The 72089-nt window shown below is 38.3% G+C and overlaps 1 protein-coding gene across 1 annotated transcript; it reads right to left on the bottom strand.

Annotated features, from left to right (window-relative positions):
* Positions 1–25055: 25055 nt before the first annotated feature.
* Positions 25056–27365, bottom strand: LOC145138521 (phenylcoumaran benzylic ether reductase Pyrc5-like). Its single transcript, XM_079072601.1, has 5 exons — positions 27163–27365; positions 26948–27082; positions 25979–26210; positions 25703–25906; positions 25056–25343 (listed from the first exon to the last, which is right to left on the bottom strand). Exons 1-5 carry the CDS (start codon positions 27337–27339, stop codon positions 25180–25182), a joined length of 912 nt encoding a protein of 303 aa, XP_078928727.1. The 5' UTR covers positions 27340–27365; the 3' UTR covers positions 25056–25179.
* Between the last annotated feature and the right edge of the window lie 44724 nt (positions 27366–72089).

The following is a 72089-nucleotide window of genomic DNA, read 5'->3' as shown; positions in this document are numbered from 1 at the left end:
AATCCACCCCGATTCGACTTAGGTTTGGAGTCACCTTCTCCCTTTTTCTTGGTTCTTTCTTACCACTCTTGATGAGTTAAGAGAAGTTTTCGACCATCACTGTCTCCATGCCCCTTCATTCTCTCTTCATAGGGTTTTAATCGACCTATCACTTCCTCCACACTCATCGTGTCTAAGTCCTCAAATTGCTCAAGATTTCAAGCAATTTGAAGAAACTTCGATGACACTACCCTGAGTAATTTCTTCACCACATAGTTCTCATCTACAGTCTCTCCCAAAGTTCACATGGTGCTGACGATATAGGTTACCTTCGCGACAATTTCATCAACACCTTCTGTCTCCTTCATAGTCATAGCCTCAAACTCAGCTTTTAGGGTCTGAATTCTTGTTGTCTTCATTATATCTGCCCCTAAGAACATTGGTGGGATGTCAAGTCCTTCAAGCAAATTACACCTTTTTTTGCAAATAAAACGTAATATAATGGTAAAAAGGGGTATCGATCCTCGGGGAAATGGTTGTATTCAATCACCAATGCAATCCAATAGAACTAGTGTAAATAAACTAACTAACTACAATTAAACTAAAAGGGGGTGTTGTGATTGCTTGAAAACTAAAATACTTGAATAACTAAAAAGCTTGCGATTAAGCAAGATGGTGAGATGCTCAAATATTGGAGAGAATCGGTTAACCAAGGCAATTCAACACAATGAACATTTGTGTGTTTATCATTAGGATTCAATATAAAGTTTATCATTCATCCCAAATTGGTTATAGCAATCATGAAACATGATATGCCAAGATTCCTCATAGGTAGTATGGAGGTTGGGGAAGCCCACAACACACCTTCTTAATCAAAATCAAGGATTCAATTGAAGCAATTGAACCCAAGAAGCTGATTAGCCTTAAGAATGAAGGAATCCCCAATTCCTACAGGATGTAAATGCTTACACATCCATAGAGGAGTCATGATTCATAAGCTAGAGATGATTTCTACCATCATAAAGCCCTTGTTCTAAGTAAATTCAATGATTTAATGCTAAACCAAAGAAATAAACCAACAATTGCTCATTCAAGTACCAAGCTCATGATTAAACTATTAAACAAGCATAAGAAATATGAACTAGAATCATAAACATAAGATAAATGACAATTAAGCATGAATCCTTCAAAAACCCACAAATATCCAAGGGTTTTAGCCAAAGTTAACCAAAATAGAGATACTAGCCACTCATGGCAACAAAATAACAATCACAAAAGTGTTTTTTGCATCAAGAATCTACCAATTACTTCGAAAGATGAGAAGAATGAGTATCAAGCTCCAAAATCGCCTCTAATGGTCTCCAATGGTGGAAAATCGAAGTGTTTGCTGAAAGATCCAACCCCCAAGGTAAATGGTGAACAAAATGACCAATATTCCCAAAAGTGTGCAGTTGCGCGACTGAGACTCCACCTTCGCAATTGTTGCTGGAATGCTATTGGTCCATTCTTCTCCACTACACCACTCCACTACCCAAGATTCCCTTGGTCCCCTCCATGCCTCACATGATTCAAATTTGGCCAATCATCTTCAAGCTTTAAATATGGATAGTCCAAGCCCAAAATAAGAATCCATGACCCATCTTCAAAAGCCCACTTCATCTAAATCTTCAACTTTTAAAGCCCAAATCTCCTTTGATGGATTGCATCGAAAAGCCCACCAAGCCCAACTGCAGTCAAACCGCAACCGCAACGAGCTCTAAAACCCTGCAAAATATCTCATGCAAAATAGAAAGTACTCGACACGATCCATGATAAAGAAAGTAAAGAATATACAATGCAATACTTAATAAAAAGAGCTAAAAATACTTAAATAAACTAATAAAAATATAGAAATAAAATAAGCTATCAAATCACGCCAAGCTTAAACCTAACTTGTCCTCAAGTTAGAACGAGACTAAAATGAGCTCGGGATGAACTAAATTAAAATGGAAAATGAAAGATACCATAGAACTTGGTCAACATCAGTCAACATGGTCAGAATCAGTCTTTCATGGACCTTACGCATCTTCAAAATGTTCCGCTCTTTAGAGCTATAAACCACATTCTCGAACCACTTGAAGGGCGAATAGATCACGTCTGGATGTAGTCGCGGTGTGCAAGACAAAGGAAACAGAGGATGCGGCCAGTGGGGGCACTTTAAATCACCAATGCATATCATAATGCATGAAGGAAAGGCGCCTGTTCACATACGATGATTCCTACATTTGTCAGGCTAAAGTGTATAATAACGAAATAGGGTTTTGCAGCACGGCCGCCGAGCAAACATCCGGTTTCAGAGGCTTCTCCCTTATACTGTCATTTACAATCTACCGTTTCATCGACATAGCCTTTTCTCACCAAAAATCAAAAATAAAATAAAATAATAAAAATTCTACTTAACCTAAATCTAAACCTAACAACTTAAATCTTCAATCTTGAACTTCTGTTATTTGGTTTTCAGTCTCTTTGCTGCTCGATCTTCTGTCTTCTTATTTCTTTTTTTTAAGAGAAGTATTGAACTTTGAGTCTTGTTCTTCTTGTTGTGTTGCTTCTGTTTTTTCTTCATTGTTTTTGTTGCTTTTCTTGAATCTTATTCATTCTCTCTTATTGTCTTCGTTTTTCTAATTTCTTCATTTTTTTATGTTTTCTTATTGGAAGGTCTAAGGAATTTCACCATGTAAAATTGGAGTCCAATAGTGAAAATGGAGTAATAGATAGAGGCTAACATGAACACCTAATGATCATTGACAATGTGTCAAAATCTACTAAAAAATGTGGGGAATGACTCAAAAATGGGTGTTACCGAAAAAACTTGGTCCCAAAAGATGTGAATTGGGGGACCTACTTCAAAGTTCATCAAGCACCTCAATGCAAGGTGTGATAAACAAAATCTATCTAACTATCTACTCTAGACCCCTAGAAAAATGATGACCTATCTTAAAAAGGTGGTGAGAATCTAACTAAGCAAGGCTCGGACGAGACTCGGGAGTACTAAGGGGTATTCCCCCCCAAAACCAAGATGTGAGTCTTCAATGTCTTCAAAATACCTTACCGGGCTAATCTTTGCTCGCACACATCGGTTTGACCACATCCCTCCGCACCTAGACCTAATCAAGCTACCTGCATCTGACCCCCACACAAGCGGTCTCAAAGTGGTCTGTGAGGCTCAAAACGTGTCCCATTTATCCAATACAAGGAATTTCATATCAAGACCCGGGACCAATCTATGATTCAATACTTATGACTCGGCGCTTTGTACCTGTAGGTATGAGAAGACAAGAGAGAACAAAAATGCATGAACTTATACTAGAATGCATCCAAAATGTATGAAAATTAGAATAGAAAGAAAGAAAATATGCAATATTTTTTTTAATGCAATTTTTATGAATGACCTAAATGACTTACTCTAGATGCAACTATGTACAACCTAAATGCAATAAAAAAATAAAATATAAGAATACCTCACCCCAAGCTTAAAATTAAGCATTGTCCTCAATGCTTAGGATGAGAGTAAGGAAGGATCATACCGGAATCAAGGTGGAGGAGGCCCACGAGGACGGTAACCGCCTTCAGGCTGAAAATGATGCCAAAGATCCTCCATGTAGCTGTTGGCGCGAGCTTGCTGCTCCTCGATGCGCCGAATGGCTGCTTCATTCTGGTTGCCCTGACAACGCAAGGCAGCAAGCTGACTGTATATATCAAGAGGAAACTTGGGTCCTGACTCGTTGTGTTGTTGATAGGACTGGTACTCATGTTGTGGTTCGAAGTGTGCTCCCGAAGGCTGATCATAAAAGGGTGGTGGCAGTTGTCGGATTGGGAGATCATAATGGTCTTCAGCCTCAAATGGACAATCCGCATTGGCATTGTCTACCTGCATGTCATCATTATTACCAACATCATCATCATCACGTAACTCTTCAGGCAAGAATCACATTTCGGGGTCCCTGGTGGTAAAGGCTGATATGCTGGGATAAGGTAAGATGTAAACCGATTCCTTGGCATGATTGATCCAAGAGTAATGGCCATTGCTGGTAGGTAGCAATATTTCCATCCGGTGGAGAGCTAAGCAATCGAGGAGGTAAATAGGAGGGTCATCCACTGGTACATACTCAGACTCGGGAAATTGAAGGCCCACACCCAAACCAATTAGGGTAATGAGACCTCCGATGCAAATGTCTCTGGTGGACTTCATGCGTATGCTGCACATTTGTCCAAGAAAAAGATGGTGAAACCGGAGCAAGACCAATTGCTGTGGGACATGAAATAGAGGAAATATAACTTGACTGTGTTTATTTGTCCCGGCTCATGAAGACCAAAGATGGAAGTTGAAAGAATCCGGTTGGCGATTCTCCAACAAGGATGGATGATGTAAGGATCTTTTTGTCGACTTGGATTGAAGTTTGGAAGGCTGGTGATCTGAGTCCAAAACTCTACTTTGGGTAAGCTCTTGAACTGAGTCCATTGATAACTATAGATGTCGGTGTTGTGGCTATCGTATGTGCCCATGATAGTGTTGAGGGTGTCATAGGTGAGTCGGTGCTGCCGACCCTGAAGTTTAAATATGAGCACCTCCGCCATGTCATCCCGTGCATAAGGGGAGAGGAACTCGAGTGTGGGTTGCTTGTAAGTGCGCGTGGAAAGAGCTAGATAATCACGCCAACCTATGTTGAGGAACATCTGTTGCAAGCAATCGTCGAGGCCAAGGGTGATCATGGATTCCCGGTGATAAAATTTGGTGGCTCGGATTGCATGTTTTTGGAGGTTGGACTTGAATTGGTTGATTTGTGCACTAGTGAGGACAAGGTTACCATCACGATTGACATGCTCGGTGGAGACTTTTTTGGATGATCGCGAGGATTGAGCTTCGCGGGAAGAGCCATGAGACGCGTGAATGGTTTTGTTCTTACCCATTGTACATGTTAATATAATCGAGAAAAGACAAAAACTTGACCAAAATTATGCCTCACACTCGCCTCACACCAATCCAATCAATTCAAATAAAATTTTTAAGATAAACCGGACAATTACTCCAAATTTGCAATTTGACACAATTCAAGGCAAGGTAATCCAAGCAATTCAAAGCAAGTCAATTCTAATCAACCTAATGCATAGCATAAGTCTATCCAAATTAGAAATTGAATGTAATAAAATTAAAAAGAATGTACCAAATTCAAGTGTCGAAACGCGAAAAGAAAACCGCTAAAACCGGACCCCAAGCTTGAATTGGACCCGCAAGGTTAAGTCTTTTGAATCTCCGGTGAGAAACAAAAATTTTGTTAATTTTTGTCCAAATTAGGGGGGGCGGCCGGTGGCGGTGCTAGGTTTTCCAACGAGTGAATTTGGCCAAGTGGATAGTAGATCGGCGTGCCCGGAAGTATTTGGTGAAGAATGCCCCAAGAAATTTTGAATTTTGGTGGAAGGTGGTGGCGGAATGAAGCTTTTTTCGATTATCCCAGCGAGTTAGAGGGGTGGTGGCGGAAGTGCTGATTACCGGTGGAACAATGGTATAGGGTGGTCGGAATTGGGTGGGGGTTAGGCTGTTGGGGAGCAGTCGTGGCAGCAGCGGACGAAGGAGGCAGTAGTGGTGGGATGGCGGTTTCCGGCGACGAAGGGTAAGGGGAAGAATGGTGGCTGCCGACTGGAGAAGAAGAGGGAAGGGAAGTAGCAACGGCGGCGGGTGATGGCGAGGTTGGCAGCGCCGACCGGTGGTGCTGATTGGATGCGGTGGCAGGCGGGAGGAGCTCTTCGTCGGCGGTAATGGAGATCGGCACCAGCACTTGGCAGTCGCTGTGGACTGGAGTTACAAAGGGTAAGGGTTTAGGGGGTGAGGTTCGACGGGTAAAGGGGTTATAAGGTTGGGTTGTAAATGGGTCGGTTTATCGGGTGGAGGGTTGTAAATGTGGCAGGTTGAGTTGAAGCGGGTCCAGGTAGGAGTGTGAGCTGGTCGCGCAAAGGCAATGTCTTGTTTTGTTCTTGGCCGCGCAAGAGGTTGCGAGGGTGGAAAGTAGGTCGCGCAGAACCTGCGCGGGTGGGGGAGCAGCCGCGTGCGTACATTAGATTACAACTCGTGTGGGGGTAATTTGATCTCGTATTTTGCACGGGTAGGGCTGGGTCATGCAACGTTTGCTCGGGTACCTGCGCAAGTTGTAGATTTTGACATATTTTTGCAATTTTTCGCTCCACAAGCTCCGGTTTTCTTCCATACTTTACCAAGATCATTGCTAAACCTCAAGATGCATATTTTTGACCAACTTCAAGCCTAGAAACATCAAAACTTCAAGCGGAGATTATTTATTTACAATGCATTTATCTAACGTCTTTGCCAAGACATAACTCGGCTTTCGTCAACGTTCATAAATCGGAGTTTACAATTTTACGTTTTCGAATTCTCCCATATCAAAGCCTTCATAAAATGGTTTCAAACGGTGCCCATTCACTTTGAATATTTGATTCGTTTCCAAACTCCAAATTTCAACCGCACCATGATTAAACACTTTTATAACAATAAAAGGTCCGTGCCATAGAGACCGTAATTTTCCCGGGAATAGCTTTAACCGCGAATGATAAAGAAGAACTTTTTGGCCCGAAATAAAATGCTTTCGAGTGATGTGCTTGTCATGAAACGCTTTGGTCTTGTTTTTGTAGATGCTTGCATTTTCATAAGACTCGTTCCTCAACTCTTCGATTTCTTGAAGTTGCATCTTTCGGTGCTTCCGGTTTCTTCAATATTGAAATTACATTTTTTAACCGCCCAATATGGATTGTGTTCCAATTCCACTGGTAAATGACAAGACTTTCCATAGACGAGGCAGAATGGAGACATGCCAATTGGAGTTTTATAGGCAGTCCGATACACCCACAATGCATCTTCTAACTTAAAGCTCCAATCGTTTCGTGTGGTGTTGACCGTCTTTTCAAGAATTTGTTTGACTTCTCTATTTGACACTTCGGCTTGGCCATTTGTTTGTGGATGGTAGGCGGTTGATATCCGGTGTGTGACACCATATCTCTTCATCATGGCTTCCATCATTTTGTTACAAAAATGAGTGCCCCTATCACTCACCAAGGCTCTCGGTACACCATATCTTGCAAAAAATGTTTGACTTCAAGAAGTCAATTACAGTTTTAGAATCATCATGCCTTGTAGCATTTGCTTCCACCCACTTTGAGACGTAGTCAACCGCCAAGAGTATATAAGTATAACTGAAAGAGACGGGGAATGGGCCCATGAAATCGATTTCCCATACATCAAAGATCTCACAAATGATGATAGGGCTTTGAATCATTTCGTGCTTCATGGATACGGTTCCCATTCTTTGACATCTATCACAAATCTTGCAAAATAGATAGGTATCTCTTGACATTGTTGGCCAATAGAATCCACATTCTAACACCTTCTGCATGGTTTTGTTTTGACCAAAATGGCCTCCGCATGCATACTCATGGAAAAACTTCAAAATTGATTCGACCTCATTTTGGTGAACACACCTCCGTATTAGTTGATCCGGACAATGTTTCCAAAGATAAGGGTTGTCCCATGTGACATCCCTAAATTTCTCGGCCAGAAAAGACCGATTTAATTTATGTTATTTAAAATAAAATCAGAGTAATCTTTTAAAAGATGTTGCAGAATTTGTCCCCAAAACAAAACATGATAAAAATTTATCAAAACATTTCTTAAAGAAATATATATTTTCATTATATATCAAAACCTCGGGATATCATGTTCCGATACAGACCAAAAGCATAAACAATATATTATAAGCCTTACAACAGATATTTACATCTACTGGTCTATAATCCAAAAATCCCTCGTCATCATCCAAAATATGCTCTGGGTCCACTACCTGTCATATAAAAAGCTGAGTGGGTCAGGCTTGGGAGCCTGGTGAGCATATAGGGTTTTCAACTCACAAATAATAATAAATTTATTAAATTCATCAACCAAAAATAAATTTATTAATTTCCTCAGCAATTTATGTCCAATAAGGCAACCATGAGGGGGATGAAGTACATCATTGAACATATAGTTCACCACCACCTACAGGTTGCGAACCTACTAGCGTTCCACTGGACTGTCTAGAAAGGTCTGTGGTCGTCATCTATACTCCGCTAGATGACTACAACAACAACAACATCGAGGCCTCTCATCATTTTAACACACATCAACTATTTCACCTACCCATGTTTTACCCAACATATTTGTAGATAAAAATACATATACAGTTTAAAACTTGTACATCTATTCAATACTCATTTCAAATAAACAAAGAATATAGTTACACATAGCACATATTTTATAAAAACTACTTCATATCGATGTGTAAGATGAAAGTGACTATACACTCACTTTATAAGACGATGATTGGGCAGCACCTCATCTCTTAAAATAATCTTTTCAGATGAAACCAGGGTGTTTTTCTCAAAAACCGGGCTTTACGCGGACAGAGTTTCGGCTCGAAAACTCTTTTTCTCGGGATCTTCAGGCACTCTGGGGCTTGCTTACGAAGCTAGGATGATATAATAGGATTGGGGGTAATTTTTGCAATATAGAAGAAAGTATATGGTGAGAGAATGAAAGTTTGTAACCCAAAATCGGCTGGCATCGTCCGCTATTTATAGGGGTTGATCCCAGGAGTTACGCTGGGCGTAACTTTAGAATACGCTGGGCGTACTCCCTCTTCAATCAATACGCTGGGCGTACATCGAGTACGCTGGGCGTACTAAGGGATAACTCCGGACACGTCGAAGCTACGAACACGTGCCTGTCATGCAATGGAGTAGGCTATGTGGCCAACATCGGACCGTGAACACGAGTACGCTGGGCGTACTCCGAATTTTCAAACTTCAAAAATTCGTAACTTTCGCATACGAACTCCGTTTTTGACGTTCTTTATATCCGCGCATAGGTGAGACCGTGATCTACAACTTTCGTTTAGACTTCATCGACTAATTTTGACTTTATTTTTAAAGTTATATTTTTAACAGGCCGGGACAGGAAAAGTCCGTTAAAAATTCATAACATCTTCATCTGACGTCCGTTTTCGTCTGTCTTTTTACCGTTGAACTACTATCAAGAAGATCTTTGATTCTCGTTTAGGTTGTTTCAGCTAAATTCACTCGATCTAAATTTCGAGTCTTTAGTTGTCTACTTCTAAGCTGAAACTTAGAAAAATCATAACTTCCTCATACGAAGTCAGATTTGGGCGTTCTTTTTATGCATGCTCTCGGTTTAATGAATACTACAACTTTCATTTAGATCACTAATGCTAAATAACACTTTATTGAAAAATCACTTTTTACGTCATACAGCGTCGTGCTTGTTCTGTCGTGAAACTTCGACATGTCATAACTTTTTCGTTATAACTCGAATTTCGGTATTCTTAATATCTCCGGAATCCTTATTTCAACAACTACAACTTTCTTTATAGATATCGGGTTCATCTAACATTTATTTTAGACGCTTATTTTTATCTTTAATTCATTAAAGTATAATAATTAAGCATAAAACACATAATAATCAAATAATACATCTTATTATTTCAAAACAAGTTACAAAGGTTGGCCTAGACTATTACATCATCATTAATTCCTAACCTAGAAACACGGGCGTTACAATTCTCTCCCCCTTAGGATGATTCCGTCATCGGAATCACATATCAGCAAACAAATGCGGATAGCGACTCATCACATCACTCTTCGTTTCCCATGTGAGATTTGGCCCATTCGTATGTTTCCATCGCACAAGCACTAAATCGACCATCTTGCATCGCAAATTCTTAGTCTTATGGTCAACGATTGCCTCCGGTTCTTCGATTAACCTCTTGCTTTCATCCAATCTTAATTGAGAAATTGGAATTATGTCGGGTACATCTCCCGTGAACTTCCTCAAATAACACACATGGAAAGTGTTATGAATACCATCTAGTTCTTCTAGTAATTCTAGCTTGTAAGCTTGGTTCACAATCCTCTGAAGAACTTTAAACGATCCAATAAACCTTGGACTCAACTTTCCCCTTTTACCAAATCTTATAAGTCCCTTCCACGGCGAGACTTTAAGTAAAATCGAATCTCCAACTTCGAATATTATCGGTTGTCTTTTCTTGTCAGCATAGCTCTTTTGATGATCTTGAGCTGCTAACATCATTTCCCTAATCACTTTCAACTTTTCAGCAGTCTGATGGACTATTTCAGGTCCCATAAACTGCTTTTCCCCAGCTTCCAGCCAACACGACGACATTCGACATTTTTCTGCATACAAAGCTTGGTAAGGTGCCATCTTGATGCTTGAGTGGAAACTATTATTATAGGAAAATTCTACCAGAGGTAAATGTTCATCCCAGTTACCTTGGAATTCCAAGGTACATGCTCGTAGCATATCCTCCAACATTTAAATCGTTCGTTCACTCTGACCATCGGTTTGCGGATGGTAAGCTGTACTTAGACACAACTTTGTACCCAATTCCTCTTGTAGACTTTTCCAAAACCTCGATGTGAAACGAATATCGCGATCTGACACAATCATCAGGGGAACACCATGTGCTTTCACTATCTCTTTCACGTAAACCTTTGCAAGCTTTTCCATAGACCACTTCTCATTAGTTGCTATGAAATGTGCACTTTTTGTGAATCGATCAACGACCACCCAAATTATGTCGTGACTGCTTTTCGTTCTGGGCAGTTTAGTCACAAAATCCATAGTGATGTCTTCCCATTTACCCATGGGTACAGGTAAAGGTTCTAAACTCCCATATGGTTTCTGATGTTGTGCCTTAACCCTCGCACATGTCACACATTCGGCCATATACTTTGCAACATCGAGCTTCATCGTCGGCCACCAGTAGTAGGGTTTCAGATCCCTATACATTTTTGTGCTGCCGTGATGAATTGAGTACATGGTCTTGTGAGCTTCCTCCATCAGAAGATCTCTTATTCCTCCCGTCTTAGGTACCCAAATCCTATATTGGAATACCTTCAGTCCTTGACCGTTTGTATCGAACATTAATGTTTTGCCCAAACGTTCTTCTTTTCGGTCATTTTTCTCTGAAGCTTCCTCTTGAGCTTTCTTTATACTTTCCACAATTGTCGAGACAACTTCAATTCTCAATGCTCTTGGCCTTTTCTTTTCAAGGTTTACCTTCCGACTGAGAGCATCAGCGACAACATTAGCTTTACCAGGGTGGTAAAGTATCTCACAGTCGTAGTCTTTGAGTAACTCTAGCCAGCGTCATTGCCTCATGTTCAATTCCTTCTGATTAAAGAGATACTGAAGACTCTTATGATCAGTGAAAAGTTTGCACTTTGTGCCATAAAGATAATACCTCCATATCTTTAGGGCGAATACTACCGCTGCTAACTCCAAATCATGAGTGGGGTAGTTCTTTTCATGTTCTTTCAATTGTCGAGATGCATATGTTATCACCTTTTCTCTTTGAGTTAGAACACATCCCAACCCGACTCCCGACGCATCGCTATACACTACGAAGTCTTCAACTCCATCGGGTAGAGAAAGAATCGGTGCTTCATATAATTTCTTCTTTAACTTCTCAAAAGCATCCTTATGCTTCTCATTCCAAGTATAAGTAGATCCATTGTGGGTCAAAGCTGTCAATGGAGAAACTATCGAAGAAAAGCCATGGATAAATCTTCGGTAATATCTAGCTAATCCCAGAAAGCTTCGGAGCTCTGTGGGACTCTTTGGTTGTTCCCACTTCATCACAACTTCAATCTTTGCTGGGTCAACCATTATCCCTTCTTGGTTAACCACATGACCCAAAAATTAGACTTCTTGAATCCAAAAATCACATTTGGAGAACTTTGCATACAAATTCACCTTTTTCAGAACTTCTAGCACTTCACGCAGATGCTTTTCATGCTCCTGCTTGCTTTTTGAATAAAGCAAAATATCATCTATGAACACTATCACAAATTTATCGAGGAATGGTTTACAAACCCTGTTCATCAAATCCATGAATGCTGCTGGAGCATTGGTTAGTCCAAACGACATAACCAAAAACTCGTAGTGTCCATATCTTGTTCTGAACACAGTCTTCTCAATATCCTGCTCTCTTACCTTTAGCTGATGATATCCTGACCTAAGATCAATATTCGAGAAATAGCTCCAACCTTGCAGCTGATCGAATAGGTCATCAATTCTTAGCAACGGGTACTTGTTCTTTATTGTTGCCTTGTTCAGCTCTCTGTAATCTATGCACATTCTCATGCTCCCATCTTTCTTCTTCACGAATAACACCGGAGGTCCCCAGGGTGATGAAGTAGGTCTAATAAAACCGTTGTCTAACAACTCCTGAAGTTACGTCATAAGCTCCTTCATCGTCGTTGGTGCTAATCGATATGGGGCTTTTGCTATTAGTGTTGTTCCTGGTAACAAGATTATTCTAAACTCCACTTGTCTATCAGGGGGCAATCCACGAAGATTTTTAGGAAAAACTTCTGGATAGTCACACACCACTGTTATACTTTGCATATCCTTTTTCTCCTTCTTAGCATCGATCACGAATGCTAAGTATGAGGTGCATCCTTTAGACAAACATTTTCTGTCTTTCATTAGGGAAATGATTCCAGAACTTACTCTGCGCTTGTCATCGTATACCATAAATGACTCTTTTCCAGGAGGGTTTACCATTACTATCTTTTTCTTGCACAGTATTTCGGCATCATTGGCGCTAAGCCAATCCATGCCTAGAACGATGTCGAAACCATTCAACTCAATGGGTAGCAACTTCTCAAGGAATTCGTTTCCGTTCAGGTCGATGACGATATTCCTAATACAATCGCTAATAGGTATGAATTTGCCACTAGCAACTTCTACAATTAGGGCAAAAGCAAGTTTTTCTATAGGCAATGCTAGTCTTTCACCAAATTTATGTGATATAAAAGAGTAATTCGCTCCGGAATCAAACAATAAATTGGCAGGCAATCCATTTACAAGAAAGGTACCTGAAGCAACATCTGATGCATCCTTTGCGGCTTCCAATGTCATCTGGAAAGCTCTGGCTTTTGGCTTTGATGGAAGATTGGGCTTTGCTGCATCCTTCTTCTTCGGGCAATCCTTCAAAATGTGCCCTTCTTCGTTGCACCCATATCAGACTTTCTTATTGTAGGTGAATTCATTGGCATAATGCCCAAGCTTTCCACATTTATAACAAGTGACTTCCTCGCTACATTTCCCAACATGTTTCTTCTTACACTAGTCACACCACTTCGCTTCGGCTCCTCCTCCGAATTTTCTTGAACCAGACTTCGCGAACTTATTCTTTTTATTGGAACCTGAAGTTCCTTCAAACTTTCTCTTTTCGCCAACTTCAACCTTGCTGGCGGCTCTCCCTTTAATCATATCTTCAACAGACTTGGCGGCCCAGATTGCTGCCTCCAAAGTAAGTGCCTGACGCACTGGCATTGCATACTCCCATGGAAGTCCCTTTACGTACCTGTTAATTTTTGTCAGCTCATCTTGGACAATACGCAAAGTAAACTCCATTTTGTCTGTGAAGTTATTGGTGTATTCATCTATGGAAATACTTCCCTTCTTCAACGTCAGAAATTGGTTTTCTAGCTCAAGCACATTTTGGGCCGAGCAGTACTGGCGCTTGAATTGCACCAAGAACTCTGCCCAAGTTAGTTGCAATGGCTCATTAGCGCTTAGGGTTTTCCCCAGAGTGTTCCACCAGCGAACAGTGCCACCTCTGAACTGACGCACTGCAAATATGGTTTGTAACTTGCCTTGGCAACCACATTTCATGAAAGCCAATTCCATTTCTGAGATCCAATCCATTACTCCGACGGAATCTTCTTTTCCAGTGAAAGTCGATGGCTTGCAAGTCATAAAGTCTTTATACTTGCATCCATTTCTCTCCACTTCGTCCTCGTGGTTATTCCTCATAAGCACAAGTGGTTCAGTTTGACCAACAGGTCTACTGTAATTCCCTTCCCCAGATTGATCGTCATTTAATTTCGGTTGTTCAACAAGAATTGAAGGTTCACTCCTGTTGTTCAGTAATATTTGCCTCATTTCCTCCCTTTGTTCAGCCATCATTGTCTGAATCATGGCTTGTACTCCAGCCATGGTGATTGGTTCTGGTGCAGCTTCTGCTATAGGCACCTGTTCCATTACTTGGGGTTGAGGTTGCTGGTTTCTATTTGCATTTCCAGCTCCACTTCGAGTTCTTGCCATTATAACCTATACACCAAATAAGGCGAATGTAGTTCTTCATTCACGATAGATATTTAAATTCTCCTTATCACTCCAAAACGTTAAATGTAGTTCTAATATCGTAGTCGTACGCTTAGAATCCTAAACACATAAGGTTTCCAGATCCGGTCGGCAACAGACCATAGATCCGAACAAATAATGGCATATATAGAAAACATATAGCATTTAGCACATAAAAGTATTTTAGGCATCTTTCCTAAAATATACTAGTGCTCATGTCTAAAATATGGTAAACACTCATCTCACGATCATCACTTAGCATTCTAAGTTTAAGTCTAGAAATCCTACAAATTCCTAGTTCGCTTAAACTAATGCTCTGATACCAACTGTGACATCCCCAAATTTCTCGTCTAGAAAAGACCGATTTAATTTATGCTATTTAAAATAAAATCAGATTAATCTTTTAAAAGATGTTGCGGAATTTGTCCCCAAAACAAAACATGATAAAAATTTATCAAAACATTTCTTAAAGAAATATATTTTCATTATATATCAAAACCTCGGGATGTCATGTTCCGATACAGACCAAAAGCATAAACATTATATTATAAGTCTTACAACAGATATTTACATCTACTGGCCTATAATCCAAAAATCCTTCGTCATCATCCAAACTATGCTCTGGGTCCACTACCTGTAATATAAAAACCTGAATGGGTCAGGCTTGGGAGCCTGGTGAGCATATAGGGTTTTCAACCCACAATTAAGAATAAATTTATTAAATTCATCAACCAAAAATAAATTTATTAATTTCATCAACCGACAATAACCCTGATTACCCATTCCCGTTATCCTCACTTTACGTCCCTAAACACCTATCATAAGGGACCTAGTCTAAGGATTTTCATCGGGGTGACAACACTGCTTTAGGGATTCCTCAACAATTTATGTCCAATAAGGCAACCATTAGGGGGATGGATTACACCAGCGAACATATAGTTCACCAACACCTACAGGTTGCGAACTTGCTAGCGTTCCATTGGACTGTCTAGAAAGGTCTGTGGTCGTCATTTATACTCCGCTAGATGACAACACAACAACAACACCAACAACAACAACAACAACAACAACAACAACAACAACAACAACAACAACAATAACAACAACAACATCGAGGTCTCTCATCATTTTAAAACACATCAACTATTTCATCTAACCATGTTTTACCCAACATATTTGTAGATAAAAATACATATACAGTTTAAAACTTGTATAAACATCTATTCAACACTCATTTCAAATAAACAAACAATATAATTACACATAGCACGTATATTATAGAAAATACTTCATATCTATGTGTAAGATGAAAGTGACTATACACTCACTTTATAAGACGATGATTGGGCAGCACCTCGTCTCTTAAAATAATCTTTTCAGATGAAACCGGGGTGTTTTTCTAAAAAACCGGGCTTCACGCGGACAGAGTTTCGGCTCAAAAACTTTTTTTCTCGGGATCTTCAGGCTCTCCGGGGCTTGCTTACGAAGCTAGGATGATATAATAGGCTTGGGGGTAATTTTTGAAATATAGAAGAAAGTATAGGGTGAGAGAATGAAAGTTTGTAACCCAAAATCGGCTGGCATCGTCCACTATTTATAGGGGCTGATCCCAGGAGTTACGATGGGCGTAACTTTAGAGTACGTTGGGCGTACTCCCTCTTCAATCAGTACGTTGGGCGTACATCGAGTACGCTGGGCGTACATCGAGTACGCTGGGCGTACTAAGGGATAACTCCGGACGCGTCAAAGCTACGAACACATGGCTGTCATGCAATGGAGTAGGCTACGTGGCCAACTTCAGACCGTGAACACGAGTACGCTGGGCGTACTCCGAATTTTCAAACTTCAAAAATTCGTAACTTTCGCATACGAACTCCGTTTTTGACACGCTTTATATCCACGCGTAGGTGAAACCATGATCTACAACTTTCGTTTACACTCCGTTGGCTAATTTTAAATTTATATTTAAAGTTATATTTTTAACAGACCGGGACAGGAAAAGTCCATTAAAAATTCATAACATCTTCATCCGACGTCCATTTTCGTCAGTCTTTTTACCATTGAACTACTATCAACAAGATCTTCGATTCTCGTTTAGGTTGTTTCAGATAAAAATCACTCGATCTAAAATTCGAGTTTTTAGCTGTCTGCTGCTAAGCTAAAACTTAGAAAAATCATAACTTCCTCATACGGAGTCAGATTTGGGCGTTCTTTTTATGCACGCTCTCGGTCTAACGAATACTACAACTTTCATTTAGATCACTATTGGTAAAAAGCACTTTATTGAAAAATCACTTTTTACGTCATACAGCGTCGTGCCTGTTCTGTCGTGAAACTTCGACATGTCATAACTTCTTCGTTATAACTCGGATTTCGGTATTCTTAATATCTCAAGAATCCTTATTTCATCCACTATAACTTTCTTTATAGATATCGGGTTCATCTAACTTTTATTTTAGACGCTTATTTTTAGCCTTAATTCATTAAAGTATAATAATTAAGCATAAAACACATAATAATCAAATAATACATCTTATTATTTCAAAACATGTTACAAAGGTTGGCCTAGACTATTACATCATCATTAATGCCTAGCCTAGAAACACGGGCGTTACATCCCACATGTAGTATTTGCAATCACTCTTCAACTTGGCCTTTTGGTACTTGGTAAATGTGTGTGGAATTTCTTTAGTAACCAAGTAATTGACAATATCCGCATACCATGGAATGGTGTTTGAAATGTAGAAGATGTGTTCATCTGGAAATTCTTCAAGAATGGAAGAAGAGGAGCCACCAATATTCAACTGACTTAAGTGATCCGCAACTAGGTTTTCGACACCACTTTTGTCCTTTATCTCAAGATCGAACTCCTGTAAAAGAAGAATCCACTGAATTAACCGTGGCTTGGCATCTTTCTTGGTCATTAGATACTTCAAGGCCGCATGGTCGGAGTATACAATCACTTTTGTCCTGAGAAGGTGTTGCCGAAATTTCTCCAAGGCGAAGACAATAGCTAGAAGTTCCTTCTCAGTGGTGGAATAATTGGCTTGAGCCTTATCCAAGGTTTTGGAGGCATAGTAGATGACATGTGATGCTTTGCCCTCCTTTTGACCTAAACCGCTCCAATGGCAAAATTGCTTGCATCACACATGATTTCAAAACGAAGCTCCCAATTTGGAGGTTGGATAATTGGAGCGGATGTAAGCAAGTCTTTAAGTTTGTCAAAGGCTTCTTGACATGCTACATTGAAATCAAAATCAACATCTTTTTGGAGAAGGAGGCACACCGGTCTCGTATCTTCGAGAAATATTTGATAAATCTCCTATAGAATCCCGTATGGCCCAAGAAAGATCTTACTTCTCTAACACATGTTGGGTAAGGAAGGGTTTGTATGACATCAATTTTGGCTTTATTAACTTCAATTCCCTTTTTGGAGACGATGTGTCCCAAGATGATGCCTTGATTGACCATGAAGTGACACTTCTTAAAGTTTAATACCAACTTCTTCTCAATGCACCTTTTCAAAATCTTCTTAAGGTTTTCCAAGCATTCATCAAACGAATTTCCATATACGGTGAAGTCATCCATGACCACTTCAATTATATTCTCAGCATACTAGGAGAAGCTGCTCACCATGCATCGTTGGAATGTGGCGGTGGAATTGCATAATCCAAATGACATCCGTTTGTAGGCAAATGTGCCAAAAGGGCATGTAAAAGTCGTCTTGTCTTGATCTTCAGGGGCAACAAGTATTTGATGAAAACCCGAGTATCCATCAAGGCAAAAATAATGCGATTTGCCCGCCAATCTCTCGAGCATTTGGTCAATGAAAGGAAGGGGAAATGATCTTTCGGTGTGCTTGAATTCAACTTTCTATAATCAATGCACACCCTCCATCCATTTTGAACTCGAGTGGGTACCATTACTCCTTTGTTATTCTCAATAATCGTGATTCCCATTTTCTTGGGAACCACTTGAACCGGACTAACCCATTTGGAGTCGGAAATAGGGTAAATCATGTCCACATCAAGGAGCTTGATTATCTCTTTCTTGACAATTTCCATCATTAGAGGATTCAATCATCTTTGAGCTTCCCTCCTAGGCTTACAATCATCCTCCATGAGGATCTTGTGAGTGCATACATTAGGACTAATCCCCTTGATGTCCGCTATTGTCCACCCCATGGCCTCTTTATGATCTTTCAAAACTTCAACCAACTGATTTTCTTCAAAATCTTTCAATTGAGAGGAGATGATCACCAGAAGAGTTTCTTCATTACATAGATAAGCATACTTCAAGTGTCTAGGTAAGACTTTTAACTCAAGTGTGGGTGGATGGATTATGGAAGGGGGCATCTTGCTTGGAGAATGAGATAAGGCAAATTGAGAGACATCCTTCTTTGTCGAATTGTTAACTTCTAAAGTCTTCACAATCTCTTCAACTTCAGAGTCCAATGTATACATATCCAATTTTTTCTTCAAACTCTCACAATCAAGACTAATGTTGAGAACCATCTTCAAAATATCCCCATGTGATAACTCGAATAGTTCTTGGGTGATTGGCTCAATCACATCAACCCGATACAATGGAGAAATGTTGCTAGGGTACCTCATTGCTTCAAAGATGTTGAAGTGAATGATCTCTCCATCAAAATCCATGGTTATCTCCCATTATGGACATCAATAATCGTGTGAGCGGTATTCATGAAGGGTCTTCCAAGAAAGATCATAGATGACTTGTAAGGAGTCTTCTCTTCAAGGTCAATTACATAGAAGTCTGCGGGAAATACTAGTTGATTAACTTGCACTAGTACATCCTCCAACACGCCTCTTGGAAATACACTTAACTTGTCCGCTAATTGGATGATTACTCCGTTTTCTTCCAAATGTCCAACATTGAGAGGTTGAAAAATTGAGTATGGCATGACATTGATTGAGGCTCTAAGATCTAGCATGACACTTTCAACATGCAAGTCACCAATAGCGCAAGGGATAGCAAACATTCCCAGGTCCTTGCATTTGGGTGGTAACTTCTTTTGGATAACCGCAGACACATTTGCATTGACTTGAATCTTTTCATTTGCCTTAAATTTCCTCTTATTGGTGCACCAATCCTTAAGAAATTTGGCATAGCATGGGATTTTCTTTATGACATCCAATAGTGGAATGTTGATTTGGACTTTGCGGAAGGTCTCAAGAAACTCTTTCTCTTCCTCCTTTTTCTTTGAGGGAGCCAACTAGGAGGGAAAAGGTGGTGGTATGATCAATGGCTTGATGGTCTTGTTGGAAGATTCAGGTTGATCAATGTTTGGCATAACCGGTTCCTTTGGAGGAACTACAACTTTCGAAGGTTCAACAATAATAACTTCATCTTCTTCTTCTCTTGAAACTATTTTAGGGTTGCTTTCTTCAAGTATTTTCCCACTTCTCAAGGTGATCGCACTCACATTAGGGTTCTTCTCGGTTTGAGATGAAAGTTTACCCCTTTGTTCCATCTTGTTGAGAGCGGTGGCCAAGTCTCCAATTTATGCTTGAATGTTGGAGAAGATGTTCTTGGTCTCTTGTTGAAATTGAGTTTGGCTTTGAGCAAGAGAAGTAACGAGTTCTTGAAGACTCATTTGATGGTTACCACTTGATTGGCCTTGTTGATGAGGTTGTTGGTAATTTGGAGAGGGATGAGATGTTTGTGGATATATAGGTTTTTATGATGGGTATTGTGGATATTGGGGTCTCATCATAACATTTGGTGGGTTTTGCTTTGGTAGGTATGGGTTGTTTGGGTTATTCCTCCAATTTTGGTTGTATGTGTTTTGAAATCCCATGGGTCTTGTTTCACCTTGATATCCACCCACTGCATTAACATCCTCCGGTTCACTACCAAGTGAGGGACACTTATGTGTATAATACCCCGTCATTGCACAAATACCACACACCATCAATTTTTGACCACTTCCCACCACCATTTGACTTAACACATTAGTCAAATCCAAGAGCTTTGATTCCAAGTGTTGGGTGTTGCTAACTTCACCAACCACTTGTGGGGAATTTCTCTTCATTTCATTTCGAGTTGTGAAGTTTCTTTGATTTTGAGAAATGGTACCAAAAAGTAATCTTATCTCTTGAGGTGTCTTGTTGAAGATGTCACCACCACTTGAAGCATCAATCATCCTTCGATCTTTTTCATTCATACCCTCATAAAATTGTTGAAGAAGTAGTTGTTCGGGTATGTTGTGTTGAGGACAACTTGTACACAAGTTGTTATATCGCTCCCAAAAATCATGAAAAGTCTCATTCTCCCCTTGACGAATCCCCAAAATGTCACTTCTTTGAATGGATATCCGAGAGGTGGGATAGAACTTGCTATTGAAGGCTTTGAGTAACTCTTCCCATGCGTAAATAGATCCCATTGGTAAGTTGAATAACCACTCTCTAGCTTTATCTTCCAAGGTGAGCGGTAAGGCGGTTAACTTGAAATCATCCAATGTCACATGTTCGGGCAACATGCTAACACATATCATATGAAAGGACTTCAAATCCCTTTGAGGATCTTCTCTATCCAAACCATGGAACTTGGTGATTTGCTGTATGAAACTTTACTTTAATTCAATCCCTCGGCGGTTTGCGGGATAAACAATACCAAGAGGTGTGTGAGTAACAACCGTCTCTATTATTTGTATAAGTGTTAACTCTAGAGGGGGTTGGGTGGATTGGGGTTATTGGGATATTGTTTCATGTAAGTGGGAGGTTGTTGGTAAGGTGGGTATGGGTATGGTTGGTGTTTGTACATTGGTGGTGGATAAGGTTGGTAGTGATGATATTGGTTGTAGGGAGGTTGTTGTTGTGGGTACATTGGTTGTTGGTACATTAGAGGTTGTGGGTAATTAGGTTGATTTGGTTGATGTGCTTGTTGTTGTTGAACTTGAAAAGCATTGTTTTGAGGTTGGTTGTTTTGATGGAAGTTTTGGTTTTGTGGTTGTGGTTGTTGATAATTGGGTTGATTTGGTTGATGAGGGGGTTGATTCCAAGGTGGCATATCTATGAGAGGTTCTTGGTGTTGTTGTTGTCTTGGTTGTTGGGGTGGGGTATTGGCATCTTGATTGTTTGGGTTTGGGTTGGGATTGTGAGGTGGAGTGTGATTCATGGCTATGTAGTTTTCAAACAGAATATCTTCAAAGGAATGACCAACAATTGGAGAACTCGGTTCGGTGTCGGTATCACTTGAAGTATGAACTTGATCTTCTATGTTGATTAGTGGAGAAGATGAAGAAGCTTGAACGAGTTGTTGTTGCTTTGTTTGTTTGGCTAACTTTTTCAACCTTTTTGCTTCTTTTTCAATCTCCGGATTTTAGAGTAGTTCATCGGTTCTTGTAGACCTAGGGATAAAAATAAAATAAAAAAACCAATTTCCCCGGCAACGGCACCAGAACTTGGTGGGATGTCAAGTCCAACAAGCAAATTACACCATTTGTTTGCAAATAAAACGTAATATAATGGTAAAAAGGGGTATCGATCCTCGGGGAAATGGTTGTATTCAATCACCAATGCAATCCAATAGAACTAGTGTAAATAAACTAACTAACTACAATTAAACTAAAAGGGGGTGTTGTGATTGCTTGAAAACTAAAAGACTTGAATAACTAAAAAGCTTGCGATTAAGCAAGATGGTGAGATGCTCAAATATTGGAGAGAATTGGTTAACCAAGACAATTCAACACAATGAAAATTTGTGTGTTTATCATTAGGATTCAATATGAAGCTTATCATTCATCCCGAATTGGTTATAGCAATCATGAAGCATGTTATGCCAAGATTCCTCATAGGTAGTATAGAGGTTGGGGAAGCCCATAACATGTACACCTTCTTAATCAAAATCAAGGATTCAATTGAAGCAATTGAACTCAAGAAGCTGATTAGCCTTAAGAATGAAGGAATCCCCAATTCCTAGAGGATGTTAATGCTTACACATCCATAGAGGAGTCATGATTCATAAGCTAGAGATGATTTCTACCATCATAAAGCCCTTGTTCTAAGTAAATTCAATGATTCAATGTTAAACCAAAGAAATAAACCAACAATTGCTCATTCAAGTACCAAGCTCATGATCAAAGTATTAAACAAGCATAACAAATATGAACTAGAATCATAAACATAAGATAACTGACAATTAAGCATGAATCCTTCAAAAACCCACAAATATCCAAGGGTTTTTAGCCAAAATTAACCAAAATAGAGAAACTAGCCACTCATGGCAACAAAATAACAATCACAAAAGTGTTTTTGCATCAAGAATCTACCAATTACTTAGAAATATGAGAAGAATGAGTATCAAGCTCCAAAATCGCCTCTAATGGTCTCCAATGGTGGAAAATCGAAGTGTTTGCTGAAAGATCCAACCCCCAAGGTAAATGGTGAACAAAATGACCAAAATTCCCAAAAGTGTGCAGTTGTGCGGGTACCTGCGCAAGTGTTGCGCGACTGAGACTCCACCCTCGCAATTGTTGTTGGAATGCTATTGGTCCACTCTTCTCCACTACACCACTCCACTACCCAAGATTCCCTTGGTCCCCTCCATGCCTCACATGATTCAAATTTGGCCAATCATCTTCAAGCTTTAAATATGGATAGTCCAATCCCAAGATAAGAATCCATGACCCATCTTCAAAAGCCCACTTCATCTAAATCTTCAACTTTTAAAGCCCAAATCTCCTTTGATGGATTCGTAAAGCCCAATAATTCATCGAAAAGCCCACCAAGCCCAACTGGAGTCAAACCGCAACCGCAACGAGCTCCAAAACCCTGCAAAATATCTCATGTAAAATACAAAGTACCCGACACGATCCATGATAAATAAAATAAAGAATATACAATGCAATACTTAATAAAAAGAGCTAAAAATACTAAAATAACCTAATAAAAATAAAGAAATAAAATAAGCTATCAAACATCGTTTTCAGGGCTTCCCACGCTTCTTTGGCTGATCTCTTTTCAGACAACGACATTACAAACTCTTCAGGGATTCATTGGTAGATGGCCGCCAATGCCATATTGTCCTTCTTCACCTTTACCACCGCGTTGGTTGTTCGAGGCTCAATAGCTTCCTATACGCCGTGGGCTTGCATGAACACACACATTTTGATTGACCATGCACCGTAATTACTCTGGGATAACATTGGATAGTGGAGGGTGATTTGTCCGTCTTTTTCACCATTGCTTCCTGACATCTCTTCACGAGATTGATACTTGGGCATGCACCAGGTTGGGCTTTTATACCACTATGTTGGTTTTCAACAGGCTCTTCACGAGGTTTCTACGAAAACAAAATGGCAAAGGGGAATTTACATAGAGGATAATTTAGGCAAAGGTTTTTCGTGTATTATTCAACTTGAAAGAGAGAGATACAACGTACACTATGCCTGTGTATTTAAACTGAAAAATTACAGGAAAATAGGACCTACTAACTACTAGCTAGAGACCAGGTAATACATATTTACGTGGCCTTGATTTATTCTTCCTACTCAAAATAAATGTGCATAATAAAACAGTAAAAACTTCTGAATTACTTCAACAAAAGTATCAAAAAAAATTACCTTAATGTGCTCTTTACGTAAGCAGCTCAGCTTGCTTTCTGCTCTGAAATGAATTCATATTCTGATGAACTTGTTTCTACTTTATCGAATGCTAAGAAGTTCTTGCGAGTGAAGAAGGAAAGAAATTTTCCCGCGATATTTCCACGATGTCGGTTTATCACATTGGATCACTCACGGAAATGGATTAAATAGGTTTGTAATGGGTACGCTAAGAAGTTATGACATGGCTTGATAGACAACCAAAAGACTCAGGTCCAAGTTGGCTTTAGGTTTAGAACTAGTCAACAACCTTTCGTTATGGTTATGCGAACTCCGATTGACTCCGCTTTTTTACTTTCGGGTCGACTTAATTGATCCTAGAATGTGCTTGCCAAATGGGTTTGTTGAGAAGATAAATTAAGCAAATAGGACAGGTCGTGAGTTCATGGGCATCGTAGGAGACGGTTGTTTGAATAATCCAGAAAATTCAAATTTGTTAGTAGATAATAATAGTTAGTTAGCTTTTTCTTTTCTAGTATAAATAAGAGTTGTTTTTTATGTTTAGTGACAGTTTCTCAGTTGAATAAAATCCTAGCACAAAAAGTTCCCAAAATACGCTTCCATTGTGTTCTTTCATCGAGGGTGGAATTCTACAGCGGCGAGCATTAAACCCGGTGTTCCGATGATCGGTGGCTGCTATGAGGCGGAGGGCTAAAGGACTGAAGCAAATGCTATAGAACACCGATGGAATTTTTATAGAATATTTAATTACATAGGGACACAATTGTCATTTTGCTTTAAAATCCGTGAAAGAATCAATTACATCCGTGGAATTATCACATTCCATATGGAAAACGAATTTTTTTCATGTGTTATATGTTCAAGTTGATGTCTGCACCGACAAAATCGGCCAAAACTAAATTAAATCGGATTAATTGGACTGGGATTTTCAAACATTTGACATTAGCTTATATAACAGTTCAAATGTGTCTTTCTTTCTTTTCCCCATGGTGTACCATTTTCAATTTGAAATTGTTGGCCATATAAGCTAACTGTATTATAGTTCTCTTATATTAATAAACAACTTATATTTTAAAAAGATTAATCAATTAAAACAATTTAAGATACGATAAAAACAGTAATGAACAATTTGTAAGTTACATAAAACTCATGATACGAATATTAAAGCAAGAACATATGAGATGATAACAAAATCATATGAGATGATACAACGAGTTGAAACATACGACAAGATAACAAGTTGCAGCATAAAACAACTTAACAACATAACACACCGCAAGATAAAAGCATACCAAATAATAACCATGACATGTGATTATTAATGCCAAATGAAACAAATATTTTAAACATATTCGTCAAGATATTTTTCGATTGTGGTGATATTAACATCCGGGTAGAGTTCGCTAGCCTCCACACCAAATGAAGGTTCAATTATGAAACTGGTTGCACTTCCTTTCACAAAAGTCGAATATGATATAGACGACATGATGTTTTTGCCGGGAGAGTCTGCAAAATAAGAAAATTGATTTTTTTACAAAAAGAAACACCGTTATTGTATGTAAATGTTTAACCAGTGTAAATATATATATATGGAGTATGTTATTAGATATTCCTTCCATATTAAATTAGTATAATATTAGCCTTACTATTTATTATATTAAGAATCTTTGATCTCTTGTCTAATTATACCATGGACTTATCGTATTTTAGTGATACGATTGGGTAGCATAATTATATAAGAGTTTAAGAATTCTTAATCTAATGCCATTATTAATATATTAATTTAATATGAAAGGCTTATCTAATACAATTACAGTGTTACATATATCCTATCTAAGAAAAATGCATCTTTTGTTTGGACTGACCTTCAATTTCTTTGAGAGCTTGCTCATCGGTAACATATATCCTATCGAAGGTCTTGCCGATTTTGCTTTCCCATAGGGATACAACTTCATTAAATGACATTGTATTGCCCGGAGGTCTGAATATCAGGGCCTTATTTAGGGTACGTGGATCATCGACTGTTTTGATAGTAATCAATGCTATATCCTCTTCTTTGACGAAAACAACTAGATAAGAAAAATATTAGAGATTTTCCCAAATCTATCATCTTGTTGTACATTATGCATTAAAAGTTGTACCTTTCACATTTCCATTCCCAAGGATGGTGATTTCCTTTTCGGTCTTCATTAGGCCGATTTTGGGCAGAAAATATTTTGCAAAACCATTGCATACTACAAGAGTATGTGGGATATTTTTAGCTTCGATCTTCCTACGGATTTCCGCTTTTCCCTCAAAGATGCTCTTGGCTGGGTCGACCGGTCCATCCAAAATCCCATGGTCCACATCAATTCCGAATTCCGAAGGTAAAATCTCTAATAATAAATATAGTTCAAAAGTTAGTTTTATAGTGTGTAGGAAAAATATATTGAAAATGGCGTTTGTTTGATAAGTTTGATAATAACATGCACTCAAAATGAATTAATTTTACCAACTTTTTTTTATGTCATTAATAAAAAATAAATTCACAAAAAGTCGGAACTTATAGAATGGAAGTCCTGTCTAGCCACTCACTCTGTCAATATTCATTTGTTGGATCGCACTGTGTTTCTTTAGACTAACATTATTGGACCGATTTTTCTCGGGTTCCATCAGGCCCGATTTTTATGCATTTACAGTTGATAAATTAAAATAACATATATAATAATTGTAACAAAATAATTGGAATAGAAAATTATTTATAATTAATTAGTTTACCTAATTGATTACCAAACATTTTAAATTTCAGAATATCTATTAATAATGTTCAGTTTAAGAGACTTAAAAAATAGATTTAAATTTAAATGTAAAATAATAGGGGAAAAAAACATATCTTAGTTTTAGAGATTAAGAGAAAAAAATTATAAATTATAAAAAAGTAACAAGTGATAAATTTAACATGTTTTTTTATTACAAGTGAAAAATATGTTATATGATGTACATAAAATTGTGGAGTACGGGTAAAATCAAAATCTTTTTTATCCAAATTATTTACAAATAATCAGTAAATCAAACATGATTATAAAATTTTATATTATTTACCATATTAATCTAATTTAATTAAAAAATACCTTGACATTTCCAGCTTCTTTGATGGCTTCAATTAGTTTGCCTTGCGCAGCTGCGGATTTCCCACTTACTGTCGAGATCACAACATCAACTTTCTTCACTGCCTCCAACAACTTTTCATAATCATCTAGATCTCCCTGACACAGTTCATATATATATGCACTCAATAAAAACCACTATCATAATTAAACTCTGTAACATCATTATAAATACGTACATAAACCAGTTCTACACCGCGACTTTTGAAATCCTTTAGACAGTTGGTTTTTTCTTCATCGTTGGTTGCGCTTGGCCTTGTCAAAATAAAAGTTGGATGCCCTTCTTTGAGGCTTGCCTCTACTAAATACCTTCCGATGTATCCAGTCCCTCCGATGATCAAGATCTTGCTTGCCATTGATATAACCGTTTTGAGGATAAAGAGATGGGGGATTGATGTGAGAAAAGATTGGGGTATTGGTGTGAATATATATAGAGTTTTGAAATTCAAGACGTTGCAGGACGATATAGAACGAAAAGCCCACGTCTCGTATCATGCAAATAAGTAAATAAATAAAAATAATAAATTACATAAATTGTCCATGTGGTTATGCTCAATTTATGGATTTAGTCCAGATTTTTCAGTTTGAACTCGAAGAGTCCTTAAAATATTTTTTTGTCATGTTTTTTGTAATGATGTTAGATTTAGATAAATTCCTATTATACCCTTATTTTTCATGTATTATTATCATTATTTTTTTTTCTAAATACCCACAACTTAAATCTTCATCTCCGTCTTCCATATATGATATGTCATCCCTTTTGTTATGACCACCGATGGTGCGTTTAATTACACTGATTGTTGTTTACAGCCTCATACTGCTTCATCTTCTTCCCTATTTTTCTCTCTGGCCTTTCATTTAAAACCTCAAAGTACTTTCGATCCCATTAGATAAGTCCCTACAACATACTAAGATATGGTTCCCAAATCCATATATACATGTTAACCGAGAATTGATACTTTGATACCCTTTTTCAATTTCTCTTATGAGTTGGTTCTTCACATTAATTTTTTTCCCATGGGCCAAATTAAGTGCTCATCATTTACAAATGCTCGTGTGTTTTGTAACCGTATACATGAACCAGAGCAATTTTGAACCTCATGCTTTGTTCATTAGTCCGTTGTATGTTCTTCCTCTCTTGCATGCTTTTTACACTATTGGAAAATGGATATAATATGTCTATTGCTACTTATACATGGTGCAAGATTTATAATATACAAGCATTTAATGGAACCAGTATCCAGTTTTCGGGATTTATCAAAAAAAATTCAAAGAATCAAAATTATCATAAAAAAAATATGGACCAACGTAAAAATTCTAATGGATCAAAAATTTGAACGTTTATTCACACATCAAAGATATAAATACAATACTTTGCTTGGTCATCAAGAAAAGGAGGATGACAACTAAAACAATAAACACGAAATTCAAACTAAGATAGACTAGGAAACCGATAAGGACTCTTCAATTCTTTACTCCTCTGCAAGTTGGAGCATGTAAGTTCCGAATGCCCAACTTGCTTAACAAGAAATGAAGATGATGTGATCTCAATGCCTTTGTAAATAAGTCAGCAACTTGATGTGTGGTATGTATGTGCATAGGACAAACTTCTTTAGAATCAACTTGCTCACGAACAAAGTAGCAGTCCATTTCAACATGCTTGGTTCTTTCGTGAAACACTGGATTATTTGCAATATGTCCCACCACTTAATTATCACAAAACAATGGAGTAGGTAAAACTGGAGATACTTCCAACTCTTTCAACAGCCACCATAACCATATTGTTTCAATAACTGCAGTGACCATTGCTCGATATTCTGCTTCTACGGAAGAGCGTGAGACTACAAACTGCTTTTTGGTTTTCCAAGAGATTGGTGCACCTTCGAAAAGAAGTAAATACCCAGTATGTGATCGTCTAGTATAGGAGCAGCTAAGCCAATCTGCATCACAATAAGTGGCAAGATTCATCCTCCGTTCTTTGGAAGAAAAATGCCTTCACCTGGCGTGGACTTTAAGTAACGTAAAATTATGTTTGCTGTGTCTATGTGTGTTTGCCTTGGATCTGAAACAAACTGTCTCAAAATGCTTATTGAGTACGCTATGCTTGGCCTGGTGGCTTGTAAGTAAATAAGTCTTCCTATGAGTCGCATGTATTGACTAGCATCAACATGAAGACTATCCTACAAGGACAACAACCTTGCATCCCATTATCTTCAAGAATGCCCTAGGTGTGCTTTCGATGACTCAAAACTAGACCATTTGAGGTTCGTGCCACCTCAGTGCCTAGAAAGTACTTCAACAGGCCCATATCCTTGATGCTAAACATTTTTTCTAGATAAGTTTTTGTTGCTTTTAATTTTGGACATATCATTCCCTACAATCACAACATCATCCACGTAGATGGGAGCAGAAACGAAGCTTCTCTGTTGTTTATAAATGAAAAGAGAATGATCTGCATGTGATTGCTTGAAACCAATCTTAAGTAAGGTTGTAGTGAATTTTTTATACCAATTATGCGAAGCTTGTCGAAGACCATAAAGCGACTTCCGTACATTCTAGTCTCTCCTTCTTTACTGAAACCTTGAGGTATTTTCATGTATACCTCTTCATCTAGGTCCCCATGCAGAAATGCGTTGTTGAAGTCTAGTTGATGTATGAACCAATCCTTCTTCACCGCCACAACAAGTAAGGTTCTAACAGTGACAAGTTTTTCCACCATGACAAAAGTTTCATGGAAGCACACACCTTCCAATTGCGTGAAGCCTTTCGCCATGATCTGTGCTTTATATCTTTCAATCTCCCTATTGGGCTGGTACTTGATCTTGTAGACCCACTTTGAGTTTATTGCGTGTTTCCCTTTTGGCAGCTCCTCAAGAGACCACATTACATTTTCTTTAAGGGAATTTATTTCCCTTTGCATTGCTTCCCTCCATTTGATATCATGTACATCTTGGTTAAAGTGTTTTGGCTTACAGTTTGAACTAATAGCTGCTAAAAAGGCTTTGTGTGAATTAGTAAAATGCTTGTAAGAGATATGTAACACCCGGTTTCAGGTACGTATTTAAATTCAAGCAAAACTTTATATTTTACACTGGGACTCGGCGATTTGGAGGCCCAACTCGTCGAGTAGGTTCGACTTCGGATCCGGGGGGGATAAGTGACCTACTCGACGAGTCGGGAGACCGACTCGACGAGTAGGAGCTGTCTGAGTGAAACCCTAAATTTGAGGGTTTGCACCCTATTTAAACACTTTATGAGGCCTCCACCCCAGCCTCTATCACCTCCAAACCCTATTCACGAAACCCTAATAAACTTTTGAGTGTTTTTGAGCTCTTTTGTGCCATTCTTTGTGATTTGAAGTTTGAAGAAGGAAGGAAGGACTTGGAGGTTCAAGAGGAAGTCAGTAGATCCAGAGATTTGGTTGCATTTCCAGCTTGTTGGAGGTAAAAAGCTCCAACCTTGACTTCTTATTTGTTATATTTACTTTAGGGCTTGGATCTTGACATCTTTGGGGTATTTCTAAGCCATTTCGGGTTTAGAGTGTAATGTAGAGTAATGGCTTCAGATCTTGAACCTTGGAGGGTTCTCATGGCATAAAGGTGCCAACTTTATGGCCATGAGAGCCCCATGCATCTTGTAGACCTCATTTTTAAGTCTTTTGAACTTAAAGACCCATGCATGGACGTAAAGTTCGTGAATTTACGTCTTATATCGACCCTAGGAGGTCAGATCTACTCTCTGGATGAGATGGGTTCAACAAAAATCGAGTTTATAGACATGGACTTTAGGGGACTCGGCGAGTCGTTCATGGGACTCGGCGAGTCGGATATTGGTTCCCCAACCTTTTCTGTTTCTGAGGAATCTGGTCGAGTCTAGAAGGGGACTCAACAAGATGGACGTGATTATGGACCTGGAAATCGTGGGACTCGGCGAGTGTATGAACAAACTAGGCGAGTCCAAGGCAATCTCCTAACCCATAAATACGGACTCGACGAGTTGTTCATAGAACTCGGCGAGTCATAGACTGGACACATTAATATGATGAAGATGAACTCGACGAGTTCAAGGATGAACTCGGCGAGTCGGTTGAAGATGGTCCCGATACTATGGTTAAAGGTGAACTCGTCAAGTTCTTGCTAGACTCGACGAGTAGAGTCGGGGGGTTGTATCATTTTGAAAGAATAGGGACTCGACGAGTTGGTGGACCAACTCGGCGTGTCAAGTCAACTGGATGTTGAATTAGACTTTGACCTGGACTTGAGTTGACCCTTGTAAAGGAGGGTTGTGGGTACGGATTAGTAATCAAGGAGGGTTGTTGTGTAGGGATTGAGGAGTTGAGACGAGAGGATTCTGTACCAAGGATTGTGCAGACACTACGCGACATCGAGGTGAGTTATCTTCCAGTAGCGGTGGGTCTAAGGCCACAATGTCGGCCCACCAGTAGGAGTGTATGTTAGACAATTGTCTTTGTGATAATTGTCTGTGTTTACCGCTACTTGATATGTTTATGTGTTAGCATGATATGATGTTATGTGATCATAGTAGTAGGGAAGATAGTTCCCAAGTTACCGGCCGATAGGGCCGAATGGGTAGTTTAGTACCCAGCTATGCTAGACAGATTATGATTATATGATAATATGTTGTAGTAGTAAGGGGTGAGATAATCCCCCGAGACCGGTCGAGAGGACCGAAGGGGTATGCCAGCACCCAAATATGCTAGGCAAGGTCACCGGTCAAGAGGATTGAAGGGGTAGGTCGGGCACCCAGATATAACTGACAGTATGTATGTCATGTGATTGTATGTGGTATTATGGGGGGAACTCAATAAGCTTCGTGCTTACAGTTTTCAGTTTTGTTTCAGGTACCTCTTTAGCGAAGGGGAAGGAGCCGACGTGGTAGCAGCACATCACACACACGCAGGATTTCCACACTATGAGATTTCTTGGGATTGTACTCTGGCATTGTGTAACGCCTGCAGATCTTAACCAAGTTTTAGTATATGTTACAAGGGTTCCGTACATATAAAGAACGGAGAAATCTGAGTTATAACGAAGAAGTTATGGCCCGTCGAAGTTTTACGGCAAAACCGGCACGACACCGGGAGACGTAAATAGTGAATTTACGGTAGATGACTTTTTAGCCTTAGTGATCTAAACAAAAGTTGTAGTATACGTTAAACCGAGAACATACAAAAAAAGAACGCCAAAATCTGACTTCGTATGAGGAAGTTATGAATTTTCTAAGATTTGGCATAGCAGTGCACGACCTGAAACTCGAATTTTAGTTCGAGTAGTTTTTGGCCTACGCGATCTAAATGAGAGTTGAAGATCTCATTAATAGGAACTCAACGATAAAAAAAAAAAGACGAAAACGGAGTCCGTATGTAGAAGTTATGAATTTTACGCGGACATTTAACAGTATAATCTCCTCCTATTGTTAAATTTCAGATCGGTCGAGAATTAGCCAACGAAGTCTAAATGAAAGTTTTAGATATTGTTTTTACCTACGCGAGGATATAAAAAATGTCGAGAGTAGAGCTCGTATGTTAAAGATATGGACGAAACTTGGTCCCTACTCTTCGAGCGCGATAAATTCGATACAGTTTTGTAGATCTGAGATAGAATGAGAATTAGCTGACGGTGTCTAAATGAAAGTTGTAGTACTCGTAAATACCAACGCGTGGATATAAAGAACGTCAAAAATGTAGTTCGTATTAACGAGTTACAAATTATAATAGCATATTTACGTATTAAAATAAAGTATAAATCATATATACGTACACATATATATACAAATGTATATATGATTAGAAAGATATCGACGATGCGGTTATTATAAGACTAGTGTTGAGTACTTTCGACATTAGTTTAGTACAAATATCGTTAAATATATTTAAAATAGTATTATGAATGGGTGTTTAGTCGTTTATATAACTATAAGGTCATTAAGTAATTATGGAGGGTAGTTTTTGTAAATTCAATTACTATAAATAAGAGGCTTGGACTTTCATATTTCTTGCACCATTCTCTTGATTCAAGAGTCCTTCTCTTCTTATCCCCCGAGCATTTCGGTCCCTCGTGATTCGACTTCTCTTTCTGTAGTTTTAGTATAGTAAGGTGAGCGTTGCACGAATTTTTCTTAGAAAGATTCAGCGACGAAGTTCTGCCCCTGCAGAGCTCGACTACTAGTTAAAACTCCCTTGTAAGTAAGTTATGCTTACCCTATTTTAAATATAGTTTATATTTAAAATTAGTATTGTTATTATGAACTTATAATAAATATTTGGGCTATTATTATGACTTATATAAGTGTCGTTATAATATCTTTTAACTACACGCGGTACGAGGAATCTAGTTTAAAGGGTCGCATATGGTTGTTGGATTTCAGAAGTGCTATATGCCAAAATGGTCCTGCCCTCCGGTGTTTTATGTCTGGCCCCTGTCTGTACATAGTGGTTGGAAAATATTGTTTAAACGCTTATATAATAATAATAATAATAATAATAATAATAATAATAATAATAAGACTAATAATTAGTCACAGTAAATATTAGACTAAAATCTAGAGGTAATAATACTAGGTTTCGTCGAAGGAAATTATTTTAAACGAAGCACTGTCCGAGTACCGAGTCACCACCTTATCAAGTGAGTGCATAATCCCTTTCATCTTACACAAAGATATGAAGTATTTAATATAAATTACGTGTTATGTGTGCATATTGTCTGAATATTTGCTGTCTATTTTGGGTGAATTTTTTTTTATATACATGTTCTAAATGTTTTAAACTGTATATGTATTTTATATCTACAAAATGTGTTGGGTAAAACATGCATAGATGAAATAGTTGTTGTGTGATAACACGATGAAAGACCTCAAGGTTGACAGTGATCCAGTCATCTAGTGGAGTATAGATGACGACCACAGACTATACTAGACAGTCCAGTGGAACGCTAGCAGGCTCATAACCTGTAGGTGTTCTCGAATTTGGTGCTCATTAGGTATTTTGAACTGAGTGTGTTCACTAGGTATTTTGAACTGAGTGTGTTCACTGGGTATTTTTGAACTAAGTATTCACCAGGTATTTTGAACTGAGTGTGTTCGTTGGATATTTTTGAACTAAGTGTTCACCAGGTATTTTGAACTGAGTGTGTTCACTAGGCATTTTTGAACTGAGTGTGTTCACTAGGTATTTTGAACTGAGTGTGTTCACTAGGTATTTTAGAACTAAGTGTTCACCAGATATTTTGGACTACGTGTTCACCAGTTGTAATCCATAAACCATGGTAACGATGGACTTTGTGCCTATTCCATAGGATAATCCTTAGGAATGAATGAACGAGAAATTGTTGATTCTTAGGGTAGACCCTTAAGAGTAAAGAAGATAATGGGGATGGGTAATTGGGTGATTGTTTGATGTTTAAACATAATAATTATATTATTGTGGGTTGAAAACCCTATGTACTCACCAGGTTTCCCAACCTGACCCACTCAAGCTTATTTGTATCATAGGTGTCGATATGAAGTTACATTACACTGAGAGATTAAAGAGATGTTGATCACTAGTCTAAATGAATATAAGTTCTGTTTATGCTTATGTTTCTGTATTGACAATGACATCCCAAATGTTTTAAAATGAATAAAAAATACATTTCTTCGAAAATGCTTTGATAACGTATTTATCATGTTTTACTGGGAACAAATTCCGCAACATTTTTTATCAAAAGAAGTACTCTGATTTTTATAAAGCATAAAAAAATCGGTCTTTTCTGGCCGTGAAAACGGGGATGTCACAGTTGGTATCAGAGCATTAGTTTAAGCGAACTAGGAATATGGATGTATTTCTAGACTTAAACTTAGAATGCTAAGCGATGATTGTGAGATGTGAGCACTAGCCTATTTTAGAATTATGCCTAAAATGTTTTTATGTGCTAAATGTTTTGTGCCTGATATGCTGCTATTTGTTCGGATCGATGGTTTGTTGCCGACCGGATCTGGAAACCTTATGTGTTTAGAATTCTAAGCGTTTAACTACGACATTAGAACTAGCATGTAACGTTTCGGAGTGATAAGGATGATTTAAACGTCTATCCTAAATAAAGATCTAAATTCACCTTAATCGGGGAATAGATTAAAATGGAAAGAACCCGCAGTGGAGCCGGGAATGCAAATGGAAATAGAAATCAACCCTCAGTGATTGAGCAAATACATGTGGTAGTAGCCGCACCTGAGCCAATGACAATGGCCGGGGTACAAGCGATGATCCAGATGATGTTGGATCGTCAAATGGAGGAGACGAGGCGATTACTGCTATAGAATCGGGATGAACCCATGATGCCTGTCGAACAACCCGAATTGAATGATGGGCAGTCTGAGGAGGGAAACTACAGCAGGATCGTTGGTCAAGCTGATCCGCCGGTGAGAAACAACCAAGATAACAGAGTCGAGAGGAATGGATGCAAGTATAAAGATTTTCTGACTTGCAAGCCATCGACTTTCACTGGAAAGGAAGATCCGATCGGAGTTATGGATTGGATCTCGGAGATGGAGTTAGCCTTCATGACGTGTGGTTATAGAGGCAAGTTACAGACCACCTTTGCAGTGCGTCAGTTCCGAGGAGGCGCTGTTCGTTGGTGGAACACCCTGGGGAAGACTCTAAGCCCCAATGAGCCCCTACAACTGACGTGGGCAGAGTTTTTGGTGCAATTCAAGCGTAAATACTGCTCAGCCCAAAACCTGCTCGAGTTGGAGAATCAATTCCTGACTTTGAAGAAAGGAATCATGTCGATTGATGAATATACCAACAACTTCACAGAGAAGATGGAGTTTTCCTTGCGTCTTGTCCCGGATGAGCTGACGAAAATAGACAAGTACTTAAAGGGACTTCAATGGGATTATGCGGTGCCAGTACGTCAGGCACCTACTTTGGAGGCAGCTATCTGGGCTGCCAAGTCTGTTGAGGAAATGATCAAGGGAAGAGCCGCCAGCAAAATTGAGGTTGGCAAAAAGAGGAAGTTTGAGGGGTCTACGAGGCCTAATAAGAAGAGCAAGTCTGGTTCAAAGGAGTTTAGCGGAGGAGGAAACGAAGCGAGACAGTGTGAGAAGTGAAAGAAGAAGCACTTCGGGAAATGTAGCAAGGAAGTGACCTGCTACAAGTGTGGGAAGACCGGGCACTACGCCAACGAGTGCACCGCCAGCAAAAGGGTGTGCTATGAATGTCGTGAGGAAGGGCACGTTGCTAAGGATTGCCCGAAGAAGAAAGATGCGGCAAGGCCCAACATTCCACCGAAACCGAAGGCAAGAGCGTTCCATATGATCATTGACGAAGTAGATGGCAATGCAAGGGATCAGGAATGAGGATCTATGAGGTAGTCGTGTAGATAGTACCACGTGGTGTCGCCTATTAGAGGCATAGTCTAGGGTGAACTTGAACACCTATGTAATCATTTCAAGGAGTAATATAAAACCTTCGTTTTGTTATATGGTATGTTAAGTTGTTATGTGATCTTCTTGTATGGTGACTTGGAAAACTGCGAGACAATACTTGGGACGAGTATGAGTAGGTGTGAATGGTAGTAGAGGCCTATACTACCGGAAGCACAGGACTCGCACTTGGATCAGGGAAAGTCACAAGGTTACCAAGGCGCTAGTAATTGATTCTGTTTTATTCATGTATGTCGTTACTGTTGGATTAATGTCTAAGTCCATAACTATATTTGGTATGTACTTGACCCGACCCGGCATGGTCCATTTGGGTTGCACTTCACCGGCACAATTTATATGGATAGTCTTTTGAGAATAGTATATTTATGATTTATATTAATATATTATAAGTTCTAATATATTAATATGGAATCATATTATTTAATTAGTATTGATCAAGAATTAATTTAGAATTAATTAAGTGATCAAAAAGAACTAACTAAATATGGACTCTTATATATATGGAATCGGCCAAGTTCATTTAGGTTGGGCTAAGCTTTCATGGATGGTCCATGGAGCTTTTAACCCATGGATCCTATGTAAATGAAAGGTCATGGGTATTAGGGTTTACATGGATGTAACCCTAATCCTCCATAATATATAAATGGGTCCTTGGCTCACAAAATTGGCACAAGTGTGTGAAAATAAGAGTGGGCCGATTTTAGTGTGCATACATATTCTCTCAAGTTCTTCCAAGGTGTTTTGGTGATTTGTGATTCCATTTGAGGCTTCCACACTATTGGGGCTAAGCTCTTAAAGCTTGAAGACATCAAGCTACATCAAAAGGTATGTCATCTAACTAGAACTTTGTAGTATAGGTGCTTCATAATATGCTAGTTAGGATGAAACCTTGGAATAGTTAATATTTGCATGTATAATAGAGAAAACATAGATTCAAGGTTTATAGGGTTGCATGTACACCATAGGAGTGTTAGAATGCTCAAAACCAAACAGTGGTATCAGAGCCATGGGTTGTTTTCTGTTATATTGATGCAAATGTTTTGTTTTCAAGTTGGAAAAAAAAATGAAAAAAAAACATGACGTTTGTCAAATTTTAAGATAATTACTTGTTTTGTGAAAAACAAATTATTTGTAAAATTTGAATCATTTGTTATATGAGTTGAATTAGGTCAAATTTAGTAAAAGATAAAATGATATGATTATTTTATTAGTTTTAAAAGTTTGATCTAAATGTTTTAAGGAGTTACAAATTTTGTCATAAAATTTTGGAGCTCAAAAGTTTTTTTTTAAAGTTGTGACCTTAAGGGTTTTTGAAACTTCCATAAGTTATGGATATGAAAGTTTTTTTTTAAAAAAAATTTGATTCAAAGTTTTTATGGAGTTACAAAATTTGGTGTTAATGTTTTAAAGAATTCCATAACCTGTTCTTAAGTTATGGAACATAGAAAGTTTCATCATAAAACACCATTAATTCCATAAGTTATGGAATCCAAAGGTTTTCAAGAATTACAAAACTTGCCCTCAAATTTTGGAATTTGAGAAAAGTTTTTTATGAAAAAAAGAATTGAATTCTAAAACTCTTGGGTTCATAACTTAAACAATTAATTAAATGGTTTTAATTTTGAGTTTAATAATTGGAATTATGATGTTTTGTTGAATAGTTCAAATTAACTCTTATGGACTTTATTAATAGTTAATTAAAGCGTTTAATTAAAAGAGTATTATTAAATCCATAAATATATGGTTTGAGTTTAATTAAATTAAAAGTCTAGTTTAATTAATAGATTAAACCATCAAGTATTTTAAATGTCTAAAATACACCCTTATGCTATTAATATATTATATGTATAAGAGCAAGTCGTCTTACCATTAGTAGGCCTCATTCACGAAGCCGGTCTATAAGGGGGGGTATAAGGTTGTTGCCTATAAAATGGCAGCTTAATGGGTGTCCACTCTCACCCACTGCTTCCTTGACTGGTGGAGGGTCGTTAGCCGAACAGGTAGGACAAGGACTATAATTCTCCCTTCATTAAAAGTATTAATGATAAATACTAAGTAACTAAACCTTTTATTAATTTCCAATCTTAGTTACTTAGGAAAATGTGAATAAGGTGCTAATCCATGAAATTACACTTTGCACTTTGTTTAAACCGTTAGTGGAGCGTGTGTGGTTAACCGGCACACTAACCTGGATTTAACAAAGTAGGCAAAGGGTAACTTAATATTTATCATAGTATCAGTGGAGCTCGTGTGGTTAACCGGCACATCGATTGAGGGGTAAATATTAAGGGTACCAAGTATATTTGCATGGTTACTTCACACCTTGTTTTGTGATCCTCGAAATCCCAGTCACAAAACCTGAAGGGCACACTCGAGATTGAAACATGCCATTGAAAAGTTCAATGAATCTCAAAAGATCTAGGAGTTTCAAATCCAAGTAAAAACCTAATTAAATTATTTCGTTTTTCATGGTGGAAATTGGTAAATCGTCATTTACCTACCTTCAACTATTTTATAACTCGGATTACGGCATCCCTCTTCCAGTTATAAATAGGTTGTTGGATCCTAGCCTTAATATTTCATATTGGGTGTTATATTAAGGACTTTAGATCAACTATCTTGAATATCTCCCAAAAGATGTCGAGTTCAGACATCTATGATCTTCCCAAATCTCTTGGAACTTTACTTCCTCCACCTCCTCCAATTATTATCCCTAACCTACAAGTTCAAGGTCACTCAAGCCCTAATAGCAAGCAAGGTCTATGTGTGATCACATCTTAGAGATGAAGTCACATATTGACAAGCCGGGAGAGTTGGGTTTCAAAGTCTTGAGAAAGTTGGATGTTCAATCACTTTCTAAGTCACATAGTGAGTTCCTTTGGGACTACTATGATACAGACTATGACATGAACCTTAATGATCATATCTATTTGCTTGGTGCTGCTGAATCAGCAATGATTTGGAACGATAGTGAAGCAAATTTGATTAGAAGATCAACTTCCCAAAAACTTTATGGACAGTGACAATGGTGACACTGGATATCCAGTAAAGCTCTCTCTTCCCAATGGAAAGGGATCGGCCATAGTCAACTCGGTTGACCAAATGGTAAAGAGAGAGGCTAAGTCTTAGATAGTCCCATTATCAAGGGTCCATTGCCAAAGGAAGGGGCATTGGTTGCGAAGCTGCCAAATTTACCTAAGGATGTTAAAGTCAATAAGTTTGACTCTACTTCAGGTAAAGTCCATTGTCTAACTCTATTAAGTTCCTACTTGGGGATTCTTATTACATGATGTGACTGGGTCACATGTTGATGTTTGAAGAATCAAAGAAAAGTGAAGAAACTTAAAGAAAGAATATGCTGAATCTGATCGCGTAGATGGATTTCTATCGCATAGTTTGAAGATCGGATTCTTGAGCTACTTCTTAGGAGTTATGATATATTGCTTAGGAATAGATAACAACAAAGTTTCCATGTGCTTTTGCACTGTAAGGATAGTTTTTTCCGCAAAGTTTTTAAAATAAAAGGAAAATTTTTGATTTTATTTATTTTAAAATATCCTTACAATGGCATTTGTGAAAATCTTTGTTGCTTATAAGATTCCATTAAGAGCAAGAGTGGAAATATGAATTTGATTCTTTCATTTGTGGTAGTGTCCAAATTTACCAAATAAGGAAAGATTCTCATCACCCAAGTTTCAGTTGGATAGAAACTTGGAATCATGCAAGTTGTATGGTATGAAGAATGAGAATTTTCAACTTTGGAAAAATTAAGACTAGTTCCTTGTTCACATGTATATGTGAGTCAAGTGAAGGACTAAGGGATCGAGTACACATTCTTGTGCACTGATCAAGTCCACCATAAAAGATCGATAAGACTATTCGTCATGATTTACTAAGGCTTAGTAAATATGATTATACTTACAAGCTTAAGTATAATTCTGAGACATTGGAAAAGTTTCAATGTATGACAGAACGAATGAGAAGAATCAAATTAGGCAGAAGGATAAAAGTTTCTCAAATCTGAAAAGATGGGAGAGTACTTTAGTATCATGTTTTAAGATCATCTTAATGATTTTGAGACCTTATCACAATTCATCCTCTAAGTGCATTCTGATAGTTAAGAAGAGGAGTTATGAATTGTTGAAGTGGTTAAATCAAGAAGATGATTCATACATCGTTCCAAAAACAATTCTTAGAGTTATACTCTAAGATTGTAACTTGAGTGACATGTCTTAAAAGATGTTTAAAAACACTTGTCAAATGTAAGAGTAAAAGTTTTCTACTCTTGTACATTTGAAACTGGTAATTTGTGATGTTTTGGATAAAACAAAGATCAAGTAAGGCCAATTGTGTTAAGTGTCTGTCTTGATTAGAATCCACACTATCTCTTGAATATTTGGCAAGAAAGTCTTATAGGTCAAGGAGACAGTGGGAGTCTAAAAGATCCTGAAAGGGTTTCAAGAAGTAATCAAGAATAAAAACCTGTATTTCATCACTAACACACAACTAGAGGTTTATAACCTATCGTGTTGACATTTATGTCCCCATTCCAGTTAAGTTGGCTATACATTTGAGTTCTACATGTTCTCAATTGTTTGCATAGCTACTTGGAAGCAATGGCAGGCCCTTGAGCTGCTAGGTGGCAAGAAGTTAAGATTGCACAAGTTCAATCCATATGAGTTAGGATTTGTCACTAACCTAGTCTTGTGATTATGGTTTGACAAATTCACATGGATAAGAACACATACACCATAAAATCTAAGTGTCATAAGGTTTCTCTCCGATTCATGAAAATGATGGTGAGGAAATTCTTTCACTAAGTAGATTTTAATTAGATAGCAATTATGATATTTGCAGTTCTTAAAGTCGTTAGTGGAGCGTGCGTGGTTAACCGGCACACTAACATTGACTAATGAGAAATGGAAAAAGGTCTAAACAATTGAGACTATGATTACGGCATCCCTTTTCATAGTTCTGAAATTGTTTAGACACACATGTAAGCTATCTAAGATAAGGTGTATGATTTTGATAAAGTTTTATCAAAGCATCTCGTATCAGAAATCTGAACTTTGGGAAGAAAGTCAATAAAGTATTGATTTCTAGAAGTCCAACTGATTTCTGAGTACATGTCAAAGCTAGTGGGAGCATAAGTGTTATGCTAATAATCATCATGTTAGTGGGAGCAAGATAATTATTGTTAGTGTTGCAAGTTAGCAATGTTAATTATAGAAAACAAAAGTTTCAATTCGTGAGGCTGCAGGGATTGAAAAAGTTGTTTTGCTATAATTAAGGGAGAGGATATACTTCATTTCAGTTCTAAAGGCTTAGATTGAGACCTTAATCATCTTTAGTCAAGAATATATATATGAATTTCATGTTGGATTGGTTCAACTTAAGGAAATTCTATATATTGCGTTCTCAAAATTCGATTATGATTACGACATCCCTCTTCATAGTCAAATTTTGAAAACATGGCAAATAAAAATATTGTAGCAAAAGACTGGTCTAGAATCATGTCTTTATGTGAGACATCATGAATCGTGTACCATTTGCTTTGGGTATAGGATCGATTTCATGTGCTATAATATTTGTCATTTCTAAATTTTTCCAAATGCCCAGAGGCATTAAGAAGGGAAAAGTTCTAGAATTGGATATGACTAAAATGATTAAGCAATTGTCGAGGACAATCTGAGGTTTACCAAAGATTGGTTGCTCAGGGACAGTTGGAAGTATAGTGCTAATTTTGGAAGGACCATATTGACATATTCTGAAAAGAGGCATCTCTTGTTCAGAAGTGATAGTCAAAATGAGAATATGGAGTTGTCTCCATAGGTGGAAGTTATCAGTGTAAGATTAGAAAACTTAATGCAAGAAGCATGTCCAAAGCAATGTACTTTGAATATGAGACTTAGTTTCCATGGAGTTGATCTCCATTGGAATACCTTATAATGACTGTTGACAAGTTTTTGTGACTTTGTACATATTTATTACAGGAGGGTCAGTGCATATAAGTTTAAAATCTAAACATATTTCGATAAATGATAGGAATTTGAAATTCTCACATTTTTCGATAAGGATTTGGGAGTGTGAAATTAGAATCATTGAAATTATGTTCAATTGGTTTATTTCACAAAGTAAGGATCATAGACAAACATAGAGTGCATACTTGGTATATGGCAAAGCTATTGTTTAGAAAAACATAGTGTACATGCTTGGAGCATGGGACAACTAGTGTTTTTAATTCAGGTATAAAGTTCATAAAACCGAAACAATGAAATAATGAGTAATCAGTATGGTGATAAATAAAAGTGGTCTATTTATATTCATAGGGTTTGATACCATATTTGATTCATTTATTCTTGTGTTTCATTTTGCATGTTTTGACTTCCAGAATAAACTAGGTCATTCTTCCTGAATGACTAAGTTATTCAAACTATCCACAGTCGGTCATATGTTGGAAGTAGATATGAATCAAGACTGTCATGGGTTGGCTTGTAGAGGTCTAAGATGTTGGACAAAGCGGTGCTACAACACTCATGAGTGCTCATAAGTTCTGAGTATTGGATTCAACCTGCGCTCATTTGAATCACTTCATGGATTTTATCAGGAGTGATCATGAGACGATAATATCTTATATTCTTCAAACCTAGAGATATGAGTTGTTACTATGAGTTGGTTATACATTGATTGCACGAAAACACATTTGGTAACTCGATGTTATAAAACGTGCCTTTGTGTATGATTCAACAAGTAGTAGAACAAGCCATATGAGTCGAAGTTTATCCATTCATTTTACCTTCGGGATAAAAGCGATATCTGTGGGCCCCTCGATGATTTAGCGATGACACATATGAGTGCTTGGCCAAGCCAGGACTGATTTGATTTGTTCAATCAGTCAGTCATCATAAATCGAAAATCGGGAAACAACAAATGGACAGAGAGAATGATTATAATCCATGTCTCAGTCCATATGATATCTAGAATGGAGGAATATATGATCCCTTATCTAATGGACAAGTCACTGACAAGGTCAGAGTTCGACAGCGGCTTTAAGAGCTACGATTGCCAGTTAGGTTTTGAAGTCATACTCAATAATAGTTTTAGACTTATCCAAGTGGGAGACTATTGGATTAATGTCTAAGTCCATAACTATATTTGGTATGTACTTGACCCGGCCCAACATGGTCCATTTGGGTTGCACTTCACCGGCACAATTTATATGGATAGTCTTTTGAGAATAGTATATTTATGATTTATATTAATATATTATAAGTTCTAATATATTAATATGGAATCATATTATTTAATTAGTATTGATCAAGAATTAATTTAGAATTAATTAAGTGATCAAAAAGAACTAATTAAATATGGACTCTTATATATATGGAATGGGCCAAGTTCATTTAGGTTGGGCTAAGCTTTCATGGATGGTCCATGGAGCTTTTAACCCATGGATCCTATGTAAATGAAAGGTCATGAGTATTAGGGTTTACATGGATGTAACCCTAATCCTCCATAATATATAAAGGGGTCCTTGGCTCACAAAATTGGCACAAGTGTGTGAAAATAAGAGTGCGCCGATTTTAGTGTGCATACATATTCTCTCAAGTTCTTCCAAGGTGTTTTGGTGATTTGTGATTCCATTTGAGGCTTCCACACTATTGGGGCTAAGCTCTTAAAGCTTGAAGACATCAAGCTACATCAAAAGGTATGTCATCTAACTAGAACTTTGTAGTATAGGTGCTTCATAATATGCTAGTTAGGATGAAACCTTGGAATAGTTAATATTTGCATGTATAATAGAGAAAACATAGATCCAAGGTTTATAGGGTTGCATGTACACCATAGGAGTGTTAGAATTCTCAAAACCAAACAGTTACCATCGTTTCGGTAATGACTAAGAAGATGATTATTATTCCGACCCTAGTGGTCATATCATGTCGAGTCCGACTAAAGATAAGTATGTTACCTAGTTCAGAGAACCAAGTTCGATGTAGTATCTGACCTAAGCCAGAAGATTGAAGTGAAAGATAATCAAAGCGATTGTGATCGTTGTTAAAGTAAGAAACTTGTAGCTAGAATTGCTATATGATAAAAAGGTGATTATATCACATTAGGACATGAAGGAAGGTATATTCCATTCTGGAATTTGAATCTAAGAGACCTGAGTCTAAACGTTGTATCACACGATGATATGTCGTTCGAATATGACACATCAGTCCATTGTAGTAATTAGAGAACTTATCTTAAGTTCATTAAGAAGAAGAAGGAGTCTCCAATAAGTATTTAGTTTGTAACTCGTAGGTTACAACATAGTATGAAGAGCGGGTACAAGATCGAGCACTGTATGTAGTAAGAAATCCAAGAGATAGATATTCATTCGAAGGAACATAGAAGTTATGATTATTACCTAGGATAAAGAGATAACGTATGGAGTCATTATACATCCCTGTTTCGTTGATGATTCTGGGACGTAATCATCCTAAGGAGGAGATAATTGTAATGCCCGCAGATCCGGGCTAGTCAATTTAGAGACGATGAGCATCAAAAATGAGTTTTTGATGGAAGATTATTCAGAAGGATTAATCTTAAACAAGTTTTAGTATATGTTACAAGGGTTCCGTACATATAAAGAACGGCGAAATCTGAGTTATAACGAAGAAGTTATGGCCCGTCGAAGTTTTACGGCAAAACCGGCACGACACCGGGAGACGTAAATAGTGAATTTACGGTAGAGGACTTTTTAGCCTTAGTGATCTAAACAAAAGTTGTAGTATACGTTAAACCGAGAACATACAAAAAAAGAACGCCAAAATCTGACTTCGTATGAGGAAGTTATGAATTTTCTAAGATTTGGCATAGCAGTGCACGGCCTGAAACTCGAATTTTAGTTCGAGTAGTTTTTGGCCTACGCGATCTAAATGAGAGTTGAAGATCTCATTAATAGGAACTCAACGGTAAAAAAAAAGACGAAAACGGAGTCCGTATGTAGAAGTTATGAATTTTACGCGGACATTTAATATTATAATCTCCTACTACTGTTAAATTTAAGATCGGTCGAGAATTAGCCGACGGAGTCTAAATGAAAGTTTTAGATCTTCTTTTTACCTACGCGTGGATGTAAAAAATGTCGAGAGTAGAGCTCGTATGTTAATGAAATTGACGAAACTTGGTCCTTACTCTTCGAGCGCGATAAATTCGATACAGTTTTGTAAATCTGAGATAGAATGAGAATTAGCTGACGGTGTCTAAATGAAAGTTGTAGTACTCGTAAATACCAACGCGTGGATATAAAGAACGTCAAAAATGTAGTTCGTATGAACGAGTTACAAATTATAATAGCATATTTACGTGTTAAAATAAAGTATAAATTATATATACGTATACATATATATACAAATGTATATATCATTAGAAAGATATCGACGATGCGGTTATTATAAGACTAGTGTTGAGTACTTTCGACATTAGTTTAGTACAAATATCATTAAATATATTTAAAATAGTATTATGAATGGGTGTTTAGTCGTTTATATAACTATAAGGTCATTAAGTAATTATGGAGGGTAGTTTTTGTAAATTCAATTACTATAAATAAGAGGCTTGGGCTCTCATATTTCTTGCACCATTCTCTTGATTCAAGAGTCTTTCTCTTCTTATCCCCCGAGCATTTCGGTCCCTCGTGATTCGACTTCTCTTTCTGTAGTTTTAGTATAGTAAGGTGAGCGTTGAAGCGCTGCACGAATCTTTCTTAGAAAGATTCAGCGACGAAGTTCTGCCCCTGCAGAGCTCGGCTCCTAGCTAAAACCCCCTTGTAAGTAAGTTATGCTTACCCTATTTTAAATATAGTTTATATTTAAAATTAGTATTGTTATTATGAACTTATAATAAATATCTAGGCTATTATTATGACTTATATAAGTGTCGTTATAATATCTTTTTAACTACTCGCGGTACGGGGAATCTAGTTTAAAGGGTCGCATATGGTTGTTGGATTTCAGAAGTGCTATATGCCAAAATGGTCCTGCCCTCCGGTGTTTTATGTCTGGCCCCTGTCTGTACATAGTGGTTGGAAAATATTGTTTAAACGCTTATATAATAATAATAATAATAATAATAATAATAATAATAATAATAATAATAATAATAATAATAATAATTAGTCACAGTAAATATTAGACTAAATCTAGTGGTAATAATACTAGGTTTCGTCGAAGGAAATTATTTTAAACGAAACGTTGTCCGAGTACCGAGTCACCACCTTATCAAGTGAGTGCATAATCTTTTTCATCTTACACATAGATATGAAGTATTTAATATAAACTACGTGCTATGTGTGCATATTGTCTGAATATTTGTTGTCTATGCTGGGTGAAAGATTTTTTTTATATACATGTTTTAAATGTGTTAAACTGTATATGTATTTTATATCTACAAAATGTGTTGGGTAAAACATGCGTAGATGAAATAGTTGTTGTGTGATAACACGATGAAAGACCTCAAGGTTGACAGTGATCTAGTCATCTAGTGGAGTATAGATGACGACCACTGACTATACTAGACAGTCCAGTGGAACGCTAGCAGGCTCGTAGCCTGTAAGTGTTCTTGAATTAGGTGCTCATTAGGTATTTTGAACTGACTGTGTTCACTAGGTATTTTGAACTGAGTGTGTTCACTGGGTATTTTTGAACTAAGTGTTCACCAGGTATTTTGAACTGAGTGTGTTCACTGGATATTTTTGAAATAAGTGTTCACCAGGTATTTTGAACTGAGTGTGTTCACTAGGCATTTTTGAACTGAGTGTGTTCACTAGGTATTTTGAACTGAGTGTGTTCACTAGGTATTTTAGAACTAAGTGTTCACCAGATATTTTGGACTACGTGTTCACCAGTTGTAATCCATAAACCCTGGTAACGATGGACTTTGTGCCTATTCCATAGGATAATCCTTAGGAATGAATGAACGAGAAATTGTTGATTCTTAGGGTAGACCGTTAAGAGTAAAGAAGATAATGGGGATGGGTAATTGGGTGATTGTTTGATGTTTAAACATAATAATTATATTATTGTGGGTTGAAAACCCTATGTACTCACCAGGTTTCCCAACCTGACCCACTCAAGCTTATTTGTATCACAGGTGTCGATATGAAGTTACATTACACTGAGAGATTAAAGAGATGTATATCACTAGTGTAAATGAATGTAAGTTCCGTTTATGCTTATGTTTCTGTATTGACAATGACCTCCCAAATGTTTTAAAATGAATAAAAAATACATTTCTTCGGAAATGCTTTGATAACGTATTTATCATGTTTTACTGGGAACAAATTCCGCAACATTTTTTATCAAAAGAAGATTTCTGATTTTTATAAAGCATAAACAAAATCGGTCTTTTCTGGCCGCGAAAATGGGGATGTCACAGTTGGTATCAGAGTATTAGTTTAAGCGAACTAGGAATATGGATGTATTTCTAGACTTAAACTTAGAATGCTAAGCAATGATTGTGAGATGTGAGCACTAGCCTATTTTAGAATTATGCCTAAAATGTTTTTATGTGCTAAATGTTTTGTGCCTGATATGCTGCTATTTGTTCGGATCGGTGGTTTGTTGCCGACCGGATCTGGAAACCTTATGTGTTTAGAATTCTAAACGTTTAACTACGACATTAGAACTAGCATATAACGTTTCGGAGTGATAAGGATGATTTAAACGTCTATCCTAAATAAAGATCTAAATTCACCTTAATCGGTGAATAGATTAAAATGGCAAGAACCCGCAGTGGAGCCGGGAATGCAAATGGAAATAGAAATCAACCCTCAGTGATTGAGCAAATACATGTGGTAGTAGCCGCACCTGAGCCAATGACGATGGCCGGGGTACAAGTGATGATCCAGATGATGTTGGATCGTCAAATGGACGAGACGAGGCGATTACTGCTACAGAATCGGGATGAACCCATGATGCCTGTCGAACAACTCGAATTGAATGATGGGTAGTCTGAGGAGGGAAACTACAGCAGGACCGTTGGTCAAGCTGATCCGCCGGTCTGTGATGGTTTTCATTGATGACATCTTGGTTTACTCCAACACGCAGGAGCAGCATGAGGAGCATCTGCGAGAGGTTTTGGATACCCTGAGGAGGGAGAGCTTGTATGCCAAGTTCTCCAAATGCGAGTTCTGGTTGCGTGAGGTGCAGTTTCTGGGGCACTTGGGCAACCAGAACGGGATATTGGTCGACCCGGCCAAAGTGGAGGTCGTGATGAGATGGGAGGTCCCGAAGTCTCCATCTGAGTTTCGGAGTTTCATGGGATTAGCCGGCTATTATCGGATATTCATCCAGGATTTCTCCAAGATAGTCGTACCCTTGACCCGGCTGACGAAGAAGGCCGTTGTATTTCTTTGGGGGCCTGAGCAGCAGGCCGCATTTGAGACGCTGAGACAGAGATTGTGTGAGGCGCCAATCTTAGCCCTGCCTGAGGGCGTGGATGATTTTATGGTGTATTGCGATGCTTCCATCTCGGGTTTGGGTGTGATGTTGATGCAGAGGGGGCATGTTATCGCCTACGCTTCGAGGAAGCTGAAGCCTCATGAGGCGAACTATCCGACGCATGACTTGGAGTTGGGGGGCAATGGTTTTCGCCCTCAAGATTTGGCGTCATTACCTCTATGGGGTCCGCTGTACCATTTACACGGACCATAAGAGCTTGAGGTACCTTATGGATCAGCCGAATCTAAACATGAGATAGCGCCGATGGCTGGATGTGGTGAAGGATTACAATTGTGAGATCCTCGACCATCCGGGGAAGGCCAACATCGTGGCCGACACACTTAGCCGTAAGGCAGAGCCCATCAGAGACATCTGTATAAGGATGACCGTGGTGACTCCGCTGTTGGAGCGGATTCGAGAGGCCGAGCAGGAGGCTATGAAGGAGGAAAATCGTAAGAGTGAGCGTATTGTGGGCCAGGTTTCCTCCTTCGATTACGACAGCCAAGGGTTATTGACACTACACCGTAGGGTGTGGGTTCCATACCACGGGGGTGTGCGCCAGGTTCTTATGGAAGAGGCACACAAATCCCGATTTTCCATTCATCCCGGGGCGACGAAGATGTACAGATATCTTCGTCCTGATTATTCGTGGCCCTGCATGAAGCGGGATGTAGCCTGGTATGTCGATAGATGCCTGACCTGTAGGAAGGTCAAGGCCGAGCACCAGAGGCCTCACGACAAGACGCAACCGTTGGAAATCCCTATGAGGAAATGGGAATATATTACTATGGATTTCATCACAAAGCTTCCTAGGACCGCACGGGGAGTGGATTCTATTTGGGTCATCGTGGATCGGTTGATCAAGAGTGCCTATTTCATACCGATCTAGGAGATCATCTCGACCGAGAAGCTGACCGATATCTACATTCGAAAGGTAGTAGCTCGACACGGAGTGCCTGTCTCCGTGATTTCAGAAAGAGATGTACGGTTCACTTCCAGATTTTGGAAGAAATTCCATGACGAGTTGGGTGCTCGTCTGCACTTTAGCACCGCTTTTCACCCACAGACGGATGATCAGAGTGATAGGACCATCCAAACTTTGGAGGATATGCTGCGGGCATGTGTTCTAGACTTTGGTGGTAGCTGGGATACCAATCTTCCATTAGCTGAGTTCTCCTACAACAACAACTATCACGCGAGTATCGATCGTCCTCATTTTGAGATGTTGTACGGGAGGAAATGCAGGAACCCAATATGTTGGGGAGAAGTCAGACAGAGGGTCATGGGGAGCACCGAAGTGGTGCTGAAGACAACAGAAAGGATTCATCAGGTTAGGAGCAGGCTTCAGACTGCTCAGAGTCGGCAGAAAAGTTATGCCGACAAGTGCCACTCGGACCTATAGTTCCAGGTAGGGGATATGGTCCTCCTGAAAGTGTCGCCTTGGAAAGGCGTCATCCGATTCAGGAAACGGGGCAAGTTGGGCCCCATGTACATTGGACCTTTCAGGGTTGTTGCCCGGCTGGGCAAGGTGGCGTATAGGCTGGACCTGCCAACTGAACTCAGTCAGATTCATAGTACGTTTCACGTCTCCCAGTTACGGAAGTTCCTAGTGGACGACTCGGTAGTGGTGCCCTTGGAGGATATTCAGGTGGATGACAGCCTGAACTACATCGAGCGGCCAGTGGCGATCCTCGACAGCAAGTCGAAGGATCTGAGGAACAAGAGGTTGGAGCTGGTGAAGGTGGAATGGCAGCACCGCAAGGGGTCGGAATGGACTTGGGAGCCGGAAGAAGAGACGAGGGAGCACTACCCCGAGCTTTTTCAGTACTCAGCAGCAGACTTCGAGGACGAAGTCTAAAATAAGTGGGGGAGAGTTGTAACACCCGGTTTCAGGTACGTATTTAAATTCAAGCAAAACTTCACATTTTACATTGGGACTCGGCGAGTTGGAGGCCCAACTCGTCGAGTAGGTTCGACTTCGGATCGGGGGGGGGGGGGGATAAGTGACCTACTCGACGAGTCGGGAGACCGACTCGGCGAGTAGGAGCTATCTGAGTGAAACCCTAAATTTGAGGGTTTGCACCCTATTTAAACACTTTATGAGGCCTCCACCCCAGCCTCCATCACCTCCAAACCCTATTCATGAAACCCTAATCAACTTTCGAGTGTTCTTGAGCTCTTTTGTGCCATTCTTTGTGATTTGAAGTTTGAAGAAGAAAGGAAAGACTTGGAGGTTCAAGAGGAAGTCAGTAGATCTAGAGATTTGGTTGCATTTCCAGCTTGTTGGAGGTAAAAAGCTCCAACCTTGACTTCTTATTTGTTCGATCTACTTTAGGGCTTGGATCTTGACATCTTTGGGGTATTTCTAAGCCATTTCGGGTTTAGAGTGTAATGTAGAGTACTGGCTTCAGATCTTGAACCTTGGAGGGTTCTCATGGCATAAAGGTGCCAACTTTATGGCCATGAGAGCCCCATGCATCTTGTAGACCTCATTTTTGGGTCTTTTGAGCTTAAATACCCATGCATGGACGTAAAGTTCGTGACTTTACGTGTTATATCGACCCTAGGAGGTCAGATCTACTCTATGGATGAGATGGGTTCAACAGAAATCGAGTTTATAGACATGGACTTTAGGGGACTCGGCGAGTCGTTCATGGGACTCGACGAGTCAGATATTGGTTCCCCAACTTTTTCTGTTTATGAGGAATCTGGTCGAGTCTAGAAGGGGACTCAACAAGATGGACGTGATTATGGACCTAGAAATCATGGGACCCGGCGAGTGTATGAACAAACTCGGCGAGTCCAAGGCAATCTCCCAACCCATAAAGACGGACTCAACGAGTTGTTCATAGAAGTCGTCGAGTCATAGACTGGACACATTCATATGATGAATATAAACTCGACGAGTTCAAGGATGAACTCGGCGAGTCGGTTGAATATGGTCCGGATACTATGGTTGAAGGTGAACTCGTCGAGTTCTTGCTAGACTCGACGAGTAGAGTCGGGGGGGGGGGGGGTTGTATCATTTTGAAAGAATCAAGACTCGACGAGTTGGTGGACCAACTCGGCGAGTCAAGTCAAATGGATGTTGACTTTGACTTTGACCTGGACTTGAATTGACCCTTGTAAAGGAGGGTTGTGGGTACGGATTAGTAATCAAGGTGGGTTGTTGTGTAGGGATTGAGGAGTTGAGACGAGAGGATTCCGTACCAAGGATTGTACAGACACTACGCGACATCGAGGTGAGTTATCTTCCAGTAGCGGTGGGTCTAAGGCCACAATGCCGGCCTACCAGTAGGAGTGTATGTTAGACAACTGTCTTTGTGATATTGTCTGTGTTTACCGCTACTTGATATGTTTATGTGTTAGCATGATATGATGTTATGTGATCATAGAAGTAGGGGGAGATAGTTCCCAAGTTACCGGTCGATAGGGCCGAATGGGTAGTTTAGTACCCAGCTATGCTAGACAGATTATGATTATATGATAATATGTGGTAGTAGTAAGGGGTGAGATAATCCCCCGAGACCAGTCGAGAGGACCGAAGGGGCAGGCCAGCACCCAGATATGCTAGGCAAGGTCACCTGTCGAGAGGACCGAAGGGGTAGGTCGGGCACCCAGATATGCCTGGCAGTATGTATGTCATGTGATTATATGTGGTGTGATGGGGGGAACTCACTAAGCTTCGTGCTTATAGTTTTCAGTTTTGTTTTAGGTACCTCTTCAGCGAAGGGGAAGGAGCCGGCGCGGTAGCGACACATCACACACACGCAGGATTTCCGCACTATGAGATTTCTTGGGATTGTACTCTGACATTGTTACTATTTCTATGATATGATTTTGAGACGTAAGATTATGGTTTTATGAAATGATATGACTCAATTATGTTTTCTTATAAATGTTTTCTGAATTGTTATATCAAAAATGAAATTTTTGGTCTTGAAATTTGGGATGTTACAAGATAAATGTAACTACAGGATGTACCATCGAGGATTGTTGATTGGCAGTGGATGGTGCATGTTCTACCGAAGGTGGCGGCTTTACAAAAAAATAATCAAAGTGTTTGGGTCTCGACCTATTTCTTTTCTCTCTTGGTTCCTCAATTGGCTGCGTTTCAATGGTTATGTTCTCAGTGACACCCCTTGTGGGACTTCGAGGTGTGCTCTCAACCGTTGGGTTTGGACTAGTGGTGACATCGTCTTGATCATTACTTACATGTCCATCCAAATCATCTTCATGATATGATTCTTTTGGCACTTCTTGATCTTATTTTCCTTTTATTTCCTTATTACTTTCTTGAATTGGTCTATTTAAAAAGTGATCTGGTCTTGCTTCACTGTCATCAATATTTGTCTTGTTAAAGAAAGGCAACACATTTTCTATAAATTTGACATCCCTCGAGACAATAATTTTCTTATCTCGAAGGTCAAATATTTGATATCCCTTTTTACCTTGTGGATAATCAACAAATACACCTGGTTTCCCCCTCACTTTGAAGTTTTCTTCTCAGGTGTCTATGTTTCTATCATAAATCAAACATCCAAAAACCTTTATATGATCATAACATGTTTTCTGCCAAAAGAGAATTTCATGTGGTGTCTTTTGTTTGATAACTTCCGATAGTAACCTGTTAATGATATATGTTGTTGTGAGTATACACTCTCCCCAGAAATTAATTGGTATATTTGCTTCAAACTTCAATGATCTACAATTTTAAGAATATGTCTATGTTTTTGTTCTACAACCCCGTTTTGGTGTGGGGTGTGAGAGCAATTGGTTTCTAATATGATTCCTTCTTTTGTATAAAAGTCCCTCATGGCGGCCGATATGAATTCCCCACCACTATCTGCTTTTATCCTTTTGGTTTATTATTCAAACTGAGTTTTCACCATTTTGTGAAAATCAACCAAATAATTACCTTATTTATTTTTGTGTTTACGAAGATAGACCCAAACATCGTAATCTGAGACTCGGCCTTCGATAATAAAAAAATGGCATACTGAAACGTTTTTGTGGGCGGTAATAACAGCTTTGGGATGATTTGCTTTTGAATAATTAAAAAGAGCCTTTATCGACAACTCTGGACCCACATAACACGGACCTATTTGTTGACACGCGTTACCCTCATGGTAACAGAGATCCCTTATATCAGATCCACACATTCAAAAAGGAAAAAAGGGTACAACTGTCATATCCAGTACCCTAATCAAAATTTCAAGCACTTAATCGAATAAATCTCAAGAAATTCAAAAGTTAATTGAAGAATTCAAGCTAAAAACAAAGATACATATTCAAGTTCAATCAATTCAGAAGCCATATCAAAGTCAATTTTGGCGAATGAAGAATTGTTTGATATGATATTGGTGGCTCTCGAAAAAGTGAAAGCATAGGAGCTGGGCCCCTACGAGTGTGGCCCACAGGTTTCAACGAATGTTAATTTGTCATGACGGTTTCTTAAGGATGCGTTGAGTCTGGTTATTTACTATCTAGTCTTAAGGAAATGAGATCCTGGACTGTGTTATTTTCACTCACAAAGCTAATTAACGTGTAAAGTTTAAATAATACTATGGTTGGACTATTGGGTTACACCGTTTCGTTGTCTTCCTCACTTTGGGAATCTGTGATACATGAAAGGTAGCAGGATGGTTATCTAGGTAGTAGTGATTGGAATTCCCTCAATGTAAAGTCTGACCATATTAAAATATAAAAAAGAGTGAAGTATTTTAGTTTAAGTTTTTATTTTCTTTTATTCTAAATTCTGTTTAGGCCATCTACATCTTTCCATTAGTTTATAATGTTTTATCTTTTTCTTACTTGAGGGCAAGTAAGGTTTAAGCTTGGGGAGATTTGTTAGATGTAATTTTATGCATCATGTAGGATTAGTTTTAGTAGTATTATGCATAATATTTTATGTTATTTCATGTGCATAAGTTTAAATAATGTTCAGCTCATGTCTTTCGTTAGAATTCCCGTACTGCTCATGTTTTTTATGTCAATTTTAGATAGTTCGAGTGGAGCAGTGCTTTGGGAGCAGTTGTATGCGTCTTTGGAGCATAAAATGGAGCTTCGAACTTATGAAGGATTATGCGAAATCCTTGGAAGATGTTTTGGTCAAGAAACATTCGATCGAATTGATCACACGAAGATAGATTTTACAATCTGAAACTAAAGGATGATGCTGACAGCTTTGACCCCCTGTCAGTATTTTGAAAATATCTCATGAACCGTAATACCGATTGACGATATTCAAAATGTTTCGAAAACTAGACAAAATTTCGGACGACTTAGGCAAAACATGCGATCGCAACTCTTGTCCATACGATCGCATGGAGCCTTTATGCAATCGTATTTATGGATGTTACTTGTTTTCGAGGTTTTTTCGTGCCAAAAATTCATCTGGGAGACAAAATGAAAACATGCGATCGCAACTTTGCCTTATGCAATTGCAACTTTGCCAAAAAGTTCCAAACAAGCATCCTACTTCATTAAAAAGGCTCGAGACATGTTTTCTTTAAAACATGCGATCGTAACTTCAAAACATGCGATCACATGCACGCAGTTTTTTGCTGTTGGACGTATAAATAGACCCACATAACCTTCCAGCAAGAAGATTTTGTACCCTAGTCGAATCCTGAGGCTCCAGACGACGAAAAAGACGATTTTGGAGGTGTTTCTTCTCCGATTTCAATGATTTCTGAAGATCTGAAGACTGCGAATCATCTCACACATTTAGTTTAGAAAATTGATCAGTAAATGTTTATTTTATTTCTAGCCATGTATGGCTAAACTTTAGTTTTCAGTTCTGCATAGAGTATTACTTTTCATGTGATTGGTTTTCAGATTTGATTTTCGTTTTGTGTTTCCATCTAGATTTTTCAGTTTTGAGCTTAATGAATGTTTGGTTTTAAATTCTTGTTAGTCTGGTCACCTGTAGGGTTTTATCATTCCACTTAATCAGTTAATAGAATCCATAATTGTTATTGTCAACTGGTAATAAGTAACAAGTAATAAATCGGTTCCGAGTTTGGGATTTGAGTTTATTATAAACTGTAAAAATCATATCTTCACGCTTCCGAGCTTGTGAGAAGTATTGGGTATTGCTGGGAATTTTAGAAAGAACTTAATGCAATTTTTTTTATTTAATTAAGAGCTTATTTAATTGAACAGTAAAAAGTTAGGGTTAATTCAAGGAGCTTGTTTTGATTAACTAGGTTAGGTAAAAGAGATTATACTAGAGCTTGTTAGTTTTTCTCACTACGAGCTTAGATAGAACGCATCTCAAATAATCAGATCTGGGTTAATTGCATGATTAGGGAAGTCGCAGCAGAGCTGAAACTGCTTTTATTATTCATTTTCGTTTAATTTAATATCATTGCATTTTTAGTTTTCCGTTTTAATCAAAACCCCCTTTTATAATTTCTGTTTTGACTAGAATGTGTCTGATGCAAAAAGGCCGTGATCATTAGGCTGTGTCCCTGTGGATTCGACCCTGCTTCCCTGTGCTATATTTTTAGTGCAACCAGTAGTGATAAATTTATTTACTTAATATGCGCGTGACAACGTGTTAACAATGTTATATGGTATTTTATGTATCTTACTAAGATTTGTGCTTGCGGTTTATTGTTAATGGTTTTAGGTGTTTTCAGTACAAAAGGGAAGGGCCCGACATCATTGCACTGCATCCACCCATGTTTCCGCAACTTTATGATTTTTGAATTGTAGTCTGATAACTGTTTTTACTTTGTTACACTTTTGAATGATTAGAGATGTTATATGGTGTTTATGGTTGAATTAAAAATGAAATTTTTACCTTACAATTTTTCGAACGTTACAAGTTGGTAACAAAGCCTTGGTTTGATGGATTCGGGCACACTCTCAAGTGTGACTGAACTAAAACTGAGGAACTGATAATCTTTTGAAAGAAAACAAGTTTTATAAAAAGATTTTAAAGAATAAAGGTGTATGATGCGTGAAATCAGCCGAGCTCAAGTAAATGATTCCTAGAATACCCATACACGTTTGTTATGATTATATGCTATGAGAAGTGCATGCTAAATTAGGGCTAATGATCTGCTCAGGATTTCATGCTAGGAGATATGCCTTTATATGTCTGATTGTTTGAGCTTTTAGAATTGCATGCTAGTATGGATTTCAGATGACTAGATGGATTAGCCTGATATGTGATGCCTGTAGCCTAAGAGGAATTGGATGTTATACTAGATTTGAAATCTTTCTTGGTAGGAAGTGAGATTAAGATGTCCTCTGTTTGGCTATGACTTGGAGAGTTACTGCATGAATGCTGTTTTTTGTGTTTTGTGGGAGTCATGATGATGTGAGTTAACTATTAAGTTAATATGTTAAGTCACATGTTGCATAGGTTAAATAATTTCAGAGTGACAAATTTGACCCTACAGCGCAACTCTCATTTGAGTCTAACCATTGTAGGGATGAGTCTTTCACTGGAAGGATTATTTATGCTTTGTTTCATGTGATTGTATTCATGAAGTAGCTATCTCACATTATTGGAAGTTCTTCAGCAGCTTATGGCAGGGTGAGGTCGGGAACCTAGGAGAGCCTAAGGAGTGGTTTTAGCGGGTTTGGATGCGCTGCTTAGCGAGTACTTGGTGTACCAGTTTGATAAGGTGACTTAGAGGATTTAGGATGATTCTTGAGGAAAGTGTGGATAGGTGTGGAAGGTAGTATTGGGCCCGTACTACTGAAAGCATAGGATCTATACTCGACTCGAGGAGAGTCACAGAGAATCTACAAAGCCGGTGGGATGAGTATTATTTGGGTATGTTTTGATCACGTGTATGATTGCTTTTCAGAATTGTGATGAGCATGTGAGGAGGATGTTCAGGTTATGGTTCAGGCTCGGGTGTAGGTGCTGAGCCAATCGATGAGTGGATGCGGGAGTTCATCTCATCAGAGATCATCCGTGGTATTTTGGAGCAGACTCCTATGATGTTTGGTACCATCAAGGAAGGGATCATGGAACTTTTGGCCAATTGTCTCTGGGCTTTTCGAGCTAATTTTGCAGTAGGGCAGGTGGAGGGGTCCATCGGGGGCTCAAGGCTTGTGGAGCCCTAGACTCCTTCATGGAGGAGGATCCTATTGCTAGCTCTTTTTTGAGGGGTCGAGGGTGGATTATGCATCATGCCTTCATAGGGATCGATTCCATGATCGGATTGCCATTGAGGTTTCGCAAGCTTTACATGAGAAGTTACCCGACATCATTGGCCGTGTCACTAGCAGACTGGTCGCCAGATTCAAGGATCGGATATCGTCCGTTCAAGCAGTTGATGGGATGCTTGAGGTGAGTCGGGAGCAGGAGCTTGGTTTAAAGAGGCAACTGGGAAATAGGAAGCGGAATCATGATTCGACTCTGCTAGAAACATATAAGCAATCTGATGTTTCTATGTCTAGTTCTAGAGGCCCGAGGGGCCACGTGATGGGTTTCGAGCAATATATCATTCCTATGTTGTACATGCAAACCCTAATAGCTTTTGGATCTAGTTTGTCTAATGAACATGCAATTGAATATCCAAAGCTATAAACCCTAGATCTATCATATAAGAACTGAAATAAGGGTTTAGTAATTACCTTTGATTGTTATATAGTAATAACAATCAATTCCTTGCTTTGATTGGCTTCAGAAAGCTTAGTGCCTCAAGTGTTGCACATCTAATGGAGTCACAAACACCACTAAGCAATTGGATGAAGGAGAGAAGAGAGGGGAGGCACCAAAAACGGCTGGAAACCCTAATCCAAGTGTTAGCCACGTTTTTAGTGCCCAAGGGTTCCTTATATATTTAGGCTATTAGGGTTATCCAACAAGGAAACCCTAATTTGACTGCTTAAGCCCTAAGCAGCCCATGGACCCCTTCTGGAACATGCCTTGGACGATTTCTAATGGGCTTCCCCATAGAATTTGTCCAACCTATTATTCCAAGGTGATCCATAGCCCAATTGCAATTATCCTATAATTACAGTTCCAGTCCCCTAAGTTTAATTAATCTCTTTTAGTCACAAAATTAATTCTTAATTAATTCTTGACTAATATTAATTAAACAATATGATTTCTCCTTTAATATATTATTCTTATAATATATTAATAAATCATAATTAAACCTTTCTCTCCTTAATTTATCCTACATATTGCTATGGTGAAGGCAACCCAAAAGGACCATGCTCATAATCGGGTCAAGTACATACCACTTGGATAAGTCTAATAACTATTTTGCATAACTTCAGAACCTGATCAGCAATCGTAGCTTTCAAAAGCCGCTGTCAACTCTGATCTTATCAAATACGCGTGTCCTTTAGATAAGGGATTATATATTCCTCCATTCTCAAAATATCGTATAGACACAAGACATGAATTTTAATCATTCTCTCTATAATGTTTCCCGACTTCCGATTTATGACGACTGACAACAGACTACAATTGAACACATCAACTTAGTCCCGGCTTGGCCAAGCGCTTAGGGTGTCATCACTAAATCATCAAGAGGCCCACAAATATCGCTTTTATCCCACTTTGGGTAAAAGGAATGGATAAAGTTCGACTCAAATGCTTGCTTGCACATACTAATCGAATCACACACAACAATAAGTTTTATAACACCAAGTTACTGGTGCGTTTACTTATCATCAATGTGCAACCGACCAGCAAATAACAACTCACACGTCTCGGTTTTAAGAATATACAATGTTAACGTCTCACAATCACTCGAGATAAAATCCATGAAGTGATTCAAGTGAGCGTGGGTTTAATCCAATACTTTAATCTTATTAAAGCACTCATGAACTCTGCAGCAAACTTGTGCTATGTCTAAACACTTTAGACAATCTACAGACAGATTCATGACAGTCTTCCTTCATACCCACTTCCAACGTATGACCGACTGTGGAGGTTCGAATAACCCAGTTATTCTGGAAGTCAAAACATGCAAAGTGAAACGCAATAATAATATTAATCCTATATAGCCCCAAAACTTTTGAGCGTAAATAGAAACACTTTTATTTAAACACCATATTGATTACTCATTATTCATTGCTTACTGTTTCAGAAAATCAACTTATTACTCGAATTATAACCACAATTGTCCCATGCTCCAAGCATGCACACTTTCGTTTCCTATGGTCCATACTTTGTGAAATAGATCAATTGAAAATTTTTTCCAATGAAACTCATTTCACAATCCCCAATTCTTATTATTAGTATAAGAATACCAAATTCTTGCAACTTTTAGAATATGTCAGATTCTAACATTTTATGCAGTGATTCTTTCGTAAAGTCATAGCACAAAAGTCATCAAGACTTGGCCAATGAAATCACAAAGTACTCTATCAGAAATTGTTACAAAACAATTATATAGATGTGATGTCTCTAACTCAAAGTACATTCCTTTGAACATTCTTTTTGCATAAAATTTTCTAATCTAGACATAAATTCTTAATTTCCAACTCCCATCTATGGAAACATTTCCATGTTTGCCATATGACAACTCATTCTTAATAGAATCTTATCTATTCATAATAATGTCGATATGGTCCATCCAATACTATACTTCCAACTACTCACAAGCAACAAATCCTCAGTGAACCTCAGATCGTCCTTTGATAGTTGTTTAATTATTTTAGTCAAAACCAATTCTAGTCCCTTTTTCCCTCTTAATGCCCTAGGCATTTGGAAAATTTTAGAATGGTCAAATATTATAGCATATGCAATCGATCCTTTACCCGAAGCATATTGGACACGATGCATAATGTCTCACATAAAGACGCGATACTTTATCATCCTTCTGCCATAATATTTTATGTGTCATGTTCCCACAATTCGAACTATGAAGAGGGATGCCGTAATCATGATCGAATTTTGTGAATGCACTATGTATCCTTGACTAAATTTTATTAACATTTCTCGATCTAAGCTTTTAGATTTTGAAACGAAGTATAATATTCTCTCCCTTAATTATAGCAAAACAACTTTTCAACCCCTACAACTTTGCAAAGTTAATCTTTGTTTTCTATAACTAATATTGCTAACTTGCAATACTTACCATGATAATCATGCTCCCACTAACATGATGATTATTTTCTTACCAGCATAACACTTATGCTCCCACTTGCTTTGACATGTATTCAGAAAACAATTGAACTTCTAGAAGACAATGCTTATTGAATTCCTTAAGTTCATATTTCTAATACCTAATTCTTTGATAAGCCTTTATCTAAGCTTTTTAAGCTCATACACCTTTGCCTTAGATAGCTCACATGTGTGTCTAAACAATTCAGAATTTATGTTACTAAGTCCCAGATGTTCAGACTAATTGCCAAATCTCACAATTCGAACTATGAAGAGGGATGCTGTAATCATAATCGAATTTGAGAATACAATTTTCACAATTGCAATCTTCTTAAAATCTCTGTTAGTGAAAGCATTTCCTTACAATCATTTTCATGAAGGAGGGAAACCTCATGACACTCAGATTTTAAAGTGTATGTGTTCCTATCCATGTGAATTTGCCAAAACCAAAGTTTGCGACAAATCCAAACTCATATGGACCGAACGTGCTCAATCTCGATTTCTTGCCTCGTGGTAACATGAATACCCACCATGTCTTCCAAGCAACTCACCCTTTCATATCAATGTACTTTCCATTGATCAAGGTGCTTTGTCTTTATGCATTCAAATAAGAACTCATAGAACTCACATGCATATTAACTCAATTGGAATGGCACAGAAAAAGAATATGTCATTCACGATAGGCTTTAAACCTCAAGTCGTGTGCTAGTAATGATCAACTAGGTTTAACTCTTGATTTGTTCCTGAAACCTTTCAAGACCATTAAGACTCCCACTGACTCCTTGACATATAAGATTTTCTTATCAGGAACCTTTCCTACACAAAACAAATATTCAAGAGTTAGTGTAGTTCTTATCAAGACAAAACACTTCACATAATTGGTCCTAGTTGGTCTTTGTCTTATCCAAGACAACACAACTTACCAATTTCAAATGTGCAAGAATAAGAAAACCTTTTCCAAACTCCAAATTTGATGAGTGTTATAAACCTACTTAAGACTTGTCACTCAATTCACAATCTTGGAATATAACTCTAAGACTTGATATTGGAACGAAGTATGATTGACTTCTTGATTTTAACCATTTCTACAATTCTCGATTCCTCTTCTTAGACATACAAATGCACTAAGACTCACTTGGAGGATCAATTGAGATATGGTTCTTAATTATTAAGACTTATCATAAAACACAATAAAAGGTACTCTCCCTTCTTCTTAGAATGGAGAAACTTTTATCTTTCTGCCTACTTGATTCTTCTTATTCGTTCTGCTATTGATTGAAACTCTTTCAATCAACTCAGAATTATACTTAATTTATAAGTATAACCATATTTACTAAACTTTAGTAAATCATGACGAATATCTTTATCACTCTTGTGGTGGACTTGATCAATGCACAACCTAGTGTACTCGATCTCCTAGTCCTTCTCTTGACACTTTGTCAAAGAATTAGTCTAATTTCCAAATATGAAGTTTCTCATTCATCACGCAACCAATTTGCATGACTCCAAGTTTTTGTCCAACTGAAACTTGGGCGAAGAGAATCTTCCCTTATTTGGTAAATTCTCGACATTTCCACAAATAACATAATAAAGAATCCATTATTGCTAACAATAGAAACAATCAAACATCAAATTTTCATACACACCATTGCAAGGATAAATAAATAAGACAAAATCAAAATTTATTTTATTGCGGAAAAATTTGTCCTTACAATGCAATTCAACTGAAAAACTATGCTATTTCATATTTCTTATCATTCTATCCTAACTCTAGAGTAGCAGCTCAAAAATCTGATCCTCGAGTCCATGCGATCGAAATCCATTTCTTCATGATCAGATTCAGCACGCTTCTTCCTTAAGCTTCCTCTCTTTTCTTTGATCCTGCAAAAAATCAAAATGTAATCTTATCACATCATGTATTAAGAATCAAAGAATAGGAACTTATAGAGTTAGTTAATAGATTTTACCTGAAGTAGAGCCATACGTCTTGACTCTCCCATCTCTTAGATCTCTCAGGTAAACAGGGCAGCTTCGTCTCCAATGCCCCTTCTCTTGGCAGTAGAAGCAGATGGACTCTTTTGAAATGGCACAAGGAACTATCTCAGAATCTACCTTTTTTGGATTTCCAATGTCACCATTTTCAATGTCCATTGAAGTTTGGGAGTTTGATTTGCCAGACAAATTTGGTCGATCAGCACGCCAAATTATTTCTGATTCAGCAGCTATAAGCAAATAGGTCAAATCAATGAGGGTCACGTCATGGTCCATCATATAGTACTCTCTAACGAACTCACTATATGATTCAGGAAGTGACTGAAGAACCCAGTCAACAGCCAACATTTCTGAGATATCGACACCCATCATCCTTAACCTATCAATGTGTGACTTCATCTCTAAGATGTGTGCACACACAGGTTTTCCATCTTCGTGTTTACTTGCCAAAAGGGCTTGAGTGAGCTTGAACTTTTCAAGCCTTTGAACTTGTGGGCTAGGGAGATTAATTGGAGGAGGTGGAGGAAGTGAAGCATGACTCTCATTTCCTTGATCGTATCGTGGAACGTCATCTTCATTTGGAAAGCTTGTTCCAAGGGACTTAGGAAGACCATTGTAAGATTTAGACATCTACAAAACGGGAGAAAAATCAAGTTAGTTGATAAAAATCCTTGATGTAACATCCAAATGAAACATCAAGGCTAGGATCCAACACAATACTCTACAACCTAGAAGAGGGATGCCGTAATCTAGTTGCAGAATATTTGAAGGTAGGTAAATGACGATTTACCAATTCCCACCATGAAAAACAAAAAAAAAGTTTAAGTTTTAAATGATTTGAAACTCCTAGATCTTTTGAGATTCATTGAACTTTTCAATGGCATGTTAAATCTCGATTATGTCCTTCCATTTGTGACTGGGATGCCGAGGATCACAAATAAGGTGTGAATAACCATACGAATCTACTTGATGCACTCAATGATACTATCACCTAATCAATGTGCCGGTTAACCACACACGCTCCATCGATCTATGATAAACATCGAGCCACCCTTCACTACCAATGTTAACCCCAAATTAGTGTGCCGGTTAACAACGCACGCTCCACTAACGTTTGGCAAGGGTGTGAAGTGTAATTCCATGGATTAGCATACAATTTCACATTTTGCCTAAAGTAACTATGATTTGGGAATTTATAAAAGCATTTAGTTACTTTGTACTTTATTATACTTATAATGGAAGGTTTCGTCCTATCCTACCCGTTCGGCTAACGACCCTCCACTAGTCAAGAGTGCGGTGGGTAAGAGTGGATACCCATTCAATCGCCATTTTATAGGCAATTTCCTTAAACACCCCTTATAGACCAGCTTCGTGAATGAGGCCTACTAACGGTAAGACTGACCTTTTACTCATACATATATAATATTAGACTTTTAATGTTACATATAGTATAAGGGTGTATTTTAAACTTTTAAAATACTAGGTGGTCTAATTTAATAAATTATACTTTTAATTTAATTAAATGTAAACCAAAACTATATGGGTTTATTAAATCTCTTTTAATTATACACCTTAATTAATTAATAAAACCATAAGGGTGTAATTTGAATTTTTTCAAAAATACGAGGGTTTTTAGAATTTAACATTTCAAAATTAATCTTTTAATCAACTTTTAAATTCCAAAACTTGAGGGCAAGTTTTGAACTTTTCAAAACATTAGGGTTTAGAATTTAAATATTTCAAAAATTAAACTTTTAATCAAAAAATTTAAATTCCAAAACTTGAGGACAAGTTTTGAAACCTTTCAAAACATTAGGGTTCAACTATTCAAATTTCAAAAACAAAACTTTTAAGTTCAAATTTAAACTATAAAACCTGAAGGAGAAAATTGAAACTTTTTCACAAGATAATTCAAATCTAAATTACAAATAATCAATCTTTATCTAATAAAACAAAAGATTATCTAAATTTTGACAATTATCTTCTATTTTGGCAAGGATAATCACCATATATACATAAAATTCGGATTTTATTGATAAAAACTGTTTTGGTAATTATCCCACAGCAAAATAGGCAAGGAAATCGCAAAAACAGGCTGCCAGATCCATGGACTCGCCGAGTCAAGGACTGGACTCGCCGAGTCAAAGAGGCAGGGTGCAAAAAACTTCGTTTTTCATGCAAAAATCGATCAATCAAGCATCAAATTCACTAACAAACAGCCCTAGGCTCTGATACCACTGACGGGTTTCGAGCAATACATTATTCCTATGGTGTACATGTAAACCCTAATAGCTTTTGGATCTAGTTTATTTAATGAACATGCAATTGAATATCCAAAGCTATAAACCCTAGATCTATCATATAAGAACTGAAATAAGGGTTTAGTAATTACCTTTGATTGTTATATAGTAATAACAATCAATTCCTTGCTTTGATTGGCTTCAGAAAGCTTAGTGCCTCAAGTGTTGCACCTCTAATGGAGTCACAAACACCACTAAGCAATTGGATGAAGGAGAGAAGAGAGGGGGGGCACCAAAAATGGCTAGAAACCCTAATCCAAGTGTTAGCCACGTTTTTGGTGCCCAAGGGTTCCTTATATACTTAGGCTATTAGGGTTATCCAACAAGGAAACCCTAATTTGACTGCTTAAGCCCTAAGCAGCCCATGGACCCCTTCTGGAACATGCCTTGGACGATTTCTAATGGGCTTCCCCATAGCATTCGTCCAACCTATTATTCCAAGGTGATCCATAGCCCAATTGCAATTATCCTATAATTACAATTCCAGTCCCCTAAGTTTAATTAATCTCTTTTAGTCACAAAATTAATTCTTAATTAATTCTTGACTAATATTAATTAAACAATATGATTTCTCCTTTAATATATTATTCTTATAATATATTAATAAATCATAATTAAACCTTTCTCTCCTTAATTCATCCTACATATTGCTATGGTGAAGGCAACCCAAAAGGACCATGCTCATAATCGGGTCAAGTACATACCAAAATAGTTATGGACTTAGACACTAATCCAACACCACGACACTTATGCTAAGGGTGAAGGAATGCATGAGCGTGTGCACAGCAAGCCAAATGCGGCAGGTGCGGATGGAAGGGCAACTATCGCCAAGAATTCACCCTGGAAGTAGAATTATGTCATCGTTGTCATCAGCCTGGTCATATCAGTGCAAATTGACTGCGGTTAGTGGTTGGGCGGCTCAGATTCCATTGTGAGTGCTTCTGCAAAGAGGGAGTAGAACCCTGAGACACTACGAGTATGTAGCGTATACTCCTCTTTCACGCTTATATCATTATGCTAATAATTCCATATTGGTGTGTGTAAAATGTTATGCCCTGGTTATCTAAGAATGGAAACACATGTATGAGTAATATAGTTATGTTATCTGGAAGGTTGTCATATGCCATTTTGCATACCGTGGACCGTGTTTAGATGAGGCGTGAGTATTCCGCATGGGAGACCAACAGTTGGTCAAATCTTTAGTGGTATTAGTTAGATTTCAAGGAATTCGTAAGGTAGGCATACCGGGTTTGAATGCAGGATGTGTAAGGGTGTTCATAATTTCAAGGCAGTTAGGGATTGGATCAGTCATGGGTGTAAGATCGGTAGTTCACAAGTTCACACCTTCGAAGCGAGGTCGGTTGCAGGTTGTATGGGATTACTCTAGGTGCAAGTAAGTGATTGAACGGGTTGGGTACTTGTTCGATATATATATATATTATTCCTCATCAACCGATCAGTTGCCAAGGACTTGTAGTGGATTCAACGGAAAGTGCTTAAAGATTTTGAGATTCGTTGAGGTATTGGGAATGATCACCTGATCTTGGAATGTATACGCGATAGGCTTGGCTGGTCAAGGAAGAGTAGCTGTTGTAAAGCTTAGGATGTCGACTGCTACCGTCAGTAAGGATTGAGTAGTGGTAACGCATTACTCATAAGTAATGGGAAAGTATTGCTCACATGGGTTATTTTAGTCATTAGGATTGTCAACAGAAATCGAATGGTATCCTTCGGTGAACTTTGAATACCTCGATCCTTCGGCATGTGAGTTGTTGAATTGATGGTACATCCATTCCGGTTAAGGGTCATAGTTCTATACCACGAGCTGAAATGACTTGAAGATTGGATTTGCATCATGGGAAGTGCTTGGGATTATTGAACTTGCATAGATTTCGGGAAATATTCATCTAGATTTGGATCGTGTGTGTGATCGTTAATATGGGCTAGTAATGGAACGCTAGTTCTTGTAAGCTCATGTTGTCGATAGTCGGATTGTAAGGATGTGAGATAGGTTGGAAACACATCAATTTTTATGGATTGGAAGAGTGCGGTTGAATCCAAGTAGGGGAGAATCGTTTGGATTTTCGGGGACAATATCAGGTGAAAACCAAGAAAAGTTCCACATCTTAGTCAAGAGGGAAGCCAGTTCAAGTGGCAGTCTGGATAGAGGTTGCTCAAGGGTGAGGGGGTTTGTTGGAACATCTATGCCTAATTTTGTCTGATTAAGGCTTTGTGGTTCAAGACATAACCTGAACACCTGATTGAGGCATAGTCGGATGCGGGTTCAACTCATGATAATTATGGTTGGTATGGTTGATGAATGTACCGGACAGGACATGATGAATATATCGGGCGAGGTCCGATGACAGGCGGGGCTTGATGAATGTATCAGGCGGGGATCGATGCCAGGCGGGGACCGATGTATTTATATATACATGGTACGTATGGCATGATGATCGTTGAATCTGAGGCGAGGTTACGCATGTATATCACTTGACTAGGTGAGACCTATGGGTGAGGCCCGTATGATTATGAAAGTGTGGGTGAGACCGGGTCGAATAGGTTGGAGTATGGTTTTGGATCACGTTAGAGTGGGCTGAACCTATGGTGAGTGGTGGGATCAGGTGTGAGACGACCAATCTCGACGGTCGATTGAGGAGTATATATCTCCGTTTAGTGGGAAGTCACCATAGATGCAGAAGATCTTTGACAAATCAGAATTTGCGAATTTCTGGTTATCAGGATGTGAGTTTTTAGACTGGTTTGGTACTTAAGGGTGAGACTTGTGTTGGGAGTCCCCCTTGATCTCAATTGAATGATTCAAGAGTGATGAATGGTTGGTTATGTTATCCTTGGTTGGACAAGGAGGGTTGTTGGAGCCATTAAGGAAAGCAAGCTTGGACAACTCTTGCCAAATAGACCTTCTTTCAGGAGTCACGTGGTGAAATTTTGTGAGCATATCAGCCTCAATAATCGGTTGGATATCTGGTATATCAGTTAATTGGTAGGTAAGTACGAGACCAGGGAGGTCTTGGTTGCATAATATATGTAATTATGGGGCAACAAAATGAACCGGAGGTGGTACTAGTGTTTGGGACTCGTGTTAGGAGTTTCCTCGTTGTTAAGTAACTATGTTAAGTTATACTGCATAGGTTAAATAATCTCAAAATAGTTGATTTGACCTTATTTCCCAGCTCTCGTCTAAGTCTAACCATGGTAGCGATGAGTCTTTTACTCGAAGGATTTTCTAAATCTTTTACCAAGTGAAAAGCTTTCGGCATCAATAAATGGCCAGGGGTTCTGTTTCCCAGTGAAACAACAAGGCAACCAAGCGTTAAAATGGTTATAATCGGTTTGGATTACGAAGTGGAGTTGAATTGACAATGATTTAGAGTGGGCTGTCTGTCGGGGAGTGAGACATGGTTTTAGAATTTCAGATTTCGGGCAGAGTAGTAATGGTTATTCTCCAGTGGTTAGCACTAGTGGGGTAAAGATTCGTTCGTCGTAAGGATTTGGGAGCCCTACTAAGGCTATGTTTGGTTATAGATTTGGAACGTCATCGCATGTATGAGTCAACTTCTCTGTTTGTATTGGCGTTGTGCGAGTATCGCCCTGAGTGTCTGGAATTTCTGGAAATTAGTAAGTAGTGATTTCAAGGACGAAATCTAATTTAAGTGAGGGAGAATTGTAGTACCCGTTTTTCTAGGATGAATCGAATTAGGGTTTCAAGGAGTCAAAAGGTTGGATTTGGGAGAAAAATGATTCTCACGACGTGATACATAGAGGCTCACAACGTGGGATGGGTTACAACAAGATTTTTCTCGTGACTGAGCTCACGACGTGAGAAATAAGATCTCACGACCTGAGGAGCGATGCGGCCCAAGCCCATGATCTTTTATGGTTTCTTATCTGCCCCAAACCCTCTTTCACCTCAGAAAAACCTAGTGCCCATCCTTGCATGATCGTTGGTGGTTTTGGAGCTTTTCTTGGTTTGGCAGACGGAGGAAAGAAGAAGAAGAAGGTAGTCTTGTGTTGTGGCTTTCAAGGAATTATCATCAACATCACCTTACATTGTTTCTAGACCATTGTAAGTGATAAAGCTCCTAACTTTATGGTTATATAAGGCTAGATCTAAGTTTTGTACCAACTTTTCTTCTTGATTGAGCATTTTGAATAAATAGAAACCCTAATTTTGGCAACTTTATTGGTTAAGAGGGCCTTAGGAACGTCTTGGAGTTTAGATCTAGAAAATGGTTGAGTTTTGGAGCATTGCATGAAAGTTGGATGTCTTTTCTTCAACTTTAGACCTAAATGAGATCTAGACATGTATTGGACATATATGTCTTAAAATCATCGACTTTCTAGTGTATTAAGACATTATACGACCTTCTGGAAAGTTAGAGTTCAAGGGTTAATGGATTAAGGTCTTAAAATTTGGATTTTTGGCCTCAAACTGTTCTCACAACGTGAGACACAAGGTCTCACGATGTGAGGAGTGGTTTATCCCATTTCTGATGAGCTTATTGGTGCTCACGACGTGAGGAATGGCTACCCATGTCATGAGGTCAGCTCAGGTGTCATTTCTTGTCTGAGTTGGCTAGGTTGAGTCATGATGAGTTAGTATCAGATCGAGTGAGCTCTTACGACGTAACCAAGGACTGGTCACGACATGAGATGTGATTTTGGTCTTTTGGGCCTTATTGGGTCCTAGTTTTATGTCTTTAGTCCTTCTTGTGCTTGGGCACATTTGGAGCTTTAGGTGTCTTTTTAGGTTGGGCCATCTTAGATTAGGCCCATGATGGGTTTTGGGCCCAATTAGGAAGTTGGGCCATATTAGGATTTTGGTGCTAGTTGTTTTGGCCTCGGATTTTCGGCCAAGTGAGGAAAGAGGTAAAATGGACTTTTACCATGAGTATTGGACAATCGGACTAGTATTCCAGCTATGAGTTGTGGACCAATTATTAATTGGGTGTTACTTGATGATATTAGCACAGAGATTATCCATATCAGCAGTCCGAGCTTTTATGTGAGACATTCAACAGCTTGAGATGAGTTTCCGCACTATGCTTTGTGGGTCGAAGGCGCCAATGTCGACCCATGGTTTATTATAATTAGGATGCTAGTTGTCTATGTGACCCTTGCATGTATGATATTTGATATGTATACCGGGCGGGGCCCAATGCCAGGCGGGTTTTGATGTATATATTGTTTGTTACTTATCTCTGTGATTCTTGCATGTGTTTATGTGTTCATATGAATGTATCGGGCAGGGCCTGATGAATGTGATGAGGTGGGGCCCATCCCATATTTCTAACAGGTCTCTTTCGAGTGGGGCTCGATGTCGGGTGGTGCCTATTATTTTTTTTATATGTATGGTATATGGTATTTTGGGGAACTCACTAGGCTTTATGCTTACGGTTTATTGTTTATGGTTTCAGGTATTTCTGATACAAAAGGTAAGGGGCCGACGTGAATGCACTGCATCCACCTATGTTTCTACAATTTTATAATTTTGGGATTGTACTATGATAAATGTTTTTACCTTTTTACACTTTTGAATGATTGGAGATGTTAAATGGTGTTTATGGTTGAATTAAAAATAAAATTTTTACCTTACAACTTTAGGGACGTTACACTCGTCCACCTCAACTCGTCCACCTCAACTCGTCCACCTGAACAATCATAAATCGACAAAGTCAACCACATTTGCTACAAAAAACCTTGTTGGAAAAAGGAATTGAATTGAAAAAAATTCCGTTTGCAAAATTGTACTAAACCACAATTATTCATTAAGTAGGTATAAACAAGTGATAAAGCAAGTCACTACCACTAAGAATTTGGCAATTGAAGAACACAATTAAATTAACTATCAATAATTAGGTTCAATTAAAGGAACTAAGCAAGTTCATGCACATGTTCAATCCAAGAACAGGTACACTACAGGTTCAAGCACTAAGCAAGTTTGATCTAAGGAACTAATTTAATCACATATTCAAGCTCTAAGTTGGTTCAATCCAAGGAATACATAAATAAATACATAAAGCAATTCAGAATCAAGAAATTCAAGAGCAAACAAAAATCATTTAGCAAAATGAGTAACCACTAACAATCAAGCAATCCACAAAGCAAATCACAAAATCCAACCATTTCAAAATAACCATAAACATAAACAAACTCCAACCATTACAAAATCAAGAAACCATGACTAATAATCCAAGACCTACTATTTTACATACACCCACACATCATCAACCTAGTCTTTGATGAACTCTTAAGATATCAAAAGGGAACCAAATCTCTTCTGTAAGAGAAACTGAAAGTACACCAAGTAATTTGTGCCTTCTTTCTTGAGAATCTTCGCCACCCACTAAACATCCATGTGGTATGCATCAACAAGGTTAGACATCAAAAAACCAGTCACTAGTATCTGATGAGGTTCGGCCGAAGTTGATCTATAGAAACAAATTCTCTTTGGGGGACCAAACCATCTTTATTAAGAAGGGTTTGATACTGAATAATGAGTTATGTGTTGGAAATCAACAAAATTATGTTTTTCAAGTATAAGGATTCTTCGAAACCTTCATTCTTGCTCAAAATCTCTACACTCTTTCAAGCATCGTTCCTATTGATTTTTGGTAGAATTCTTATGGGGGTGTCACTTTTAAAAACCAATGGGTACGATGACTTCAAGGAGTCCCGTTGAGGTCAAATAGTCATATGGTCAGTGTTTTTTTAATGGCGTTAGCGAGGATTTTAAAAATGGAGATTAGGGTCCGATGAAGAGAGACCATGGATAA

The sequence above is a fragment of the Lactuca virosa genome, chromosome 9 (assembly GCF_052849685.1).
Source record: "Lactuca virosa cultivar CGN04683 chromosome 9, Lactuca_virosa_CGN04683_v6, whole genome shotgun sequence".
Taxonomy (NCBI): domain Eukaryota; kingdom Viridiplantae; phylum Streptophyta; class Magnoliopsida; order Asterales; family Asteraceae; genus Lactuca; species Lactuca virosa.
The sequence above is the reverse complement of the archived record's forward strand: the minus strand, read 5'-3'. Positions and strand labels throughout refer to the sequence as shown.

Bases quoted from the DNA above. Each gene is read 5' to 3' on its own strand.
- LOC145138521 (XM_079072601.1), bottom strand. From the start codon at position 27,339: ATGGCAAGCAAGATCTTGATCATCGGAGGGACTGGATACATCGGAAGG. The intron at 27,083-27,162 runs GTACGTATTTAT...GAACTGTGTCAG, and splicing joins GCGGTGTAGAACTGGTTTAT to GGAGATCTAGATGATTATGA. The intron at 25,344-25,702 runs GTCAGTCCAAAC...CTTATTTTGCAG, and splicing joins AGCTCTCAAAGAAATTGAAG to ACTCTCCCGGCAAAAACATC.